This window comes from Diachasma alloeum, unplaced genomic scaffold (genome assembly GCF_001412515.2).
Source record: "Diachasma alloeum isolate Michigan unplaced genomic scaffold, Dall2.0 Dall_scaffold_01062, whole genome shotgun sequence".
NCBI lineage: Eukaryota > Metazoa > Arthropoda > Insecta > Hymenoptera > Braconidae > Diachasma > Diachasma alloeum.
The window spans coordinates 1-58,116 of NW_021681173.1; the positions used below are offsets into that span (position 1 = coordinate 1).

Sequence of the window (58,116 nt, forward strand, 5' to 3'; positions counted from 1 at the left end):
TTATCTCGGAAACTATGGGAGATAGAGCCTTAAAACCAAATTTGGGTCTTCTATAAGCAAGTGGATGGCTCAGAATTGCGTTTTTCCACTTCCTACTTGATGTCTGTTTTCAATTCAAAATCAGAGTTGGAAAATTACAGATTTGGAAATTTACAATATCGTCACTTAAATTGCCTGAGTCGATTCCCTAATTGGCGTGGGAACTGTGAGTTCCGTAATTTTTACTGAGCATTTCTGTCCGTGCACAGAATCAAACCCAAATTCATTGTAAACCCGCGAATGTAACTAACCGAATCGGAACATAAAACTTCCATCCCAACTCTACCCCGTCCTTGCCCGACACATCCTCAAAACATATCTCAAACTCCACGGGATATGCTCTCCAGTGGCCATAATGAACGGTCCTAAATGAGCTTGCTGCACCATGAATAGTTCAACTCAAAATCTCTCCAACATTGTGTATCTCTCTCCGAGGACCCTGTGGGGGGCGCGATAATAGGTATATCGTGTCGACAATTGCACCTCCCACGCAATTCAAACCCCCGTGCAATTAACCCATGGGTAAATATCTTGTCAACTGACGCTGAAAAACAATAAATAGCCCTGGGCTATTTTTCCACTAAAATTGCTAATATTTTTTCCGCATTCAATGCATTTTTATACTTCACGCAAATATTCAAAAAACGGGGGAAAATCACAAACACCGGTGCTGGGGGAGGCGAGGGTGGGGTAAGAGGGGCAAAAACGAGATGACACGTATTTCGTGAATAATAAAAAGGAGAGAATAGACAGGTGTGGAAGCAGGATGCTGCCGTGGGGACATGAATGGGGGGGGGGGTGGAGTTCGGAATATTCACGGTGCTCGCGGGATCGCTTTAATATCGCGTTGAATGCATCTGCTCGGGCCAACGTATAAGTACGAAATTACGTGTGAACACTTGTGCTGTGTGGGGAGCATTAGGAAGATTAAAGTATGATTTATTCAGGGGTCAGGCAAATATTCGACGGGTTTGGCATTTTTTCTTTGCAGTCGTGTCGATGATTTTTGGCATTTGGTGTTTTTTCGAGGAGTTTTCGGTGACTGGAAGAATTGCGGATTTTTTGTCACGCTCATTCGAATTTTTAGGCTCTATGGGAGTTTTTAATTTTAATTCAATTGTTTTTCATTTTATTTTTATGATTTTTCTCTAATTGCACACATTTGATTATAGTTATGCAAAATTTTCAGCTTTACAGATTCAACTTTGTTTGAAGATTAGTTGTTGGCCTAAAAATTGCCAAAACTTTTTTGGGAATTTTGAGGAAAAATAACAGATTTGTTACGGTGTTATCTCGTCTTGATGAAAATATCTCTCAACAGCTCTGGAAGGACCTGAAAAGTCTCCATAATTTCTTTTTACCTTTTCCATAAAAAAGTGAACCTCATGTGCTGAAATTCTCCATGAAATAAAGACGTAGTGAATGCTCATAATATAAAAAAGTGAAAATCTACTTAAAATCTCCTCTGTAATCATCAAATTACGTCAATTGCTCTCCTATTGATCGCCTTGAATGTCGAGAAAATTATCCAAATTATTCAAATAGTTGAAGACAGTTAAATGCCTGAACTTCAGCCCCCCCCCCATCCGAGAAATGGAATGAAAAAAAATTTATCGCACGAGAGAAAATTGCAGGTTGATTTAAACGAAAATTGGAATGTAATTACTTAATTGTGTAAAAAGTGGAAAAGAACAAATGGAGTGGGATAAAGGTGGACTGGAGATAGTGTAGAAATTCTCCCCGGAATTCTCCACATTCTCGTTATTCCACCTCGTTCACGATTTGGCCACTGTCCAGGGTTAATGCGACGGTAACCTGCGTTAGCAGGAAAGATATTCCCATGTGGGTGTAGGAAACGTTGAGTCGGTGGACTCTCCATTCTCAAGCTCCACTCAACCCCTCCGTCGGTATATTCCAACCCTCCACAGTAGATCGTCCAGCTGGGAAAGAAATACGGTAATGGCCGGAGACTGTCGCCCATCCCTCCTTGAATTTCATCGGCGATATATCATTATCTAATATTCAACGGGGAGAATATAATTTTGGTCAATTTTATCATCGTTTAGGATTTATTGAAGTTATTCAATTTTGTCTTTCACAGCCTCAATCATTTCTAAATTGATAGTTTAGAATTTTTCTTTCGTTGCTAGTAGTTTCCTAGAGATCAAGACCAAGTAAATGCCGAAGAGTTGAGACACAATTCCCAGAAGTTGATGATTCCTACGTCAGAAGCTAGTTTTTGCGAAAAATTGGCTAAATTTTGATGATTTCACGGTCGAAATATCTTAAACCTTTCTAAACGGACCGTTTTTAAATGTTCTGCCCTTTCTAATAATCTCCTGGAGACAAAGATCAAGTAAATACCGAAGAGTTGAGACACAATCCCCAGAAGTTGATGATTCCTACGTCAAAAGCTGATTTTTACGAAAATTTCGCTAAAATTTGATGATTTCGCATTCGAAAGATTTCCAACATTACTCAACGGACCGTTTTAAAATTTTTCCTCGTTAGTAATTGCTTCTAAAGACCCACTGGACTAAATAAATGCCAAATAGTTGCTGCTCAATACCTAGAAGTCAATTATTCCAACGTCACAGTCTTGTTTTTCCCAAAATTGGGCTAAAATTTGATGATTTCACGATCGAAATATCTTAAACATTTCTAAACCGACCGTTTAAAAATTTTCTTACTGCTAATAGCTTTCTAGATACCCAAGTAAATGTTGAATAGTTGCTACTCCAAGGCAAAAAGTTGATGATTCCGACGTCAGAAGCTGGTTTTTGCAAAAATTTGGCTTAAAATTGACAATTTAAAATCCAAAAATCGCAAACATTTCTAAACGGACCGGTTAAATTTTTCCTCCGTTGCCAATGGCTTCCCAGAGATCCACTGAACCAAGCAAATTGTCAGGACATGCCTCGCTGGGTCTATCCCAAAAAATAACAATCGCAGACGAAAAAATCCCTGGAATCAACATAATTCAATAATAATTATCGTAATTACCATTGTTGAAATCCGAAATCAACAACCGCGGTTTTGAATATTAATTACTCCGCCAACATCTCCCATTAACGTACCTAAACTTATAAATTCATAATGCAATCTTCAACTTCCCTAATCCCCCACGGCTTAGACTTTTCAACCGAGTGAGTTAAACTCACCCAGTTAAATTCAATGAAAGTCACTTCACCAGTGCGGACTGAATCTCCAGTATTCGTCTACATGAGACATTCATAATGAAACCACTGGATTTATCACAAAGAGGACTAAGTCGCTGATGGCGATGAAAGCGACTGTACAACCGTGTACTAAACCTCCATTCGACGGATGGTTCTTGCGACATCCCACCAAGGGAGAGTGCACTCAGCACGTGAATCCACCCCCAGCGGGAACGAATACACGAGTATCACTTGACCCGATTTTTCACATGCATCCTCTTTATTTTTTAGATTACGAGTATTGCAGTGATAACTCACGATAAATTAAATACGTAATTGATGGAGAAACTGTGTAATTTGTCATTGAGACGAAGTGGGGAAAATAATTCTGCACGGGGAGAAATTCTTTAGAAAAATTTGAGTGTTATTAAGGTAAAATTCCCGGGAATTCCCGTAAAAATTCCGTATGAAAATGGCAGAAATTCACGCGTTACTCAATAAAATTTCTAGGGAATTTTTTCTGGAATTTTTGCCTGGTCATTTCGCGTCTTTTTTCCTATCCTAACACTAGAATTTTCCTGAAAAATTTCTCTCGGTGTGTGAGAATTCAATGAATCAACATTTTTTGAAAATTTTCACGTGAATATTTTTTTCTCAATTTAAGGGGAGACTATTGAGTTTTAAAAGTCGTGGGGTATTGCAGTGAGATTTCTCGTCCATTGAAGATCGATTATATATGTCTAAAAACGAATAATTAGTGCAAAAAAATTAATTGTTTACGCAATAAGAATTACGAATTAGTTTTTTGAAATTCGACTCCTACACAGCGAATTTCGTTTTGTTTAATACAAAAATTTGTGTCATTCATGTAAAATAGGCAGAAAAATTATTCTTAAAATATTAAATATGTATTCTTTTTTGTATATTTATTTTTATTCATTTTATTTATTTTATTCTCGATTCTTTCATAAATATTTTCCGGGCTATTTTACATGAAGGGTGCAATTTTTTATTAAAATAAAAACGAAATTAGTTGTATAGGAGTTGAATTTCAAAAGACTCATTCGCAATTGTTATTGCACATATTTTTCTAAAAAATTTGCAAAAAAAAAAACCACTCTAGCTCAAAAATTGGAGGCTCTGGACCATTTTTTACATCTTAAGCGTTAGCGGGGTAAACGAAAAATAAACAATTAGTTTTTTTACACTAATTATTCGTTTTCAGACATATATAATCGATCTTCAACGTATGAGAAATCTCGCGCGACTAAAACTGAAAAAAAATTCCTCACGACATGAAAACAAAAGAAAAAACAATTAAAATTTTGATTTGTCCGCTTACGAGGGGGAAAAATTAGCAATAAAAATAAATACTATAAAACGACATTTTTTTTGACGAAATAAGAATATTTTAAAAATCCACTTGATTCTTCAATTGAATTCTCCGATTCACCTCAGCCCAAATGATTTTTACTCTGTCATCACCTAATCCGAAATAACCATGATGTTATTCCCTCCGCGACCGAGCGCTGTATGATCTCCCGGCATTCACACCTCCATATACGTCGCATGATATATTGTCTACGTATGAAACTAACTCTCGTCCCCCTGGAAATGACGTTGGACGAACGAAACGAGGGATTACGGATTGAACGAGCACTAAAGCTAACGCGGATTTGCGGTTGAATCATTGGTGTGCGTGTGGGTGAAGCGGTGGAGCAGCAAGCCAACTGAGTGGTTGTCCACCTGCTGAAAGTGAACACTGAACACAAGAGAGCGATAAAGAATTAATTGCCAATTGGAGGGGGCTAAATCTCATCGTAGACGAGAATTTTATCGTCTTGTGGGACATTTCTTCGACGAATTTCTTCTCTCGTGAAATGGCACCGTTAAATCAATGCGATTGTCCAATTATTTCGGGTTAATTTGAAGTGATGAGGTCATGGGACTAATCATTTTTTCATAATTCAGTAGCGAAGCGGTTAACCGGGGCAAGTCGATTTTGACTTTTCGCCAGTTTTTGGTGAATTTCTCGGAATCTAAGGGAGATGGTAAAATTTTTTTCATTACCTTTTTTATAACCCTCAATTGGCTCTACAAAAAAGGTAGTGACCAAAATTTTTCTATCTCTTGTAGATCCCGAGATAGACTTTACTTTATATTCAAGAAATGCGTCATTTGAATTGAATAAACGTTATTTAGAATCATTCAATTATTTACTTCACGTAATTAAAATATTATTATTAAAACAAATTTATGAGACTATGAAATCTCGATAAAAAATTGGAATAAATAGAAAAATTTAAAATAAAGAGTTTGATTTTCATTCAAATGAAAAAATTAAAAAATAAAGCATTTTTTCAAAATTTCAAGTCACACGAGATAAATTGTTGTTTTTAATGTGAAAACATTCAGTTAAAAATGAACTAATTGATCAGATAGTGACAAAACTAATTCTTAATTATTATTACGTAATAATTTGTTGTTTGAATCTAATCAAATGAAAGAAAATGCAATTGCATTTATGAAAAACTGTGTTCTCCCGTTAAATTCAGAGTCAGCGCTATTGAAATAATATATTACCATGATATATTATAATTTCTGAACCGTACGGCAAAACCCGGTGACATAAAAAATGTAGAAAAAATCCCTAATCGCAGATCTATTAATTCAAACTGTCCGCCCTCCCGTTATCGCCGCCGTTGTGTGATTTATCCGAGTTTTTGTGATGAATTTTCTCCTGACCGTGGCCTCCCGATCAGTGTCCCCACATTTTCGACGAGCCACCAGTGGAAACTGACATAATTAGTCAGACAAAATAAGTGATTCTGTCGATTTCTAGTCTAGAGAATTAATTCCGCGGATTCGCGAGGAAATTCGTGTGTAAAATAAAGAAAACGTTTGTAACACCAAAGAGATGAGTAAATAAATAAAATCTATTGAACATTCTGTTAGTTTTTGGCCGATTCTATTGAAAAATTCGGCAGCCCACCTTGTTCTCAAATTTTTCACATTTTTTTCCTTAATTTTTTAAAATAAAAACAAAATTTTAATAATTGAGTAGAAGTTCAATAGAATTTCCTTTCGAATTCGTTGGGTTTTTCTACGAAATCTTTTCACAAGTGCCCTCCATATTTTCAGTGAGTCACCAGTGGAAACTGACATAATTAGTCAGACAAAAGAAGTGATTCTGTCGATTTCTAGTCTAGAGAATTAATTCCGCGGATTCGCTAGGAAATTCGTGTGTAAAATAAAGAAAACGTTTGTAAGACCAAAGAGATGAATAAATAAATAAAATCTATTGAACATTCTGTTAGTTTTTGGCCGATTCCATTCAAAAATTCCGCAGCCCAACTTGTTCTCAAATTTTCCACATTTTTTTCATTAATTTTTTAGAATAAAAAGAAAATCAAAATAGAGTAGAAGTTCAATAGAATTTTCTATCGAATTCGCTAGGTTTTTCTGTGAAATCTGTTCACGCGTGCCCTCGGGGAACTGGCGAATGTGACGAGGCGAATAGGGGCAATTAAACGGTGGTGGACGTTTGTACACAAATTTCTTCTAATTTACGCGATCATGAAATAATAGATGAGTATTCGTCCGCGGAAATGAGATGGATTGGTCCCTGGGGACCCCGGCAATAAGTAGAGTGTGAAATGTCGTTTGAAGAGACAACTCGGGTCGTTTTACGAGTTAACGAGATACCAGGAAGAATCAACGAGCGCTTCTTAAGGAGCTCGGGTTATTTGCACACTTGTAATTTATGCAATTGTCTGTTTTACAGCTGAGTTTAATTGTTCTGTCGAGGAGTTTCATTTGCACGTGAAGAAGAAGAATTTTAGACGGCTTCTTTCACTATTTCATGGTGGTAATGTTTAATTTTGTGGGAGTCGTCGATAATTCAGTAATTTCGTATTGTTTAAAACGAAAGTGTTTGTTTTTGTGGATATATCTGGAATTTTTAGGAACGTCTATTTCTAATTTGCACAAATTCTTCACGCTGACTAGAATTCCCGTAAAATTTAGATTCAATCACTGAAATTCTTTGATTTCAGGATTTTTTCACTCGCTGAATTAAATTGAGAGGTTTAGGAAAAAATCGCAAGAGACATTTTCAAGATGTTGAGGTGATTATTAAAATATTCGTACGCGGAGAAAAATTTTTGGTAGAAGTTATCCTTTTGTTCTATAAAAGTGTATCATGAGTCGTCGTTTCCTCATTTCTATTCTGAAATTTAGTAAAAATTAATTAATTCAAATTAATTAATTTGCGACAAAATCATATTTGACTACAAGAATATTTTAGAGCATGAGACCTTTCTTGAAGCACGTGAGTTGATATGCCTGGGAGTATTAAACAATTGAAGAAAAATTACTTGTCTCAAGGAAATATGTTTCAGACATTAGAAATTTTTTTTCTCAGTGTAGGATAATTTTCATCAAAAATTTCTCTCCGTCTACTCTCCAATCCAATAATTCTACCGCACTGATATTTAAAAAAAAAAGTCCAATGGATTTGAGCGAAAAATCCACCAACAAAATATTCCGCGCAAGTCAAAAATTTAATTTACGACGAGAAACAATTGTAAACCTCGAGCAAGTGTCAGCAATTGTCCGAAAATCGTAGACCTAAGTAATAGTAAAAATCAGACAACACTAACTTGTTGCGTCTCCAGTCAACCTCGATCCGTTTATTCCCACGTGTACTCCGGATTTCCGCGAATTAATTGGCTGCACCTGCAACGAGAAAAAAAGTTATTCGATGTAGGTAGAATTTTATTAAATTTCCGAACATGTTCATCCCGGCAGGGATGATAGAATTTCCGGTGGCCGGACACACGCGTAGAAATCGTACACGAATCCGGAGAAATGACACATTGCAATCGAATAAAACTCTTTATTTGAATTTTTTTTATTCATTTCAACAACATTGATTCATTCAATTATTTATTTGAAGGCATTTATTTATAACATGCCTTTAAATAAATAATTGATAAAAGCCTGAAGACAAGCGATTTTACTAAAACCACTGATTCGAATAAAGTTTATTAAAATTCAGTAGCGAATATCTCGGAATCTAAGGGAGATAGCAAAGGGTTTGTTATAACCTTTTTTGTAGAGCCGATTGAGAGCTACAACAAATGTAATTACGAAAATTGCGCCATCTCCCTTAGATTCGGAAATATTCCTCAAACCGGGAGATGAGTCGACTTAAACCGTTTTACCACTTCGCTACTGAATTTTATTCATTTATATTTATTGTCTCCAGTTCATATTTTTTCTTAAACTACTACTGAGTGCACATTCATTTAATTAAATTTTAAAACCCACATTTTTCAAAATTCTACTCAATTTCCAGTAAAGAATAGTGAGAACAATAAGAATAAATAGGAATGCAGCAATGATATGGAAAAATAAAGATGAATCTTCAGCAAAAAATAAATAATCCTCAATGTTTATCCATTGGAAGAAGAATTTCCAATATACAATGAAGAGTGAATCACCCGATAAAAGTTAACAGCCGAGAAAATAAAAGAATCCGAACGAAAACATTAAAGTTGAGCAATATCACAGTTCGAATTTACCCCGGCACCTCATTCCCATGCTGTTTCCACCGAGGAAACTCGGCCTACGTTATAGGTGGAGAAAAACAAACTTTCAGCCTTCTCTGCTCAAGTATTCATGAATGCTACGACGTATACGTGCAGATTTTCTTGTTTGACGTTAACTAAGGTCACGAGTTGTGCAGCCGGGGGTAAAACTTCTGCGGTACGTGAAGAAAACTACGGGATTTAAATGGAAAGAGGCTGAAAGGTTAGAGGATAAACGTGTGGAGGAATTGTATTTGAGATAAAAACGAATCGTAATTTTTACTTTCTGTTTTCTTTTGAATGCTGTTTTTTTAACGTCTCTCTCTGCTGTTGGGAAAATTTAATACAGTTGGAACGCCTTGGAAAATCGCTTCCATTCGATGTTTCACGGATTTTCGTAATGGGATAAGTCCGAAAGCTCGAGATAATGCGTTGAGAATGGTTATTTTTAATTTGTACTGTTTAAAAAATTCAAAATCAATTGGAAAAATTTGATTACTCAACTAACTGATTAATTGATTAATCAATTGATGAATTTATTTAGCTAATTAATTAAGTAATCTCATTTGAAAACAATAATCAATACGAAAGAATTAATTATCAAATCAATTGACCAATCAATTAATCACTTTCTTAATTCATTTATGTAATGAATTTATTCATTGATTTATTTGTTAATCCCGTTACAACTTGATTCTTCCCCTCATAAAATAAAACTCTAGAGGCTCAGAAAGTCCTTCATAAATTTTCGTTATTCACTTTCACGGAGAACACATCTCCCTAAATTACTGAATACTCAGTGTATAACTATACCATCAAAAACCGTGTATTTTGCTGTGCCCTCCTCCACCCCGTTAACCATGAATGTTAGCTGAAGATGAGAATGCGGTGAGTTGAAACAGTATGGGCGTTAAAGGCGCGCCTGGCGTTAACACGTGTTTTCACACCTTGTCGACGACGAAACAAATAGTTCGGTAAGATGTAGAGAAGCACCTCCCGGACGCTTACGACGGAAGATTAATGGGGTTTGTACGGGCGGAAAATGGCGCGTCACAACCACGGAGAAGCCCGAGGCGAAGATACTGAGAATTGTCCAGAAAATAAAAGGGTTTTTTAAAGGAGAATAATGTGGATATAAAAGCGGTGTAGTTACTGTCGGGTGAGGCTCGTCGGTTGCGGGAGAAATTTCACGCTCTGGGGTTACTCTAATGAGTGAAATAATGATTCATTAATTTCTGGGAAATCTTTGGGTACATTCGAATAATTGTTTATATTTTTATCGCATATTTTCAACCCCTCTATTCAATTTTGTAAAGAGGCGGTGAAATAATTCAAGTCAACGCAGTTGGTAGCAGAGTTTTTCAGGAATACCTTCGAATCTATGGGAGATGGCGAAAATTTTGTATTTACATTTTTTGTAGAGCGAATTGAGACCTACAAAAAAGGTTATATGAAAAATTTTGCTATCTGCCTCAGATTCCCAGATATCCATTGAAAACTGGTCAGTGGTAAAAACTTTTTTCAACGATTGAAAATTGATGTCACCATCACTTTAATTAATGTAACAATCAGAGGAATGTCACGCTAGGTTCTTGCCCCCACGTAAAAATCGAATGATTAATTATATTTTTTCTCGCATTTTCTCAATCCTATTTATTCAATTTTGTAAAGAAGCGGTGAAATGATTCAAGTCAACTTAGTTCTTAGCAGAGTTTTTGAGGAATACCTTCGGATCTATGGGAGATAGCGAAATTTTCGTACTCACCTTTTTTCTAGCTCTCAATTCGCTCTACAAAAAAGGTTATATACAAAATTTTGCTATCTGCCTCAGGTTCCGCGGTATCCATTGAAAATCGGTCAGTGGTACCAATTTTTTTCAACAATTGAAAATTGATGTCACTATCACTTTAATTTATGTAAAAATCACACGTGGAAATGAAAAAAAATTGCAAAATCTCATTCATCCCATATGACACAGGTACAGGCTTATAATCTACCCAGCGCGTTGAGATTCTAAATGACAGCCGGCGAGGGGTTGACGAGGTGGGTGAAAACGCACGAGAAAAAAACTGAGATTTGAAAAACGACAGGCGTTCTCGCTTCGATGACTACCTCCAAGATGAATAATGCATTGTGAATTCGAGGACGATTCCACCAGCGAATTCAGACGGGGGGGGGGGGGGGGGNGACGATTCCACCAGCGAATTCAGACCGGGGGGGGAAGGCGGAGTGGGGAGGGAGGGGGTTTATATCCCTCGTGTGCTAGAACCCCGAAGGTTTTTCCTTACTTTTTATTTTAACCTTTTCTTATTTCCTCCTTTATTTTTTTACTGAAGAGCACAAACGGTTATACGGAATCTTATGGGGTGAGGAATGGAGGTAAGAAATAGGGGAAACTATTTTCTCTTATTTCATTCCAATTTCTCCCGGCCATTCTTTTCCCATCTTTCGTCGGGATTTTCATTCTGCTATATTGTTGCTGTGATTTATTAATTTCAAAAGGCATGAGTGATCGGTTTCGGCTGAAATAAATCCAGTGGAATTGTAGAATTTATTTATTTTGACGCAGGTAAATTAATGAATTAATGGATGAATTTTTGCCGTTTGGTTACGACCCCGGAGAGAGCTTCAAATATATTCAGAATTTAACAATGAGTGCGTTATTTACTGAACAACTATTTGATTAAAAGATTCTGCACATTTACCGCGAGATTGTGATGAATTTTAAATTAAAAAGTTTGCAAATACGTTGCATGAAATTGTTGATCGAGTTTTCGCTGCATAGTAAACATGTCCGAGATAACAATTAGTTGTTCAGAGTTTATTTATTCTGTACATCCAACAGACCGGAGCTGTGTCCCTGGTAATAAAGAATCTACTGGGATACTATTACGAATTTGGGATAATTCGCAAAGTATTTCCGTCAGTATTTCTCGAAATGAGATGAGGGGAAACGTCACAGGAGGGATTGAAGGTTGAAATTGTGATTGGAGTTATTGTAGCCGGGATATCGCGAACTTGAAATTTAAGTAATAAACCCGTGACAATTTAATTCAGTAGCGAAGCGGTAAATCGGGTCAAGTAGATTTTGACGATTGGCCAGTTTTTGGCGAATATCTCGGAATCTAAATATGAGAGGAAAATTTTTGTCAAGACCTTTTTTGTAGAGCCAATTGAGGGCTACAAAAAAGGTTATGAGAAAAATTTTGCCATCTCTCTCAGATTCCGAGATTTTCGTCAAAAACCGAGTTGAATTGAAATTTGCGGTGTAGATATTCATTTCCAAAATTAATATTCAAGTAAAAATTACTGTCGTCAGTTCTTGAAAAATTTCTGTAATTGACAACCCATCAGAATTTATTATTTGAAGAACAAAAGTTTAAGTTCTTCAAATAGTATTTTCATTTGAAGAAAATGTTGGAAGCTGTAAGAAATTTTTATGTTTCAATTAGTTTATTCCGGGATAGCGCGAACGCAGTCCCGACTACCAAAAATTATACGCCCGAGATATCCACATTAGGGATATTCGCAAGGGTCAGCTCGACCGGTGTGCAATGGAAGAGCCTCGCCCTGGAGGAACCGCCTTCATGATCACGGTAGCCTCTGCGCCAGGTAAGTATGCTTTCAGCCCTGCAGCTATCAACCTTCAAACCTCCGGAGAGCTTTTTCTCGTGGAGAAAACATTTCGGGAGGTGCGATCCTGGCGGTTATTTTGGGAATTACGGCCTTGCCGAGAGCGGAATTCGAAGCAAGCCCCAGGGTTGTGTAAGGGGAAAAATGCCCTTGGTTGAGTGCTTGCGTTCAAATTTATCGATTTTAGTGAACTCCAAAGCACGACGTATTGTGAACTATTTTACGAAATTTTAATTATTCGATTTAACGAAAATAAACTATTTTTAGTTTTTTTTTTCATCTGGACGTATTCAAAATTCTTAGAATAATTCATAAAAGTCAATTATATTTTTTAAAAAAGTTGAAAAGTAGATGAAGAAATGAAATCCTAGAAATTAAAAATTTTTTTAGGTTTTTCATTTTTTTAAATAAATTGGACATTTTTTTGTTCATTTATGTTGATAATAAGTGAGATTAGGAAAAATATAAAAAACATTTTCTGTAGCTGAAGAAATTTCCAACAAGAAATGTTTGATGAAATTTTCCGTAAACCACCTCATCATCGAATTTTAATTCAATAATCACCAAGATAATGATTTTATTTAATGAAAATTTTGACGAATAGATTTCCCCATTTTGCAATCTAAAATCGATTCACGTACCTTATCTCCTTGAAGGATGAAAAAAATTACGTGCAACTCGTAAATAAATTCCCCGAGTGTGACTAGTGACAGCGCCAGACTCATTTATTTTTAACACATTCAAATCACACGTGGTATTACTCCGATAAATACAGCCATAAATACTTTACGGCCGGTCATATTTACCGAAAAAATCGATGCGAAATGGAAGCGTCCCCGATTGCATTGTTTGCCGTTTCGCATTTTGGGTGAAATATTTCCACCTGAATTTCAACAATGATTTTCAGGGATTTTCGCATGCCGTGGATATTGCATGATGCATAACAGCCAGGCATTGCCAAAGTGGCGAACGAAATAGATTTGTTAGATAAAATATTATTACTTGGGTTATTACACCCGAGATAGCGCGAATGCAGTCAAACCTTTGAAATTTAGATAATAAAATTCTTGCAAATATTGAACTCTAATCGGGAATGACTAACTACAAATGTAGAAGAGGATTAAAAAAAAATACCAAAATTTGAATTTAGTTGAATTGAAAATTTCTGTTGAAATTTAAATTTCGAAAATTTATATTCAAGTCATGATTAACTGTATAACAATACGTCATACGAATAATTATCATCAATTTGTGAACAATTTCCTTTGAAAATCCACAATTGCGTTTGACACAATTTTTATTTCTTCAAATCAATATTTGATTGAGAAACCTGTCATCTTCGACAATTGATTTTTTTCCTCGAAAGAAATTTCTTTAATTTTTCTTCTTCACACTGAAAAAATATTCCAAACGATTTCAAACTTCGAAGAGTAATAAAATTCTGCAAAAGACTTGATTCCAATATTAACTACAGATGTTGAAAGGATTCCAAATAAAAAAAATGTCTAAAGCTTGAATTTTGTTGAATCTAAAATAACTCTTAAAAACTTTTATTCAAATGGCAATTTTCGAATGGAAATTGACAATTCCCTTTGAAAAGAATTTATTCCTTCAAATAAATGACGTTACTTAAAAAAAACTTTGAAGCTGTAATAAAATTTTATGTTTTAAATGATTTATTCCGGGATAGCGCGAACGCAGTCCCGACTAACAAAAATTATACGCCCGAGATATCCACATTAGGGATATTCGCAAGGGTCAGCTCGACCGGTGTGCAATGGAAGAGCCTCGCCCTGGAGGAACCGCCTTCATGATCACGGTAGCCTCTGCGCCAGGTAAGTATGCTTTTCGCTCGCTCCGGCTCCACTTTATCACCTCCGTTGTAACCCTGGACTTGCGAGAGAAACAACGCCAAGTGGCGACCCGTAGCGTCTACTCCTGGCGCTAAGCTATTCCATGCTCGATGATGGTGATTACTTCCCCGGAACATTCAAGAAATTTCGTGTACCCTACGCACATTTTCCAATACATGACATGAAACTTGACATAAACCCGCAGGAGAATGTATTTTCTCACGTGTTTATGGGAATTGAACTCTTGAAATCCTCTTTTTTTTTATTCTGCTTTCATGAAAAAATTTTAATAAATGATTTGATTTAAAAAAATGTTAGGTGTTTCATAAAAATATGTCTCGACATTTGAAGTAATTTTCAATTTCATTTGCAATCCTCCAAAATTTAATTGAAAAAAATTTTTTGCATACAAACAAATTAGGTTACTTAATGATTTTATATTATAGAATTGTCTCTTCCCATTTCATCAAATTATTTTCCCACAATTTTATTTACAATTGAATCCATTCATTCCAGAATTGTTTCCCCTGCAAAAAAATTAGGTTAAAATGAAAATTTTCGTTAAAAAATTACTTAATTTATGCCTGAATTTCGTAAAAATGTTGAATTTTCAAATTTAATTAAAAAATGCATAATTATCTCAGACAAACGTAACGTCACAGAGAGCCCTGTACTAATCTCAATGAAAAACCCAAGACATTTATGAATAAACTTTAATGACCCCTGATCCTCATGGAACATAACACAAACATAGCGTTAATAGTCGAGAACTCTGACGTGTGAAGTGCCCTCCAGTTACATAATCCACCCCCATAACTACGTAAAATAGTTTGGAGCCCTTGGTGAGTTTCAGAACGATGCTAATTGGACTGCGGATTGGTCTAGCATTTGCCGACTGTTCCTAAGTGCCGTGTCCACGTCATACACCACGCGCGGGCGTGTGCACCACGGGATGTTGCACTTCTGTGTCCTAGGAGGATTATTATTACTCCCCAGTTTGTAAACGTGAACTTATTGTTGAATATTAATGCTCATTTAGGGTGTCATAAATTCAGAATGTTGCAGAATTTATTAATGAATAAAATATTTCAGTTAGACAGCACTGGTAAACATTTTTGAAAATTTTTATCACATGATTCCACTAAAATTTCACCGAATTTCGTCATTGAAAATTCAAAATTTTAGTTCAATTATTACATGAAAATAAATAGATAACAGGAAAATTCGGGTAAATATATTCTTGAATTTTCAATTGATTGGTAAAACCTGAAGTGTCATCATTTATTTTTGCCGTTACCAGTTAAATTTGAACAATAAAAAAAATCTGCTAGTGACTTCATTCACTGATGCAGAAAAAAATTCTGTGCAAAATTGAATGCAAATTATCGTCAACACAATTTTATCGCTAATGCAAAATGCCACCAACAATGTACACTTAATGATGATTAATTATTTTTAGTCTTGTTCAGTGAATGAGAACTTTCAATTTATTTCATTGAAAAAAAAACTTTGAGCCCTCGTACATCCTCAATTTTCAGTTTTCTTAGTATTTAAATCGAAGCGACTGCATAATTCACTCACTCCAGACTAAAACTCAACCGTAAATCACGGAATGAAGTAATATTCAGTAAGCTGTTGCAGTATGCCCGAGCAAAACTTTAATATTTCATAGATTTCAAATCTGACAGGACCTGTAAACCATTTAATTCCACTGCATTCCCAGTCTCCTGTAATATTCAATGCCACTAGCATATGCACCGTTTGTTGATAAAATCTCGGGGTACAATAATAATCTAGCTGTTCTGGTGGAAGTGGGGGGACTATTACCGACACATTGATTAATTTCTCTAGTATCATGGAAAATCCACTGCTGAGAAACTTTGGATTATTAATCTTGCCTTCGTCAGGGCTTGCCAGATGCTTTAAGTGATTTTCCTCGTCATTGGAGGTAAGACAAATTGCACATTAATTTTTAATTAGTGGAATTAAAAATGTGGTCGATCATTTTGGGGTGGGTGAGGTGAATACAGAAGAGGTCTCGATAATGAGTGGGTTTAGGGGGAAATTCTAACATATATATTTTATTGGAAATTTATCCTATTATTTATTTTCCAATGTAAAAATAATTCATTGGATATTGCTTCCTTCAATAAATTGTTTTTGGATTTAAAAAAGGAATTTCATTCGATAGATTTCGAGATTTTTAATTATCGAATTTGTCAATTAAATCTTTTGTTGAAATTTTTTTTCTCAACAACGGCTTCTTGTAAAAAAAATTACAGAAATGAATTAAAGTTTTGAAATTAATTTTTTTTGTTTAAAATAAATTTCTGAATTCAGGGAAATCAATAAATTATTCGTGACACACTCCAGCAATCTTAGAAAATGTTTTGTAACGATTTACGAGAAGCAATTAAATTTCCTCTTTCCAAGCTAAAAAATAATAATAAAATCCTTGCAAATATTCAACTCCGATATTTAAATACAGAGATTGAAAGGATTTCAAGTATAAAAAATTGCTGAAACCTTGATTTTACTCATCATCAACTAATTATATAATATGACATGAGCAGTTGCTTTGAAATTTCACCCATTGGAAATTCCAAATTCCGTCTTGAAAAATTTTTAATTTCTTCAAATAAATATTTATATTTGAAGAAAACTTTAGAAGCTGGAATAGAATTTTATGTTTCAAATGGTTTATTCCGGGATAGCGCGAACGCAGTCCCGACTATCAAAAATTATACGCCCGAGATATCCACATTAGGGATATTCGCAAGGGTCAGCTCGACCGGTGTGCAATGGAAGAGCCTCGCCCTGGAGGAACCGCCTTCATGATCACGGTAGCCTCTGCGCCAGGTAAGTATGCTTTGCTCTCTCCCGAGCTCCGATTTAACAACTTTCCTCGCCTCCGCACACGAGGACGAGAATAGCTACCGTGCGTAGCCTCACGACGAGCCCCGGAACTGCCATTTGAGCGCGACAACACTATCCTCCGTCTCTCTCTCCGCGCTCGCTCTCCGACCATCCACTATATATCCACTATATATACTACACACACATGCGCCAAACGCTCTAGGGACATCGCGGAATTCCATTCCGATGAATGAAAAATTTTACCGCCCAATAACGTCAGAATTTCGAGAAGAGGCAATCGAGAATGTAAAGTAAATGTAAACATTTTTTTTCACGTGCATTCTGCAATGCCTTAATATGAAATTCTATTTGAAGTAGAGTTTTCGGTGTTGGGGAAGTGGAGGCGAAATTGAAGTGCAGATTAAATTTACAAATGCATAAATGGCACTTTTCATTATAGGATGGATCGGGAAGAATTAAAATTATTCAACGCGAATTATCCACTTGCGGTAATTCCGAATGGTTTGGAATTATTACTTTTTGAATGTCTTAGAAATCGGTGGGCTTGGCAAGAAAATTCCAAGCACTTTTATTTATTATAAATTCCCAAACATCTTTTTTGTAAAGTGAAATTTTTGACTAGTTTTAGAAAAACATTTGCATGAAGTTTATTCATTTTATTATTGCTGTCCCAGATCTTGAGGTAGTTAAATTGTAATTGCAATTGGAAATTTCTCTAGCTATGGAGCGAAAAAAATTATAATGATTATTTCCAATTAAAAATTACAATGGGTGAAGTAGACATGAAATAGAAGTCCAGATTATTTAAATTTACAAATGCATAAATGGATTGGCACTTTCCATTATCGGATGCATCGAGAGGAATTAAAATTATTCATCGCGAATTATTCACTTGCGGTAATTCCGAATGTTTTAATTCATTTTTGTTGAATCCCTCAGAGACTAATGAGTTTAGCATAAAATTCCTAAATAAAATTATGATATTTTTTCTAAATAACATTTTGACTTCTCTAAACCGACTAATTATTGATATTCTTCGATAAAATTTTGTCTAATCGATAGTGACACTTCATAATTTTATTATTGCTCCCATAAATATTCATCTAGTAAAATCAATAAAATTTGCAATTGGAAATCGGAAAAAATACTAATGATTATTCCCACTAAAAAAACAATAATGAAAAATTAAAAAAAAATCATTCGAAAAATGACAACGAGTGAAACGGACGTGACATGAGGTTCCAGATTGAATCTCCAACAGATTGAATAAACAGTCAATTCCCATTATCCGAAAAATCACTGAAAACAGAAATAATTCATCGAATTCCGATTCACCCCAGCGAAATTAAACATTATCTGAAATCAATCAAGCGTATTCACCATTTCCATTAATTCCTGATTAAACATCTGCGACTCCATTCCCCCCTGGAAGAGATTTCTCCGTGATATCAATTAAAATCGTAATATTACTCTCATTTTCATTCTCCGAAAGGATAATAATTTCAGGCTACCAACAACATTCAATTCCGATTGATGCGGGGCATGCGCCGGGGGTTGTGGCCAGTCGAGGGAGACCAGTTCTCGCACACTCGATGGTTAGTTGGAGCACGACAGCGCAAGGGGCCACAAGAAACCCCGGAATCGTGATTCAAACGGATTTTCAAATCTCAATCAAAATCAAATCTAAACAAAAATAATAAAAATCCCTCCAATGACCCAATTATTTTTCTCCATTAAATGTACCTAATAAAAAAATTAACTTCCAATTTCCGCAATCAGTTCCGTCACTACATCACTTGAAAAAGAAACCTCAAAAGAAGAAATGAATTTTTAAAAAATTGCATAATTGCAAGAAGGACAATACATTTTTCCTCTGAAATTGTGATTCAATCGATTGAAAATAATTTTGTGTTCACTCTCAATTAATTGACCTTGACCCGGACTGATGTAAAATACGATAAATTTATGATTGACAATTTAAAAAATTGTCAGACAACATAATTGACGATTAGCGACTCCTAAACCCCAAAGTGTCGTTATTAAACGTCCGGTTGATCCCAAGTGACGTGAGATGGGTCCAAGTATTTACCGCCTAATTGAGGTGTGACGTTGTAAGTTGAGTGATAGACTCCGATGAATCGATAAGAGTCAGTCAACCGACCAATTACTCCCCCGACATGAGCAAAAAATATGGGAATGAAAACGTGAGACTAGTCCCCCGGGTGTCTCATTAATTTATCCGCAATAAATAAACCCGAAAAACATTGGATCAGTGAATTACTCGCTCACCGGAGAGACTGAAGACACGAGTAAATATGAATCCGCCGCTCCTGGAGTACTTTGTCGTGGCTGTATTGTGCCTGGTGGATAGGACCGCAGGTGGTAGTTGCAGAGCAGCGAAACTCTGCTGTCAGGGACGTGACTCGGGTTGTGTTATTCAAAAAGCATCGCCCAATGCAATTATCGAGAGCCCGAGGGATAAGCCGTGCTACTGCGATCATGCTTGCCTCAAGCTTAATGACTGCTGTGATGATTTTCGTGATACATGCAGTGGTAAGCTATTTTCCTGGCAATTATGCGGAAAATATCGCGGCAAATGCAGTTTGATATTTTTTTAATTCAAGTAGTAGGTGCATTCCATTTTGGGGTAGGTGGGGTGAATACAGAACAGGTCTTGGTAATGAGTGGTTTTAGGGGGAAAACTTAACATATATATTTCATTGGAAATTTATTCTAGTATAAAAACAATTCTTTGGATATTTCTTCTTTAAATAAATTGTTTTTGGATTCAAAAAAGGGATTTTGTTCGATAGATTTCGAGATTTTTAATTATCAAATTTGTCAATTGAATCTTTTCAGTTAAAATTTTCTTTTTAACGACGGCTTCTTGTAAAAAAATTATAAAAGTGAATTGAAGTTTTGAAATTAATTTTTTTTTGTATAACATCAATTTCAATTTTTGATTCAGGGAAATCAATAAATTATTCGTGAGACACTTTGAAAATCTTCGAAATATGCAATTATTCAATGATTTCGTGAATTAGATTAAAAAATGTTTTGTATCGATTTACTAAATGCAGGCAAAACGGTGCAAGTCAATTTTGACTATTGAACAGTTTTCAATGGATATCTCGGAATCTAAGGGAGACAGCAAAATTTTTATTATAACCTTTTTTGTAGGGCCGATTGAGAGCTACAACAAATGCGGTTACGAAAATTTCACTATCTCCTTTCGATTCGGAAATATTCCTCAAAAACTCAACTGGGAGATAAGTCGAGTTAAACCGTTTTACCACTCCGATACTGATTTGAATTATCACTGTTGCGAATTTGAATCCAATTTGAGATCAAATCGTTCATGGGATCCCACTTTTTTTCATTTTCGGGCTGAAATTTCCGGTACACTTCTTGAAAATTTTTATTACGCTATAGTTTAACTGAAATTTCAAGAAATTTCATCGTTGGAAATAGAAAATGTCATTGGAAAATGAATGGAAATAAATTTTAGGTGAATTATGCCGTGAAAGTTAATAGAAAATTGATGCAAATTTGTTCCGGAATTTTCAATTAATTGAAAATTCGAGGGTGCCGGAGAATTCACGTATTTCTACTGCTAAAAAGTTTGGAATTCCACTGAATTTTCTACTCAAGTTCTGAGGAAAATATCAAGATGAATTCTTCAGATAATTACAAACATAATTTCATTCAACTCATGAACCCCTTTCGCCCTCTCAGTGTCTCAAAATAAATTCTGAAATACATTTTTTCTCAAATTAAACATTAAATATTTCAAGAACCATTGGAGATAATCAAATCGTCTGATTCCAACAAATTTTTAAGTCTCAATTTTTACGTTCAGGATATTCAAGTGTTTTATACACATTTTTTTTCCTGATAAATCTTTTTAAACAGCTGTAGCTGCAAAATAAAACCCTTTAAAAAATGAGAAATGATTTAAAAAATCGGCAATTCTAACACTTTTACATAAGAAATTCCTGAAGAATTGATTTTTCACCGAAACTTTCCATCACAAAAATCATCCTGTGTCATTAAAAAAAATAAACAATAATAGAACAAAAGAATACTGTTCACCAGCGAAAAAATATCCCCATTTTAACCGTTTAAACATTAAAAACCGTCTGACGCAAATAAAAATGAGGGTAGAGGATCTCGGAAAAAATTCCCTGAAACATTGAGCATAAAAATTTGATGAATGTGCGACGAGTGATATGTTGCAGGTAATGATTCTCCGTTTTACGTTCAAAAGCTCACCCAACCCCCGAGATCTCGAAATTTTATTGTTCACCAAGTATTTCCAGCGCGTAATGGAGGGGAGAAAAAATTCTCACGAGAAAATGGAAGAGTCCCTGGGATTTTATTTATGGTGCACTGTGAGAGTGTGCAGAGGGATTTAGCACGCGAGGAAAGGGATAGAGGATTTTTTTATTTTTATTTTTTTTCCCTAGGACTTTGCGGTGTAATGCCAGAGAAATAGAGCACGGAGGAGGCTCAACAGTGTATCCCGGGGACTATCAAAAACGCCGTGCATGGAGAGTAATAAATCATGCAGGGGAGTTAGGGAATAAATGAATATGAGATTATTTATAATAAATTTTATGAACGGTCGATTTCGTGCGTTGAATAAACTTTTTATTCATCAATAAATTGGGATTAATAATCAATTGTGGAAATTGCTAAATTAGTTCGATGATTTTTCTGTTTTCTTGGGAAAATTTTCTATGAAAATCAGAAAATTTTAGAAATCTATTCCAAGTGAATGAAAAAATGAATAAAGAAAGGAATTAGAAACGAAGTTGAAAAAAATTTGAATTGAATTTTCCTGATATAAATTCATTCATTAATCTCTTATACAAATCGGGTTGAGTCGATTTTGACTTTTGATCAATTTTTGATAAATATCTCAGAATCTAAGAGAGTTAGCAAAATTTTTCTCTCAACATTTTTTATAACCCTCAATTGGCTCTACAAAAAAGGTTATGACAAAAATTTTTCTATCTCTTTCAGATTCAGAGATATTCGCAAAAAATTGGCCAACACTCAAAATCGATTTGACCCGGTTTAGCGCTTCGCTACTGAATTGTTAGAAGTATAAAATTTTGGAAACCTATTCCGATTAAATTAAAAAAAAAAGATGAGTAAAATAATTACAATTAATTGAGATAAAAAAGAAAATTCCAATTAAATATCCTTGATATAAATTCACTCGTTAATGTCTTGAGCTGCTTTCGCGGGGAGTGAATAAAAGGGAAAGTATATCTATATTTATATGGTTCAATCTTCACTCGGTGGAGAATCAATTTGAGAAGGGATAGCTGAGGGAAGAGAGAACAGAGGAAAAAAAACCTTCCAGCCCTCCTGACTTGTTCGCGCACTCTCATGTGTGTTTTTTTTCTCATCCTCCTTTTTTCGCCACTATCTTTTTTCCTCGACGAAGGCAATTCCATTTAACGCTGAAGATAGATTGTCTGTTCACCGGCTCCTAATTCTTATTTATAAGGAAATAAAGAAAACAGGGGGTGAAATATTGAATGTAATTTTTCGAGAATATTCACAATATTTGGTCTTCGGGATTGGGGAGTTGGGCTGTGGGATTTTGATGCGATGGGTTTCGGGGATCGGATCTATGAGGATGTTTGCAGAAATGAGGAGAATAGCAAATATTCCGGTGTAGTTTCGTGAAGAGAGGATGAATCGACTCTCAGATTATTTTGAGAATATCTGTGGAGGCGAGGGGTTGAAGGAAAACATCAGAAGATGTTTCTTGGAAGGAACTTTGAGAGCTACAAAAATAAAGATTGTTGATATTCCCCCTCCCCTCCCCCTTATACAGAGAAAATTATCGATGGGACTGATTTTAAATCTATCGAATAAATCTGTAATGTCTCCTATTTACTAAAGATGAAAGAAACGTGAAGTTGTTTTACATCGAAATATTTCGAAACTATCTGACCGCTAATTCTGAATTCTGATTGATCAGTGAGTCACGTGAAGTAGTCGCTGAAAAAAATCCCCGGTATTTTCAAATTCTTCAAATGGCAAAAACTTTTTCTGCGTCATATCTTTCATTTTTTCATGTGTGAAGTTTATCTTTATATCAAAACATATCTAAATTGCCTAATTGTTAATCATGAGAAAAAAACAGTATTTGTAAATTTTTTTAACGCACAAATAATTCTTCACTTCCCAGATTTTTATTTTTTCATATTTATCATACGCAAAAATGACCAATTCTTGCTTCTCAAATTTTCATACATAAACTCTAAACTCTACAAAATTCATGAAAATTCTTCGGTTTCCCAAATAATTCGAGAACATTTTTTGAAGATCTGGAAAACTGAAATTTTCCGAAGAATTCAAGAAATTTTTTCAGTTTTCTAGGAAAACAATTCACAACCCTCCCCTCATTTTTCAACAATTACAGATTTTAATCAAATTATTTTAAAAAGTAAAAAAAAAGAATTAATCGAAGATTAAAAATTATTCATTGATGCTTCACTCTTCATTCTTTCAATTCTCTTCAAGTCATTATCAATATTTATAAAACATGTATGAGTATATGAAGTTTAATGAATTCAATTTTTTCATTTTCACAACGAACAGATAAGCGCGCGCCCAATTTTACTGTTAAACAAATACAATGTTGAAATTTAAATGAAATTAATGTTGACTCGAATGATGAATTATTAAACATTAAATAAACAATTATTAGAATAAGTTGATCATCAAATCATGAAATTGAATTGTCAAAAAAATTATTCTTTACAAACCAGAGTGATGAAAATGTTTTAAATACATGAAGTAACTAATTGATTCCCTCCGAATAAATTATCAACAATTATTGAGAAGATTGCGGGTGAAAATAGCCCCTTTCTCTGTATGCAGTCCCTGGCTTCTCATCACTTTAAAATATCATAAACATTCTCGTCAGCCCCATTTAAATGTTCCATCAAACTCGGCGAAAACTTAAATAGAATCTCAACTCGTCGCGCGTAAAACAGAAGATAAATCAACCGGAAATGAAGGAAATGAGAAGGCACTGTTATGCGCCCCCGAAAATTCGAAAATTGAATTGAGACATTCACTTTACATCTCGGTACACGCCATTGTCTCCGTATATATTCCATCCGTAAGAAAAATAACAAGTTGAAGCGGAGGAAGTGGAGCTCGGTATTCTCTTACGAGAGAACTTCCCCGAAGATGAAACAAACCATTGGCCAACTTTAACAAATGGAATAAGTTTTCATGGTCTGTACATGGACCGGGCACTTTCTTAATGACATCCGGGCGGGAGAGGAAACGATAAAGCGAATTTGTCATCCGCGTTTGCTGGGTGAGATCTCCATTTTTTCAGGCTGAATGTGTGGGGGAAATATTGCGAGACGACAAATGTCAATTCAACTAACAACCAGTACTTTTTTAATTTGATTTTTTTACTCCAAGTTGAAGTTTCAAAAAAATACTATTAGTTGTTGAAATAATTAATATGATTAATCAATAATTTTGTGGAATAGAATTGTCCATTCATCAATAGTTGAATATTAAATTGAAGATTAGAATTCGAATTTAAGATGAACATTTCATAAAATTCAATAACTGTCAGCGAATTTTCATAGATGGAATGCCCTGCTGAAAAATTCCCTCACCAATTGTTGAATATTCAATTGAGAAAACAAAAAGAATGATTGTGAATAGAACAGCACTTCAGTGAATGATTAACTCAACGAGAACATGTCAAACAGCCTTTTCTCTCCCCATTTTTTCAACGATTTCCTCAAAGTTTATTGTTTTCAATTTGTTTAATTTAACCTCGTAGTCTGAATTTAGAAAGACGATTTTATTTAGTTTAATAATTACTATTGGGAATAATTTAATAATTATGTACAGGAGAAATTGATAAATACATCAATTTACAAACTCAATTTGTTTAATTTAACCTCAGAGTCTGAATTTAGAAAGACCATTTCATGTAGTTTAATAATGACTATTGGGAATAATTTAATAATTATGTACATGAGAAATTGATAAATACATCAATTTACATCTCAACATAAGCAATGCAATCTCGCATAATTTTCCCAACGAATTATCGAAACGACGGCAAATGACATTCACTGAAAGATGGAAGTTGGAGTCGAATGCAATTACTCGGTAGTTCGTGGACTGACGTAATCCTCAGCGGGGGTTTGTCAGTTAAACGTTTTCCCAGTGAAATAACTCGAAGGAGGTTTCCAAACGCAAATCCATACCTCGAGACAATTTCTGTCGCATTATCGAGGGGATCTGCACCAACACTGAGACGTGTGCAGACCAGAACGACGGGGCAATTAATTTTTTACAGTGACATTTCTTCCTCTTGTGCAGTTGCAGATTGTGCTGTGAGTGAGTGGGGAGCTTGGTCTCCCTGCGACAATGATTGTGGAGTTGGGATTCAGACAAGAAATAGAGTTATCACGAAGACTGAGCTGAATGGAGGGAAACATTGTCCACAGTTGGAGCAATTGAGAACGTGCAGGGGATTTGTTGGATGTCGTGAGCATCCAGAAGCATCTCACAAAGGTTTGTGAGGATAATTAAGAATAGCCGAGTTCACGGGTAGTCATCGAAATTTAAAAATTAATAAATAATTGGTAATGTGGGACTCATAATTCTCGATTGAGTAAATAACACTAAATTTCTTAGAAAGGATTTTCGATTAAACACATAACCATCGATCTTCCTAACTAAATTATTGATCGAATATTTCAATGCATGATTAATTTTATAATTAAAAATTGTAGAGTAATATAAACCAATTGACTAGTTGAAAATTTAACGGTCATTCTAATTTATCATTAGGGCTATCTCTGCATGGTACGAATGAAATTAATCATAAATTTGGAGAATTATGTTCCTTTCAACGTTTTCTTCGAACTAAACCATAATATTCTCGGGCACAAAATTGATTTCTTGTGAAATTTTCGATACAGAATAATTCGTTACTATTGAAAGAAAATATTTCTCTGGTGGAAAACAGAGCGTTTATAAATTATTTCAGTAGCGAAGTGGTCAAACGGTTTAAGTCGATTTTGGGTATTGGCCAGTTTTCAATGAATATCTCGAAATCTAAGGGAGATAGCAGAATTTTTCTCATGGCCTTTTTAGTAGCACTCAATTCGCTCTACAAAAAAGGTTATTATGAAAATTTCGCTATCTCCCTTAAATTCGGAAATATTTCGTTACTGATTTGTGAAAAAAAAAATTATCTTCAAAAATTGTCATTTTTTTCATTATTCAATTCATTTCCTCAAAAAATTAATTTTTTCCTCTTTAATTAATCTCTTCTTCCACTCCTCACATAATAAGTTAAACTAAAACACCTCATTTCCGTAATTTTTAAATTTCAGAGATAATCCTCCTGGCGCCCCTCCCCGAAACAAACTCCACCAGCGACGAAGTAAATTCAGTACAAAGGTAAATAAGCCACCGCAGTCCCTCAGATCACCAAAACCCTCTCCCAACCCCAATCAATAATCATTGTGCATGCATCGAGAACGCTTTTCCTGCAGAAATAATCATCCAGAATCCGTAATTTCCCGACACACACACAACTCCCGGGGATTCTCAGAGTGGATCTCGGAGACGAAAGCACATAAGATCCTCGTACAACACTGTTGAGAATTTCGTGCCGAGTTTCATTCCAAGTTTCCACCAGTGTCTCATATATTCACCCCCTACATACGGCTACCCACATAAATAAAGTTGTGTGCGTGTGCATGAGAAATTGAGATACCAAGAACGAGAAATATCTGTTCAAAATGAGGCTATTAAAATTCCTGTTTTCACGTAATGTAATCCCATTTAAATATTCATTTTCTATTTTCATAATTCCATTTAAAGAGGATTTAACATTCAACTTAAACACTCATAATTCATTTCCACAATATTCCAGCCATGTTCTTGACTATTTAACACAGTTATCTTGTTGAATTATGAGTAAAAAACAATGGAATATTTTCACTTCATTTTTATTGTAAAAAATTATTTCTGAAATATCATAATTCAAGGATTTTTCATTTTTACTTCCCCCAATTCGTCATTTTAATACTTCAATTTTAACACGGAAAAAAAATACTTGAATTTAGTTTAAAATATACTTGAATCAAGTATATTATATATTCGAATCAAGAATAATATACTTGAATCAAGTATATAATACACTTGATTCCTGTATAAAAAATATTTGATTCAAGTATATTTTATACTCAATTCAACTATATTTTTTTCCGTGAATGAATTCTCTTTATGTTTCAGCAATTGCCAAATATTCACAGTTCTCTGGGCATCGCGCATCTGCACGAGAGAATTCCCCAGCTTGACGCTAGGTAAATCCACTCGTCCATACTCAAGTAAATTCGTAAATTTTCCACAGCAGAATGTGTCACACGAAGGAGATGAGCTGACGAACAGAGTAGCGCGGGCTCGACTCCCAGCGAAGATTGTTATTGTGCTGAGAGGGTGACTCTTGACACAAGCCTTGAGGTCAACGAGTCCCCTTCACTGTGGGCATCTCAAAAAATCTCCCATTCTCTCCTAGTTTCCCTTATCACACCATTGTCATCGCAAACTTTCGTAATCCAGTATCTGTATCATGAGGCTTTATTTATACACGTCCTTCAGAGAGACAATAACTCAGTGGTGATAGCCATCCGAAACTTTTATGATATTCAAGTTTATTTTCCGTGTAATAAAACAAAAAATCCGGCCTTTTCCGTAGGCTTTACGATTTCTGACGCTAATCCCTCGATTTGAATGTAAATATCATGGAAAAATCCAGGCAGTCCCAGGGAAAATGGAAGAATCTAGTTGCCCCAGCGCGAGAATGTGGTTAAGGGGTAACAGAAGGCCACCGTTTCGTTGAAATTTTTAAACAAATTTCCTGCGCAGAATTATTAATATTTTGGCATCCAAGGCACATTGATCTTCATCATCGCCTTTTGGAAATTAATGTGCTTTGATTTGTAAAAATATCGATAACTTTCGGCAGGAAATTTTTTTCAAAAATTTGGAAAATTGGGCATTGTGTTACCCCTTAAGGGGAGACTACTGAGTTCTAAGTCGTGGGATATTGGACTGAGATTTCTCATGCATTGAAGATCGATTATATACATCTAACAACGAATATTTTGTGCAAAAAAATTAATTTTTTATTGTTTGCTTCGCAGATCGTTAAAATATTAAAAATAGTCCAGAGCCTCCAATTTTTGAGCTACAAAGCCTTTTTTCCAACACTTTTGAAAAAGTATTTGCAATAACAATTACCAATTCGTTTTTTGAAATTCGACTCCTAAAATTTTTTATTTTCAAAAAATAACGAAATTTTTTATTTTAAATGAATAACGTTAGTTTAAAAAAATAACTAAATTAGCTGTGTAGGAGTGGAACTTCAAAAAACTAATTCGTAATTGTTATTGAATATATTTTTCCAAAAATTCTGCAAAAAAAAACCTCTAGCTTAAAAATTGGAGGCCCTGGACTATTTTTAACGTTTTAACCATTTGTTGGGTAAACGAACAATAAACAATTAGTTTTTTTGTACTAATTATTCGTTATCAGACATATATAATCCAACTTCAATGTATGGTAAATCTCATTCCAATAGCCCGCGACAATAAAAACTCATAGTAGTCTCCCCTTAAACAAAACTATAAAAAAAATTGTAAGAAAATATCTGAAGTAAATATTCGTGGCTCCTAAAATTGTCCATGCATTTCCTCCGACTCTTCAATCCCTCGATTTAAATATAAAATGATTGAAAAATTCATGAAACCCCAGACAATAGACTGCCCCATAAAAGAATCTAATAACTCCACCCCCGAGGATGTGCCCCAGCCCTCAGCGAGACAATAAACCAACGAACGAATAAAATACATTTCCATACATGTTTCTTCGATTTCCCGTAATACTTTGAGCACTCGAGTGCATCGGATGCGCAATACACCGCCATTTGAAAGAAAAAAAAGTCTCAAGCTCTGCATTTATCCAGAGAATATTGCAATACTGTTGAAAGGTTTCGATCTTCCACACAGGTGTGCAGAGGAGCATAAAACGTAATTGAACAACAAGACAGATAAGGGACGGGGGTGGGAATGGGGCTGAGTTTACTGTCACGCGCAATTATTTAATACACCAGACACGCGAGAGAATGAGCCCTGACACGAGGGCGCGAGCCTCGATAAGCTCGCACGATCGTAAACCTGTCCTTTTTCTTTATCACGTTTGCTATTTCGTGGTAAATGAGAAAATCAATGGCGAGTAATGAGCTGTTTAAAAATCAATGGCCTGAGCGTCACACGATATTCAAATTTTAATGCACACAGAGCAGGGCACTGCACCACGAGCATTACTGAGAAATATTAAAATCCGTTCTGTAGTGGAAAAATTGCTAGGGAAATTACAACTCATAAACTGCGCTGATAATTAAATTTCCACGGAATCGCGGCACCATCTGCTCTTCCCATGTCTGTCTTTATCGACTCTTTGTATGTTTCCAGTTATTTTTGAATGGAGCCTATAATGCTTTTAATGGCTGCGTGCTGCACCCTCGTATATCCTTGGAATAGTGTATTTCAGGGCGAGTGCCGATCCCCGGATGAGAAAAAGTGAAGAATAATTTAACGGAATTTTTTTTGTTTTCCGTAATCTCATTAGAGGGAGGTGGAAAGTGCAGAAATGTGTTCGATTTATCTAGAATTTTTTCGGGTGTTTTTGAGATAATTGAGGAAGAGGTTTAGAGAAATTATTTATTTTCAAATTTTGAAACTCAATTGTGTGAATTTTTTTTAATAAATAAAAGATTTCTTTGGACTTAATGAGAAACCACTGCGGTTTTTATTTTCATTCGCGACAAAACATCCTGAATCATTGATTTTCTCATAAGACACTGCACTGTTAGGAAAAAAATTCTATTTAATTCGATTTAGGGCGGACGAGATAATAAAATTTTGAATTTCTCTGAAAATGCAATGGAATTTCAAATTTTTTTTAGCAGAAAAACGACAAGAATTCCCCAATTCGATTAATTTTCATCATATCATGAATTTTGAATGAAGAAATTCCTTAAAATTCCAATGAATCTGTCTTGTCAAAAATTTTCAAGAACTACACCGGAAATTTCCACCGAAAAAATTTTCAACAGCTCTCGATAATAAATTTTATACAACAAAAATCGTCCCCTGAACATTGAAAAATCCCCTTAAATTGCCCCGACATTCCCACATCTCATAAGAACCTAAAAATTCATTTGAATAGCCCCACAATATCGCGAGACATAATTTCATTACTCAACTCCGGCGATAACTCCACCCCTCCCCTTCCTAACTACACCACCCTTTGAGCCCGCATGTCTGAGTAAAACTTTACGGCCAGTCTCAAAGACTTATCGAGCTTTCCTTATTCCCCTCCATTCGATAATTACAGCACCTACACTAACGATTAATTTTTTTTGCCCCCCCGCGATTTTTTTACTCATTAAGTGTAATGATGGCATTAAGTGATGCTGGGATAAATGAACTTATACCTCACCGCAATTTTCATTAATTACGATTATGATTATGAATTCCACCCTCTTATTTCATATTAAGGTATAGAATTGATGAATGAAATGAAATTTGCATTTTAAGAAGAAATGGCGATGCCGTCTCCTCATTTGCACCTTGTAATTTCCGGTCGTGTGGCCCTCATTTTTAATGGAATTTTTCCCCCGAGTTCGGTAGTGAGTGAGTGCAAAGGGATACGAGAATCACGGCTTTATGCCTTCCTGAATATTGATGGAATGCTCTCGTTATTTTGTTTATTGGCTTTTATTTGATGGGAGTTTTATGATAATGGGTGAAGAACAACGGAATAATGACCACGACTCGTAATTTCCGGTTGAGGAATAGTGTAATGACATTCTGGTATTTCATTAACGTTCATTAAACTTTGGATCTTAATTTTTTTAGTGAGTTCCATACGTAATTATCGCATTGAAAAATTTGAGGCGAGTGAAATCAGAGTGGAAATTTGGCATCGTCTCGAGAATGGATAATTTGAGGATGATAATTCATACTTTGTTGGAAAAAAAAAAATTCGTGGACAGTTGACTAGTGATTTTGAGGGCGACATGAAATTCGATTTGAGGGGAAAAATTCAGGAATTTTTAATTTTAGATAAATATAAAAAATTTACGAACAGTTGACGATTGCGGTAGATTTAGGGGAAAAAATCATGAAATTTCAAATTAAAAATCACATTTACTCTAATTTTCCTGGTATTATTTTGATTTTCAGAGAATAACTGAAGTGAAATTGGCAGTTTCCCTTGATTTTTCCATAAAAATTTGGATTTTTAATCACGAAATGTCCTGAACTTTCAGCCAGGAAATGTCAATAGTATAATAACTCACTTTAATTACATTTTTGGAAATTTCTTTTAACATCCTCTTCTTGAAAATGAATAATAAAAAATTCCTTAACCATCCAGAAGTCTGAAATTCACAGTTTCCACTAATTTCCATCAAATGTCTATAAAATTAATGAAACATGTTATTTTTAATGACGAAATGTTCTGAAATTCAATCAAAATGTCGCAAAAAAATCTTCAAATTCAATTTTTTCAGAGAAAAAAAACTCCCGGCAATTGGCACAGCCCGATATGTCACTGCAATACCATTTTTCCGAGGATAAATTTACTACTATCAACCAAAACACACATCATCCCCCATTGAACCCCTGAACTCGCCAGAAAAAAATAGCTATCTAATGAAAATCTTATCTGACCCATTTATCGTCTGTTCAGGTTCACAAATATGTGCACTGTGCCGAGAAGATAGTGGCAACTGTCACAGTGGTGAGGAGTCTGTGGAGCCCACGGGAGTCGGCAGGTGGAAAATAATGACGTCCACATCGACACGATGTCATGGGAAATGGATCGCAAGTACCAACCTCAGGAGCTACTGCGACACCAGCGGCTGCGAGGATATGTTATCTCTGGTATTCATCTGAAATTAAAATATGCCGAGGGCATCTGGGGATGTTACGAGAAGAGATGAATCCCATTGGACGAGGATGAAAAAAAAATCCAACAAGACGCCTAATAAAATAAATGAATCGATATTTTTTCCGAGGGGTGAAAAAATTTCCGAGGTTGCTGTAAATAATTGGATGGGATGTTGAATGTAGAGTTCGCGTCAGCTCGAAGAAAAATCCCGTGTATTTTTCTTATCATCAGAGATGTAGTGGATATTATAGATCGAATTAATCTCGATAATGTACAGTACTGTAATGGCACGGGGAGAGGGGACATATCAATAAGAAATTTGATTTTACGAGGAAATGTATGTGAATGTAATCGTTAATATCGGATTGATCATTAAATAAATAGAGTAAGTTGAGTAATATGAATGAATTTCCTAATTATTTCCTAAATCATCATTTCCTGAGAATAGTGTGATCCCATTGCACGAGGATAAAAAATCCAGTGTGACGCCTGATGAAATCAATTCAATAAATTAATGAATGAAATAAATTAATCGATATTTTTTCCGAGAGTCGAAAAAATTTCCGAGGTTGCTGTAAATAATTGTATGGGATGTTGATGTGGTGAATATTATAGATTGAATTAATCTCGATAATGTACAGTACTGTAATGGCACGGGGAGAGGGGACATATCAATAAGAAATTTGATTTTACGAGGAAATGTATGTGAATGTAATCGTTAATATCGGATTGATCATTAAATAAATAGAGTAAGTTGAGTAATATGATGAATTATTACTTGCAAAGTCCCACTGTTAAAAAAATTGATATTGTGGGAATGATTTAGGAGAAAAAAAATGGAAAGTTCATGAAATTTCCCCGATTTCTCTGAATTTTTAATCAATTCCCCTAAAATTAACAGTTTCCATTGATTTTCCACGAAATTCGAGTCTTTCAAAAATAAAAAAAGCGCCGAATCACTCTTTTTTTTTCTACCGCCAAAAAGTTCATCAATTATTCATGCCAAAAAATTGTAGAGTCAACTATTATTTCAACCCGTCAATTACAATTACTCTTTTAAAGCCCGTGCCAGGCTCGTTTGAAACTTCAAAATTCACCCCCAAAATTTCATGAATGTTGACAGCTCCCAGAGCGTAGTAGTGAGCCCCCGTACACTGTGACGGTACGTGCATGTATCTCATTGTTTCCCGAGCGAGCTAATGTTGAAATGGACCTAGGGCATTGATGCGCTCGTCCTTTTGTTTTTATCCAAACCGCCGGAAGTGCCAGAGGAATTCTCCACTCGTCCCTCCTGCGGCGATTCACCCAGACAATTCAACAAAGCATTTACCTCATCCTGCAGGATGATTTTTTTTCTCTCTAAACTTTAGCTGTTCTGTCCGTCCACACATGCGGGGTATGACAGACGAAAGTTCACCTCCACTTCATTCATTTTTTAAATGGAAATATGTCGAAAAAGGAAGTTTGGTGAATAACTTTGCCTGGGAAAGCCTTTTTTAACTGCTCTACTTTTTAACATAACATCACGTGAAAGCATACGAGTAACGAATCGCAACGGGTGTCGCCGCAGGACAAAAATTGCTGTGTGCATATACGAATTCTCATTAACGATTATAAAAATAGAGAGAGAGTATATGATTCACGGGGGATTTTTGTGCACGTCTCAATTGTTTAATTCTGAATATCACATGAGAGACGTTATTTTTAGAAAAAAAAAATTTTTGCTATTTTTTTTAGGGGAAATCACGTATGAAAAAATTCAATGGAAAACCTAGCGAATTTGCCAGAAAATTTTATTGGAATTCTATCGGGTTTCTATAGAATTTCTATTGTAATTCTGTCAATAAAATTCTATTTGTTATTTGCGCTCATTCTATTAGATATTCGATAAGAAAAAGTCAATAGATTTCAAATTTCTGTTCGAATTTTTCTCTTGAGATTTTTTCTGTCAGAAATTATTGGGGACAAATTTTACATTTTTTTTCCGCTGAATTTTGTTTTGCTTTGCATTACAGAATTATCTTATCGAATATTCAATAGAATTAGCGCAAAAAACAAATGGGATTTTTCAATAGAATTCCAATAGAAGTTTCTAGCGAATTCGCTAGGTTTTCCATTCAATTTTTTCCTGCATGATGTTTTTAATGTTTTCTCATCCATTTGTGAAAAGAATACATTTCTCCATTATTCCACTCACATTGAAATAATTTTAAAAATCGTAAAGAAATGATAATCGATAGTTAGAGCTCGGAAATACCACAAAAAATGCAAAACTGAAATTTTCACAATTACAGTTTCCTACCACTTGTTGACACGACTGAAATTCCAAAAGATAGACTTATCAACCACCTCAACAACAACCTCTCCCTTCCGGAGTTCGCGGTCACCCGTCATCCCATCCTCGCCCGAAAAACCGCCGCATCCTGGAAGCTCAACTATAAAATCCCAGCGCATTAGAGCCACCAGTATCAGATCGATCGTCTCCAATCTCAAGTGTGCTCCTCTAATTCTCGTCACTCCTCTCCTTTTTTTTTTTTACAAAAACCCATCGAGTCAGTCGTGAAAGGTCCTTTTGATTAACCCCTCGAGCTTTCGTTCGAGCGATCAAGCGGAACGAAAACTGAGCCGAGTGTCAACTGAGAAGGCACTTTCAGCGAAGAGCAAAATGGCAGGAAGTAACCGAGACATCCTTTATCTCTTTGATCGTCCGGCGGAGCCCGTTTTCGTTCCAAAGGGCGACAGTGAAGTAGTTTTCGATATTCCAGCGAATTATTTGGTGAGTTTACCTAAATTATTTTCGTTTGCATGGGAAAACCCAGCGAATTCAATTCTAGACAATTCTATTGAAAACATCCAATTTATACTAAACGATAAATTATGTAGAATATGATTTTATTTACAATACTCAATAAATTATGTAGTAAATAATTAATTCAATAGCAAAGTGTTTCAAGTCGGTTTAAGTCGATTTTGACGACTGACCAGTTTTTAGTGAATATCTCGGAACCTAAGGGACATGGCTAAATTTTTATCAAGACCTTTTTTGTAGCACTCAATTTGCTCTAAAAAAAAGGTTATCACAAAAATTCCATTATCTCCTTTAGATTCGGAGATATTCGTCAAAAACTCAACTAAGAGGTAAGTCGACTTAAACCACTTTACAACTTCGCTACTGAATTATAAATAAGAATAAGAATTTTCTATCGAATTCGCCAGATTTTTCGCAAATGTTTCTCAATGTTCACCAAAAGATGACACTTTAATTGAATTTTCATTCATCCTCAGATCGACAGATATCGGCCGGTAGCTGGTTCCATTTTCAACCGATTTAACGATGCTACCGAGTCGAAAATACCGGTGAAGGAGATAAGCATTCCTGACTTGAGAATACCCCTGCAACTCGGGAGACGCGAGCCATTCTCCTTGTTCATTCCAGCTCATCGTAAGATGGCTGGCCGACTGATTGACATTTTCCTCGGGATGCGAACGTACGAGGACTTTTTATCGGTCAGCCTCTACTGCCGGGATCGGATCAATCCAAATATGTTCATCTACGCTCTGTCCGTTGCCATTCTCCATCGGCCTGATACCAAGAATCTTCCGATTCCATCGCTCCACGAGGTATTCCCGGATAAATACATGGACGGTGGAATTTTCTCCCGAGCCAAGGAGGAGGCTAATGTTGTGCCTGCTGGATCACGTGTGAGTATTGATTGCTAATGACTGCAGTTAATTTGTTCAGGTGACACCTGTTGGCATCAGTAACATCGGATCCATGAAAGTGAATGAAAGAATCAATTGCCAACCAAAATAATTGTAGAAAAGATTGTCGGCCAGTGAGAACAATGAAATGAAATATGTGGAAAAACAAATAAGACATCAATATCTTAATTGGGAACACTAAAAACGACTTGAATACGAACTTTACGACACAAATGTCTCAAAAAAGGCGACAAAAGTATCTTCATTTCAGACAGTAGCTTTCCCATTGTAATTTCACTTCAAAGCAAATCAAAGAATGAGACTTCCCTTCTCAAACATTTGCGAAAAGATCAAACAAAACGTGTTTTCAACCGCTCTCCATTATGAACTCAACGCCATTTCCCCCTCGAAAGATCACAACGGCATTCCACTTAATTACTCCAACCATCAAAGAAGTCCATTTTCAGCATCACGAATTTGTTTTGTAAACGTGTCAAGAGTTAATTAGAAAAGACAAAGGGCTCTCTCACCAATTCTTGTCGCTCTTTTGTACCTGCCACCCCAGAACAATAATTCAACTCTGTGCGACCCCCGCTTCTTTGGACTTGAATTGCCCCTCGGGAGCGCATAAATCCGAATTATTCTTCCATGCTGTCCTGAATCAGATCCCGATCGAGATTCCCCTTGATTACACGGCGTCAGATTTAGACGAGGAACATCGTGTGGCATATTGGCGTGAGGATGTCGGCATCAATCTTCATCATTGGCATTGGCATCTGGTTTATCCCTTCGACGGTGACAGAAGCATTGTGAACAAAGACAGGCGTGGGGAGCTGTTCTACTACATGCACCAGCAGATTATGGCCAGGTATGTCTTTCAAGTTTCTTGCAATTCAATTCTGTCTCACACTCGGCAATCCTTGAAGCCACTGATAGAAAGACACTTCACGCGACTGATAAAAATGCTTACAATTCCCAAAATTGTAAGATAAATCAGTAAAAAGAAGATGACACAGCTTCTTGAAATATCAAATAGATACAACACTGAGCGTCTGTGCAACCATTTGCCACGCGTGAAGAGGCTGAATAATCTTCACGATCCAATTCCGGAGGCTTACTTCCCAAAACTCGACTCGCTAGTTTCCAGCAGGACTTGGCCATCGCGTCCAGCTGGCGCAAAACTCTACGACATAAATCGAACAGTCGACCAAGTGCGATTCGACCTCGAGGGCATGGTGAGATGGAGGGATCGCATTTACGAAGCCATTCACACGGGCTCGTTCATGAATGCCCAGGGCGAGAGGGTGCAACTTACTGAGAAGGGTGGTATTGATGTTCTTGGTAACATGGTTGAGGCCAGCATTCTGACACCCAATGACAATTTATACGGCGATCTCCATAACCTCGGACATGTCGCTATCGCTTACTGCCACGATCCCGATCATCGGTATTTGGTAAGCTTAAAGGACTTAAGGACCGGGGATTGAGCATTTCCATTACAAATTTCAAATGGGTTCAGTCATATTTCCACGACTTGCCACGAAAAAAAAGTAACAATATCACTGAATGCAACCACAACCTTTGCCCTCATGTAGGAATCGTTTGGAGTGATGGGTGACTCGGCAACAGCCATGAGAGATCCTGTATTCTACAGATGGCACGCCTTTATCAATGACATCTTCCTGGAGCACAAGACTACTCTACCTGCATACGAGCGCAATCAGGTAAGCGATCATTCCCGCAATCGATTCCTCAAGAATTATTACAAGCAGAAGAATACGGCTCCACTCAATTAATAGTTGGAGTACCCGGGAATTGAGATCTCAGGACTTCAAGTGGCCACCCCCAACCAGACTCCCAATATCTTAATGACTTTTTGGAATAAGAGTGACATTGATCTCTCCAGAGGTCTCGATTTCACACCTAGGGGGCCAGTACTCGCTAGATTCACTCATCTCAATCACGCAGGCTTCACTTACACGATTAATGTCAATAACCGTGGAAACAATAATCAGATGGGTAAATCATAGTCTTGTGGTTTCTCAGCAATTCCTCAATTTCCTTGTCTAAAATCCGGCTTTCAATTGACCAGGAACCGTCAGAATTTTCGTCGGCCCAAAGAACGACGAACGCAACGTTCCCTTGAACATTCGCGATCAACAGCAACTCATGATTGAACTCGACAAATTCACTGTTACACGTGAGTCATAATGAATCTGTTCATCAGAGTTGAATATCTCGGTTGAATTGTTTTCATTGAAAATGCATTTCCATTGAGCAGTACGTCCCGGCCAGAACACGATAACGAGAAACTCGAAGGACTCAAGCGTGACAATTCCATTCGAGAGAACTTTCCGTAACCTGGACAGCAATAGACCAACTGGTGGTGATAGCCTTGAACAATTCAACCTCTGTGGATGTGGATGGCCACAGCACATGCTTGTACCAAAAGGCAATGTCCAAGGATTCCCCATGTACTTATTCGTCATGGTTTCGGACTTCGCGGGGGATGTGGTGAGTAATTAAGATGTATCACATTATCCGCATCTCAATTGATGACTGTTGCCAATAATTTAGTTCTCCCATGAGATTCGAATCCCATTTCAATTCTTCAATTAAAAACTCATTCTCAACATCCACCCATTACCCTAAAATCTAAAATCTAATCAATCGATAATGCCACTGATGGGATAACGCGTAAAGCTGTTTGAATCCAATTAAGAATCTGATGGAAATCGTTAAATCAGGTTGAACAAGCTCAGCCAGTGGGATGCAGCGATGCTGGAAGTTACTGTGGTATCCGGGACAGAAAATATCCTGATGCTCGTGCTATGGGTTATCCGTTCGATCGCCGACCACGTGCCGGAGTTGAGAGCCTCCAGCAATTTCTAACCCCTAACATGGCTGTGATTGAGATAAGCGTTAGATTCACTGATTCCGTACTGCCACGGACACGATCTGGCAGTGTTGAGAATGCTCTGACTTTTGCCTGAGGGGTGAGAAGGGGGAGGTACATTCAACTTTCGCTTATGATTATCGCTGATTTGTAAAGCTAATTTTTCAAAATTATGAATAAAGGTTTTTTCGAGGCTAACTTTGGACTTGTTCATTTCCCCAACTTTCTTTGAAGATTACAGAGCATCTCAAAATATTCTCGGGCTGTCTGAAAAAATTTAGTTTTTAGTTTGATCTCAACAAGTCCTCACAAAGAAACTATTCTTCATCTCCACTATCATTAAACCCTCTCAGATAAGATTCATCCAACAACCATAACAACTTTCCCTAAATAACAAGGTAATCATGTCTCGCCTCCCGAAACTTTCGCTATACTTCTCATTTCCCCAACGAACTCAACACGTGAGCTTTGGTTCCTCGTTTGTATGGACTGCCAAGTCCTCTATTATCGGTGCAAAGTTGGCCGTATAACCTACGATATTCCGAGCTATAGTCAAGAAAACTTGGAGTACTACGTCGATCGTTCCACCCGTACTTCTCCTCCAACCACTACTTCCAAATGCAAAGCGAAAAGAGAAGAGCGGATCTTAATAAAAGGTATGGAACCAAAGGAAATTGGAATTACATTCGATTTCGATAACCTGAATCCACAATTATCCTGGGGTAATCAAATCGGCTCCTGCCGTGAGAATTTTACTCTCCTTTTTCAACTGCTGAGAAAAGTAAACTCATCACCCGCGAATAATTAATTCTGCCTATCCAGGGCTTATAACTTGCAAATTGGGGTAATTTTTTTCAATTCTATGGAGAGGTGTCTCAATGCAAGAACTTCCACCACTTCATCATTGCTTTTTTTTGTAAAATTACTAATGCAATTTTTATAAAGTCGATCGAATAAATTAGTTCCCATTCAAATCTGCATTAACATATTTTCAATCAGTAGAATTCTGCATTCCACCGAATGAAAACAGCATAATAAGTAAAACCGATTTAGTTTATCATCTTGTCTATCTTTTGGTGGAAAAAAATTGCCAAGTGTTTTGGACATTGGCGAGAAAGGATGGACCCCGAAAGAAATAAACAATGACTTTTATTGCGGCCAAAAAAAACGATCTTTGTTGAAAAGCTCAAAGCATCGCGAATGTATCCGCACATCAAAGCGAATTCATTCATTACCGCGATGTGCTTTTTTCTGATACACGCTTGGTGCAAAAACATCAACCCGATAAGATTTTTCAAATAAAACAAAATCAGCAATCTGTACGGGACAGCATCGCAGTAGCAAGTACTCTGAATTAAAGATGAAAAAATCGAAAGAGGAACAGAATTTGCATCAAACAGAGTGTATTTAGATTCGCTGAGATGACAGTGCATTAACAATCAGTATTTTCCTTTCCGTCTCCTATTTTTTCATTCTTGGAGCAGAGGGAACGGGGGATAATACATGCGGGCTGCATAATAGTCCGATGGAGATGACACGTTCATGGTATTATCGCAGATTCTGTGGGATAACGAAGTGGAAATGTGTGATGCTACGCAGCGGAAGGCTTTTGTATTGTATTCATTACTGTAATGGCAGTAGCAAGACTGATAAAAAAAATTCATGTCTATTTTAGAAAGACATTTCCCTAGTGATTTCTCTTCGCAGATATGATTTCTTTCTGGTTTATCACTTCATTCATTTGTGAGGAGCTTCTTTTTCCTCATTCAGATATTTCGATATAGATCCCCGAGTCGAATAACTGAACCTGACAAGTTTTTCTTACTTATAAAAAATTTAATGAAATAGAAAATGCAATTATTAAATTTATTAAAAAATCTCGAAACCGACACTTCACGAGGGGGTGGAGGAGAGACGCATGGATGCGAGGCTTGAAATTTTTACCCAACAAGGGGAGAAGGTTGCAGAATCTATTCTAGCTACCCTCGTCCCTCGATCCGTTTACATGCGTTGTCTGAATAAAAAATGAAATTGTTAAAAAATCTGACCTTGGTCCAAGTGAAAATGAGAATTTTTTATTTCGACATTTCTGGTGCCTCCAAGGGATTCATTAGGATCAACATTGTCAGTAGATACAGAATCAACCTTCACTTGGCGAAAAAATTCGATTTTGCCGAAAGTCGACTTTCCCTATGAGAAAATCCAAGATCTGACCCTCACCCATCGATGAGAAGTTAAAAGAGCAGAGAAAATGGTAGAGTTGAAAGTTTCGAACATGACGAACATGACTTCCTTCAGCAGCATTTAATTTTTGAAGACAACTTCCGTTAACACGACAAGTTCCCAATGGAAAAATGGATAAGACTAGAAGGAATAATACTCCCTTGTGGTCACAGAGTTGACGATAAATCGAGTTTGGCGACAACTTTGTACCGAAGACAAATAGTTTCGATTCAATTACATCGTAGAATATCCGGAACGGTTGAATCCCAGCCCTTTGGCAATTCTGGTCTCGATTTAGATCTACCATTGGTGGAATGAACACTTGGGTAATTCTCATCCGAGATACAAGCGTTAGTGACCGAATTAGAAAGTTCCTGGGGCTCTAAATAACCTAACGTTGATGGCGACAGCAAAAGGGCCAAATCTTTTCCCAAATTTCAACAATGCAGCTTATTATCTGAATTTTCCCTAGAATTCTGACGAAAAATGCAACAACTCTGACAAAAATTAAAATATTTTTGTGATATTTTTACGAAAATATCCTAAATTTTGCCAGAAGTTCAGGGATAAATTTAAAATCAAGTTAAATGCCTGTCCAATGATTATTGCAGAGATGAGTGCTTCCATCATCGACAAATAATGACGAAATTGAAGCGGGTCCCTCCCACATGCGCTGGGTCGACATTAACAGATCATCTCGCTGTTTCAGAATCCGTTTATACCTCGAAATTGATGACAATACAAAGGCACCAGCTCGTTTGACGACAAATGTGATGAATTACCCGCTAATGAGTTATGGAGACAGACATGACTTCCATTCGAATGTCACAGATCATCCCAAAATCAAAAATGATTTATGTCATTATACAAAAGCATCTCCTTCAATTCAGTAGCGAAGTGGTAAACCGGTTTAAGTCGACTTATCTCCCAATTGAGTTTTTGAGGAATATTTCCGAATCTAAAGGAGATAGTGAAATTTTCATAATCATATTTGGTGTAGCTCTCAATCGGCTCTACAAAAAAGGTTATAACAAAAATTTTGCTATCTCCCTTAGATTCCGAGATATTTATTGAAAACTGATCAATAGTCAAAATTGATTTATGCCGTTTTACTACGTCGCTACTGAATTGTATTCAACTCAATTTTCAAACAGCAAAACTGGATACACTTGACGTACAAAGGACGCTAGACCGGCAAAACAAGACCTCATTCACCCCGGAAATTCAAATAATGAGAACAATTAGTAAGATTGAGCTCTGAAGATGAAGAGAGCGGTAAAGTCTTCTGAGCACACGATGTGGAGCAGAGAAGTACGATAAAAGACAGTTAAAGGTGAGTGGAAAGGGGGCCTGTTCATAGCCGTTAAAGCAAGATTGAAGTTTCTCGTTCAACTTCGAAAAGCGCCTACACCAGCAGCTGCGGAAAACGTGGGGTGGGGTGGTTTGCCAGAGTGAAACAGGATAAAATGTCGATCCTGGGACAAACATAATTAAGAGTAGTTGCTGGTGCACTTTGAGGAGCTTCTCGGACTGCTGCCGGGAGCGGTAGACCGATTAAAACGTACAATTATACTAATTACAGAGGTATGACTCATTTGGTGCCGAGTCGCTGCATCGGATATTCCACGGCAATATTCGCGGGGGTTGCGCTGTTTGATGCTAATTTTGAGGTTTTAGCGGTACTTCCCAAAAACATGGGAAAGCACTTCAAACGCGTCTCTGTAATTTGGTAACGGCCCAGCGCCTGTCGATAATGGATGCCTCATGGAAGTTGAGTAAATCCGGGGAATTTTGATCAAATAATTTACACGGTGAAGCGCTATTTCGAAATTACGTGGGGAAAGGGAGTGTGTTGAAAGAGGTAGTAGAAGTCATGTTTGGAATGTCTAGAATTAATTAATCTTTCAGGAAATTGGTGCACTGAGAAAAATTTCAATGGTAATTTTAACTAGAAGGGAATTGTCAAATAAATTATATTTACAGTAACAATAAACTTTTTGTCAAATAGTGTCGTCAACATTATGATGTAATTTTCACTTTAATGTAATAGTTGAATCTACAATGTTCATTGTTACCGTAACTATTATTTTTTTGACAATTCCCTTGTAGCTGAAATTACCATTGAAATTTCTCTCAGTGTGAATGTTTTCCGTCAGAAATTTATTCTCCTATGTTATGTCACATTTAGATTGAAACAATACTGTATTATACTCTTTTTCTAAAGAATATACTACGAAAAATATGAATAATCATATAATTTAAAAAATTCATAACGTAAAAAAATTAACATATTCTCATAATTATTCAGTGTGAAAATGTTGGAAGACTCGACTAATATCGCACTCATTCCCACAGTTTAAAAAAAAGTCGAATAATTTTATACAGACGTTTCGATAATTCTCCTCAATAAAAATGCGCAAAATAATCGAAATTAAAATTTCAAGTACCTTCGATTTAATTCTGATCCAAATGGAGACAAAAGCATTCACTATATCCGTCCGGATGAAAACTAGCGGGCTTTCGGGTAAAAGCTGGAAGGGCAGGAGGTGAAACGGGAGGGCGCTATGGCACTCTAACGGGATTTTCCGGGCATTTGACTTTCAAATTCACTGGGAGAGGTAACGTCGCACGGTGCAGTTACTCTGTGCTCCTCCACCCAGTGAAGAATACCACAAACGCCTGCCACGTGTGTCGTCATCCCCCGAGGGTTTTTCCAAAAAATTGAAAATTCCTGTCGTACTGCTGAATTAAAAATTCTATCAGCCCCATCTTGTCAATTTTCAATTAATTCCATTTCAATTACGTCCCTCGTATTTTCTACTTTCGTGAATTTTTATACAACTTAAATTATTTAATTGGAAATATAAAAGAGAATAGGATATATAATAGCTAATGAAATATTCGAGAATATAATTTGTATAAATCGAAATAAATTCTCTCGCCGAATTAATCCTTTTTCATCACATGAATTCATAAATCTGATTGAATTCTTTCTCTCGTTACCCAGCAACAATACCTCCAGTATTTACAATGAAATTATCATCGCGACAATCAGTTCCAGGCCGCCTCGTACTCACTACAATACACCAGGCATTGCCAATTAATTACACCTATTGTAATTTCAAACAGAAACCGAATCAAACGAAACTGCAATGCATCCCTGTGATCCCGTCATTAAATTAATTACACCATCACGGCAGAACTGTTGAATTAATTATAAAGAGTAATTGAGTTGCCACATATCTGTTAAAAAATTTCAACATCGATTGCAATTTGAAAATTAAACGCCTCGGGCTATGGGATCAACTGACTTGATTTTTTTTTACGGAGGAGGTGATATGTTTTATGAGATGTTCTTTTACGGGAATCGTAAGTTAATGTTTTAAAATCTTCAATTTCATTCAGAATTTATCATTTTTATTTTATAAATTTAGCAAAAATTTGATTTCTTCAATATTCAATTTTTTTTGTACTTAATTTCCAAATTTCTATTGAAAATATCTGGAAAGCCTTTAGCCAATGTCAACTAAACCTCTAAAAAATAGAATAATTGAATAAATAATTTAGAAATAAATTGAAAAATTCCAAAAGACGAGACACTTCATCCCCAAGAAATTTTGGATTTGATCTCTTCCTCACATTCATCCAGAATGAATAATGCCTCCTCCTATATTTGTTGCGGAGGAGGTGATATGTTTTATGAGATGTTCTTTTAGGGGAATCGTAAGTTAATGTTTTAAAATCTTCAATTTCATTCAGAATTTATCATTTTTATTTTATAAATTTAGCAAAAATTTGATTTCTTCAATATTCAATTTTTTTTGTACTTAATTTCCAAATTTCTATTGAAAATATCTGGAAAGCCTTTAGCCAATGTCAACTAAACCTCTAAAAAATAGAATAATTGAATAAATAATTTAGAAATAAATTGAAAAATTCCAAAAGACGAGACACTTCATCCCCAAGAAATTTTGGATTTGATCTCTTCCTCACATTCATCCAGAATGAATAATGCCTCCTCCTATATTTGTTGCGGAGGAGGTGATATGTTTTATGAGATGTTCTTTTAGGGGAATCGTAAGTTAATGTTTTAAAATCTTCAATTTCATTCAGAATTTATCATTTTTATTTTATAAATTTAGCAAAAATTTGATTTCTTCAATATTCAATTTTTTTTGTACTTAATTTCCAAATTTCTGTTGAAAATATCTAGAAAGCCCTTAGCCAATATCAACTAAACCTCTAAAAAATAGAATAATTGAATAAATAATTTAGAAATAAATTGAAAAATTCCAAAAGACGAGACACTTCATCCCCAAGAAATTTTGGATTTGATCTCTTCCTCACATTCATCCAAAATTAATAATCCCTCCTCCCATATTTCACAAGTACACAGTATTCTACTTTGCTATGAGTAATAGGCGGCGCTAATCCCCCCCCGCGATTAATTAGTGCGGATAACGGCAAACAGTTACTCGGACATCCGGTTGAAGTGCAGGGAGAAATTGTGGTGGATTCTGAATGAGGAGGAGGCAGATGAAGGAGATGAGGATGGCGATATCGGTGGGGGGGCTAAAAGCTCATCACCGGGGATGTCCTTAGACCCGTTTTCAAGATTAAGGTGGTTTGAGAACTGCCGTTGGCGTTTGTAAAACGATGGTTTTGCGAGGTTCAGGGGATAATTGCTCAGTTTCGACTATCCCATGGTCAAAAGGAATTCGAAATGTTGAATTGATGGATTATATGGGGTCAAGAATATTTGATGACTTTAAATCAGTAGCGAAGTGATAAAACGGTTTGAGTCAACTCATCTCTCAGTTGAATTTTTGATGAATATTTCCAAATCTAAGAGAAATAGCGAAATTTTCGTAACTACATTTGTTGTAGCTCTCAATCGGGTCTACAAAAAAGGTTATAACAAAAAATTTTCCATCTCCCTTAGATTCCGATATATTCATCGAAAACGTTTTACTACTTCGCTACACTGAGAGAAAAACAAACACGTTGTCAAACAAGTCTTCTTGGCCCAACAAAATCGTTAGTTGAAAATTGCCAAAAACGAATTTGTTTGGTTTGAATTTGAAGCACATGTTCGAAACATAAAATTCATTTCATCCGACGGCCAATAAAGTATTTGCCGACTCATGTGATTATAATCCTCGCCTGCGGCTCGGACTATAAAGTCACATTCGTCAGGAAATACTTTATTGTCCTAGGTACGAAAACTACTATTTTGATAATTTTCAAAAAATCATTTTCTTGGCACAACTAAGACTTGTTTGAGAACTTTGTCGTTTTTCTCTCAGTGTACTGAAATAATCATCATTAAACGCTCGGGAGAATCGAGAATGTAATTTCTATTTTATTTACTCATTTATCCATTAACTTCAAACGTATTTCGTTGCAAATGAATAAACTGCTATATTTATTTCAATAAAAATCTTCAATTATACGGAATAAACGATTAATTCACTCCAAATAAAGTTCTTTATTTGAAATAAATAGTCAAAAAAATTATTCATCAGATTCTAATAAAAACGTAAATAAAAATGAAGTTGAAGTCGGAATAAAATCCCGCATTCGTCTTAATCTCTCCAAAAGCAAATAGTCCCGCCCAATTGCATTTTTCCCCAGATTTTCCAATCACTCTATGACACCTGGAGCTCACCCATAAATCCCGTCGCAAAAAACACTGTGCACTCCGTCGGATCGACATTTCAGTGCTCCTAGATTGATAGAGGTCCGCGAGAAACTATAGGTGGACACACAGAGCCAGAGTTTATCACTGGATTCTGATGGCAGTGGAAACCAACCTTCACTGATTGTGCTGAGCTTCCCGATTGCTGTTGTTGTCTCCCGGGTCTCCATTAATTCCGGGATTCACAGGAAGTTGTATCGCTGGAGAATCTCCCTTGATAATGAATCTCCGATTAATACACTTGACCCTGGGTACCGGGGGATCGTCAATTATCTGTGTCTGTTGTGATTTGCGAACGATAATTCGTAGATGAATTATCATTATCAATTTACATTTTTAGTAGAAATCTGTGAATCGAATAATTCAACTCGATAACTCAATTCAATAATTCAATTGAAATAATTTAATTTGTACTAATTTAATTTTTGAATTAAATTCCGTAAAAATCGAGGAAAAATTGAAGTCTTTATTTAAAAATTCCTGAAATTGTTGCCGAGGACAGAGATAGGCATAATCATAAATTATGATTATCATTAAGTTCATAAATACTCAATCAAGTAATAGAACTTAATAATTTTCAATTATTAAATTAATCAACAATTAAATATTCAAATTCCGAATTATTTTACCAATCAGTAATCGAATTCGGCAGAATGACGATTATTTGATAATCTCTAATATTTTTTAGGAAATTTCCAATTATTTACCTAATAGTTATTTGAAAAATTTAAATTCTCAATTATTTATTATTTTCCAAGTTCCAATGATAAATGAATGAATTCGGTTATTTTGGGGAAAAAATTCTCTTAATATTTCTGGAATAATGATTGATGCCGATCACTGGCCGAGGAATTCCGATAGAAAATATATCACCACAAAAAATTGTACATAAAGACGAGATTCTACTGTTTTTTTTCTATAAAATAATTTCAACTGAAAATTTTCCAAGCAGTGAAATTTCAACAGAATTTCACCAGAAATTCATTAAAATTTCCTATTGAATTCACTATGTTGTTCCCTGAAATTTTTTCGTGGGTGTTTGAATCATATAATTCAATTAAGGGTTAATTCAACCGTTGGCTGAACCCCAATTGTTTCATTACAAAGGAGATTACAACCAGACAATCCTGATGGATGTGCTACCTCGAGTATTAATGATTTCATTGAGCGCAGTCAAGTGGGCAGCCAACAGCAGTCAGTAGCAGTTAGTCAGTATGTGTCTCACACGCATAGCCATACATATCTCAACCAGACGGCACTGGGTTACATCTACCTCCCCCACGCCATAAGTTCAAACACAGTAGAGTGGACTGACCAATGGTCTAATCTACTCTCTGTCCTCGCACTGTTTCTAATTCGATTAAGTGTCCAAGCACACACGCGCTAACTCGGGTAGAATAAACGCCAGCGGTTCTGACATGTCTCCCGGACGAACAATGAAGAATCATTGGATGCAGAGGCGCGTGATTGGATTATTCATTCGGGGGCATCCACTCACTTCATTATTTATTTATATTTTTTAATTTGATTGATTTTTTCATCAATTTATTCATTTATTAATTTTATTAATTTGATTTGACTTGTTTATTTCTCAATGAGTGATTTCGGGAGGCAATGGCACGAGACTAGTTTTTTAAATCACTAATTAATGGGTTTAGCGTAAATCCACAGAAATGGTTCACAAATTTCGATTGAACCAATTTTATTTGAATGAAGAAAAAACTCATCAACTTGTAATCATCCTTATTTTAAATTAAATAAATGGGTTCATTTGAAAACAATTAATGAATTAATTAATTTCCACCGAGAATATTATTGAAACGAATTAAAAAATTTCAAATGTTTTTACAAGTATTTAATTCACCAAAAAACGTCAGTTCTTTGGTCGTAAATTATAAAAAAGTGAGAACTTGTCTTGTTAAAGACGATTCAGCCCTTGAATTCAGAAAATTAATACTTTGGAAGAAAATTCTGGAGAGAATTGTAAACTAACGAAGTTCCAACCTCTCGATTTATGAAAAAATCATTTGCCATCAAATTTTCAGTGCTTTCACCACCTCGTTCATTACACCATAAATAAAGCCCCTCAGCTGGTCCCGGTGATTCCATGATTTTAGAATGAAGCACTCTGTATTCCTCGGTGGGTGCAACCTTGGTTTTATGCACGTAATTTATGGAAAGCTTGAGTGGTTGGGCTTCACTCCTTGCATTAATGTCATTCCGCCTCTTTATTTTCAATTTCAAAGGGAAAAATTCCAGATAAAAAAATTAAAAGAAAAATCTCCAGTCGAGGAGCGGAAATGGGCATGATGTCTTTTTTATGATGACGAATTTGATTATTTCACCCCCGGAATGAACGAAAAAAATACGATACCCGAATGAAGCTCTCGGCATCGTGGCCACCACAGGGGTTCCCCCAGGCCTCTTCAATTCTTTCATGACCGCAGGTACAGGACAATACAGGCAACGCGAGTAGAGAGAAGAATGGAAAACAAGAGGGGGACGAGAATCCTCACGCTCCATCGCAAATGGGTAAGAAGCTTCACCCAATTCCGTCCCCTTGTCCATTCCACGGAAAATTCCAGTTGTGATAGATCCGAACGACGACGATCCCCTCCAACAACAGGATTCCACAGTGTCCTTCATCCACAGTTTTCTCGATAATTTATTGTGGGATTTCCCTCCAGCTCGTCTCTGCTCTGCGCTTCTAGGTCAGCCGCTATGTTTGAAAATTCTATCAGTTTTTGGCCAATTCTGTTGGAGAATTCAGCAGCTTCACTGCAGTTTTTTTCGTAGAAAGTGTCTAATCCAGTAGCGAAGTGGTAAAACAAGTTTTTGGAGAATATTTCCGAATCTAAGGAAGATAGCTAAATTTTTGTCATAACCTTTTTTCTAGAGCCAATTGAGAGCTGCAAAAAATGTTTAAACAAAAATTTTGCTATCTGGCTTAGATTCCGAGATATTCATCGAAAACTGGGCAACAGTCAAAATTGAGTTGAACCGTTTTACCACTTCGCTACTGAATTGCAATTATTTTATAGAAAAAATTAGTAGAAGTTCATCTTTCTACCCAACTTCTTCAGTTGAGACATTCTCTATGTAAATTCCTAGACTCATGTCTTCTTCTTTGTCATCTACGTTTTTTTTTTTTTTTCAAATTTTCCAAATGTCCTTCATCCAGTTTTCTCGCGCCTCCATAATTTATCGTGGGATTTCCCTCCAGATATTCTCCGCTCTGAGCTTCTAGGTCAGCCAGTATGTTTGCCCTACGTCGAGAGCCAGTGCAAAATTGCAAATGGTTGTTTGTGAAATTTGATACCAGACTCACTGATACAAGTTAAGCCCCCGGATTTTTCCAGTGGTCTTGCCTTATTCTTATTTACGATTTGTGATTCGGGGTGTGAGAGTCATTTATATTTTACGTCACGATTATGGTGATCTTGGGGTCGGGGTTTAGGGACGGTAATGGGTATGAATGGGATCTTTGGGGAGCCCTCACTGTAATTCCATCGGAGGGGCTCTCTTCGGGGGGGAAACTAATTTCCTCTCAATCAATTTTTCGGGATCATCTCATCGGTTTTTTCGGGAATGGAACCTCTTACGGTGCCACGAGAGACGTGAGAGTATTTTTGAGAGACTGATGCATATATTTTCTTCAATTCGCCTCTTATAATTCGCATATTTCTCAACTCAACAAATGAAAATAATTGTTCCTTTGATAATAATTCCGTGATTTAAGATAAAAATTACGTGACAGTTCCGTAAAATATTCCTACAACTACATTTCGCTCCGGAATTACGGTAAAGATACGTAATTTTTATTGAATATTTCTATCCGCACAAGAACTTCACCAGAAATTCAACAAAGTTCTCCATTTTTTTCACATTAAAAAACTCTAAAAGATTGCGAAATGTAACTAGAATGATACCGACTGTCTGTGAATTTTTTTCAATCTCCAAATCACTTCACTTGTTTCAAGGAAAGCTTGAGAGCATTTTTAATGTAAATTTTTCATGCTCAATGGACTGAGATGAAGTTCCAGGAGTAATTGAAAATATTCGATAGGTTTTGCAACTTCGCCGTAACTCAACAGGCAACTATTCCGAACGACCGAACACAAGGACGAATAAGTTTCGGTGGTGGGCGGCCGGAAATGGGGCCGGGGGCGGAGGAGCTACGCCACCCCGGAGGCACTCACGAGCACGCTCCTCTCGCACACCGGTATATTCAACGTAACTGTCGGTTCATACCCTCGTAGACCCTGTTAATTACCGAAAAGTTGGACAAGTTTTCTTAGACAAGCCGTTAATCTTAATTAGGGAACATTGCCAGTGTAAGCGGCGAAACATCTCCATGCTGGATAGTGTAATCCTTTTGACAACAAAAAGGAAATCAGTTGAAGGACAGAATCCTAGTGACAATTCAGAAAATGTGGGAAAAAAAGTCAAGAAGTTTCTCGGCACTGAGAGAAAAATAACAAAGTTCTCAGACAAGTCTCACTTGTGCCAAGAAAATAGTCTTTTGAAAATTATCAAAAAAGGATTTAATAATATTAAATTATTTAATAAAGGAACTAAATGGCATGAAAAAAATTTGAAAAATATCATGAATATTCGGCGTCATTAAAATTGCATTTTACACAAAATTGTGAGTTTTTACACAATCATTATTTATAAATAAATAAAATATCTCACCTAATTTCGCAATAATTTCCCCAGACTTACTCCCAAAAACCAATATAGATTGAAAAAAAATGGAGTAAAAAAATAGAGTAACCCCTCACTCTTATTTACGTCGACGATAAATCGACCCGGCTAAATGGCTACTTCGGCCAGATAAATAAAACTCGGTGGTGTGCAAAAGAATGAAAATAAAAAAACACGACTGGTAAAAAATCGGGGTTCAGTATAGAACGTTGCACAAGTGTTGTACCCACGCACTTGGCGATTTGCAGGAGCGTATGAGCGTAGCAGAATGAAAAATCGACCGAGTCGCTGTACTCGAGATACAATGTTGTGGCGTGCTATCCAACCCTTTTTCCCCCGTCTTTCAGGTGGATACATTTTTTGCACCGCTGTCAGCTTTCCAAACACCCTGCGTGTTTGGGGAGTGGATTGTGCCGCTGCATATTAAAATGTTGGATGTAATTAACTTTAATATGAATTAATTTATTATAGACAATATTTTTTTCCATTCGAAAACAATTTCAATAATTCAGTAGCGAAATGATAAAACCGCACAAGTCAATTTTGACTGTTGACCAGTTTTCAATGAATATCTCAGAATCTAAGGGAGATAGCAAAATATTTTTCAGAACCTTTTTCGTAGAGCCGATTGAGAGCTACAACAAATGTAATTATAAAAATTTCGCTATTTCCCGTAGATTTCGAAATATTCCTCAAAAACTCAACTGGGAGATGAGTCGACTTAAACCGTTTGACCACTTCGCTACTGAATTATTTTCTGTAGTAATTTTCTGTCACATTTTGCGATGATTTAAATGCAATTACAAGAATGATCTGTTTCTCCGGATTACTAATTCATCATTGAGTGATAACCTTTGCCTTTACACGAATTAGTTATGATTCAATTTGAATTCGATCGTATAAATGCATTTTCCCCTGATTTCGTCTTTTCCAGTCTAGACGGGAAGTTGATCATTACTGAATGGGGGAAGCGCCTTTGGGCTCTATCTGTTTTAACGTGCAATCCACTCCGACAGTTGACAGAAACGAAATCCGCCCCAAACTCGCAACTGAAATAAACCAACAGAAAAAAATTCTCTATTCGAAATAAAAATCTTTCCCAAACGACAAATTTATTTTCCACTGAACAAATTCAATACTGTCGTGAAGAAATCCACGGAAATTCTTCATGCATTTAAATATATACTAAATCCATGGACATATCCATCGAAAACCCCTGAAAGACTAGGGAATAAAGTTGCACCGACTCTCAACCAAGAAAAATAAACTCCACCGAATTTTTTTTCAACAACTTCATCCCCATTGGGATTCTCCAGGGATTCAAAAATTTATGTTGACATGAACAAGGACTCTAAAAATAGTGCAAGTAAACAAGCAAACAGGAAGTGAATTCTCCAGTGCCCCCTCCCCCCGCAGAAACTTTCTTAACCTTATTTTTAGTTTTCATGCAGGTGACAGTCTGGGTTCGATGAATGTGGGAGGGAGCCTGTCACTCGTTTCACCGAGTTTTCCCCCGCAGGACTGCCAGCGGTATAGATATTAAGCTAAGGAAAGTTCCTCTTTATGCCCTTCATCCTCCAACTTGTCCCTTGCATTCTTCCCTCTCGCGCTTTTTATTTCGTTTCGATTTTGCTCTTGTTGCTGCATTGTCGAGACAATGCACATCAATTTTGGATGAATTTTTCTGGACATTTCTTGGAAATTTTCAACATATTATAGTTTCATTGGAACTCCATAAAGAATTTCGTCATTTAAAATTTCAAATTTTGTGGAATTTTATTCCATGGAATTTTTTTTCTGGAATTTTATTCCATGGAATTTTATTTTCTGGAATTTTATCCGATAAGACTGGTAGCAGTATAGATATTATGCAAAGAAAAGTTGATTTTCATTCCCTTTACCCTCCAACTTGTCTCTGGCATTCTTCCCTCTAGCGTTTTTTATTTCGTTTCGATTTTTCTCTTGTTGCTGCATTGTCGAGACAATGCACATAAATTTTGGATGAATTTTCCTGGATATTTCTTGGAAATTTTCAACACATTATAGTTCCACTGGAACTCCAACGAATTTCGTAATTTAAAATTTCAAATTTTGTGGAATTTTATTCCACGGAATTTTTTTTCTGGAATTTTATTCCATGGATTTTTTTTCTGGAATTCTATTCCATGGAATTTTTTTTCTGGAATTTTATTCCATGGATTTTTTTTTCTGGAATTCTATTCTATAGATTTTTTATTCTGGAATTTTATTCCATGGATTTTTTTTTCTGGAATTCTATTCCATGGAATTTTATTTTCTGAAATTTTACTCCACAAGACTGGTAGCAGTATAGATATTATGCAAAGGAAAGTTGGTTTTCATTTCCTTTACCCTCCAACTTGTCCCTGGCATTCTTCCCTCTCGCGCTTTTTATTCCGTTTCGATTTTGCTCTTGTTGCTGCGTTGTCCAGACATATTCGATATATTTCCAGGGTTTCTTCACTAATCCTCCAGCGGAAATGCAGATTTCAGAATGTGTGGAATATCCCGATGGGATTTACTCTCCCGCGGGTTTTTATAGAATTTTATTAAAGTTTGCTTCGAAATAAACTCAACAATGTTGAAAACTTTCGAATGAATTTTCCGGTGCACATGGTTCCCCTGGAATTCTCAACAACTTCATCATTGAATATTCCAAATTTTCTGTCATTTTATTCCATAAAAAATACTAGAAATCAGGAAAATTCAGGTGATTAAATTTTTTCATTCTCAATTAATGAATTGAACGTCATTTGGTGCTGCATATTTATTTTTTATTGAGAATTCGAGCAAGTTGGGGCATTTTTATATTTCTGAGTGAGTTTTCCCCGCAGGACTGCCCCCGACTCCTGGCATTCGCCCCTCTCTCATTTTTTATTTCGTCGAGGTTTTACTTTTGTTGTTGCATTGCCGAGACATACCCGATAGATTTCCAGGGCTTCTTTACCTCTACTAATCCTCCAGCTAAAATGCAGATTTCAGGGTGTGCGAAGGGAATATCCCGATGGGATTTACTCTCCCGTGGGTTTTCATAGAATTTGGTCAAAGTTTGCTTCAGGATAAACTCACTGACGTAATTTGTGCTCTACCTGGTAACCCAAGCTGATTGAGATCGTATTATGTAATGGTAAATCCACCATGTACATTTTATGTAATTCTGTTGATTAATAATCAACGAGTTAGAGTTGTTTGATGTGGTTGCAATATGTTCTTTGAATATAACCCGAGAAACCTATCATCTGCCTTCAAAAACAACAATCCCATGCAAATAAGCTAATTCAACAGTTCAGGGCAAATACTGTCGCGGAAATATGGTTTTTCCCCACCGATTGTTGATTCAAATAAAATAAACTTTGTTCGAGCGAAATAAATGTTTTTTTTCCAATAACTCGTAATGAAGCTTTTATCAATTTTATGCGATTGAAACGTGTTCATCGAAATAAACATTCAGTTTATTGACGTAAAATATCGTTGAAATTAATTGAAAATTTTCAAATGAAGTTTGATTTCATCCAAGCGTTGCAGACTCGTGAATATAAATAATTAAATGGGGGAAATTAAGATAATTACAATTACGTAGTAATAATGCGATAAAACTTTTCTCTCTTTGTTACCAATTTCTGTCATTTATTCTATTCATTATGGGTATTCTTCCATTATACGAAGAAATATATGAATTTTAAAATTTCCGGAGACATTGAAAAATTAATCCTTTTAGTTTATTCCCGCCTACGTTTTTTGCATTTTTTTCATTTCTTCTCGGTAAAATTAGATAATAAAATTCCAAAATATTCACGTCCCGCCCATATTTGAAGATAAATCGGTGATTTCAAGGTTCCACCGACAGAAATGAAGAAAAACAAATTATCTTCATTTTCTAGCCGGGCATCCCTTTTTGAAAATTTTCTTTTAAAATTTTTTGAAAAATTCTCTTCAATTCGTGATTTTTGCAATTCACTGCCATTTACGTTATTCTACTTATTCTATCAAAAAACAAGGATAGAAATCGAAATTATGAGTATTCCTTCATTATTCGAAAAAAATTTCGAAGGACTTTTGTTTTGTGTTTCTTTTGATGACAAAAAACACTTTTTACTGATCTTTAACATAATTCCTCTTCATTCAATGTTGTGACTTGTGAATTAAGGAAAAAATATATGTATATATTAAGAATACGAATGGATAAAATTAAATGAATTCAATTGTAAAGACGAAAATGAAGAACAATAGAATAAAATAAAATCGCAGAATTCATCGCGAAGCGCCCGTTCGCAGAAATTGACTAAAAACAGAATAATTAAATTATATCTTCTCTTCATGCTGTCGCATTGGCACCCAAACTAAACTGTCATTTTAATCCTCAGGTTGCGGGCGCACTGAATGAGCCCTCGCATCCCCTTACATATCGTGCAAGTAACGTTTTCCACTGCATGCAGCGCGACACCTTTTTTTTCAACTCTCCCTCGCGCCTTTCATTTCCTCCGCGGTGGAAAACTTTGCATAATATCAGTGACGCCGTACGGGGTTTAGGGATCGTTATAACTAGCGGGGAAAAACGCCGGTTGACATCTTAACGAGACAGAAGCGTCAGAGTGGAGATGAAGTCGCGAAAACGAAATTAGTTTTCATCCAGTGATGGTCGTGATTCCCTGACGTGTTATCGTCGGAAAATGCCCGGTTGCATCCGCCTGCTGGGTTATGCGGTGTACACTCATTCATAATCGTGTTATGAAGAATTTTTTTTTTCATTTTATCTTTCGCCAATTCCCACAAAAATTCGAGAATCGCAAATTTATTCAAAATTTATTTCATTTTATTTACTTTATATTCTTTTATTGTCTTGCAACTAAAAATTCTGAGTTTTACTTTGATGAACAAGAAAATTAAAAATTGCGAATTTGTTGACTTTCATTTAAAAAAACAAGGAATTCATAAATTCGGATTTTTTTCTCCCCGAAAAAGCGAAATTTTTTTTTCTAATTTTTGAATTTTTCCATCAATGTAAACCGAGCATATTCTTTATCACCGAGTGCCACTTTCATTCAGAGTTCCATTTCACGTTTTCCCCGTAAAAAAATCGATTCGATATTTGTTATTCAAAAATATCCGCTGAAAAGAGTGACGTTGGGTTCCAATGACGAAGCTACCCTAAAAAAGAACCCAAAAAAATCTAAAAAACTAAAAGCCCCGCTCTGAATCCGATCCGCGAGTAAAAAATCCCTGGAAATAAAGTTGAACGGCGAACCTAAACCCGTTACCATCAAAAAGCTTCCATTAAAAGAATCGTTGGACGAGTAGTAAAATGTTGAAAATAAATGGCAAAGTTTTTTCCCCGAATTGGTATAAACCCGAAAATCGCTACCAGATACATCAAACATTTATTCTCTCTGAGAATAAATTTCCAGCGCGATTATCCACTCGTGAAAATGGTCTGAGCGTTGGAAACGACCTACCGTAAAAATTGCACTCACTCAATATATCGAAATAGTGTCGTATGAATATTTCATATTCACATTCTGGATGTTTTATATTCCGCGGGGATAAGGCACTAGTTCCACGCTCTCTCTCCGGTATTGTTGGGGGCGGCAGGGGGATGAGAAAATGCTCGTTTTCATTCCGCACTCGTAGAAATACCGGGGAAAAATACCGGAGAAGGAAACCGACAAACTTCTGCCCAAGTTTGTTCAACAATATTGTTCTCGATATTGTTCTGCTGCGTCGAGAAAAAAAATGAATTTATCTGCAGACCTACGGAATCCATAATAATGCACTTGGGAGAGGGGACTCTGGTTTTATTGACCAACTTCGGCACTTAATTTCTTTTCCCTGGATGAATTGCCTCTATTCGAAGGGGAGTATCTAGCCCAGAAAATTCTGTTATCCACAAAGTTTTGTGTTGGGACGAATTAAAACTTTAATTCAAATGAATCTTTATTGAATTTAATTAATTGATTTTTAGTATTTAACTGGCGTTTTTAGGAATAATTCTCTCTTCTGTGGATTTTTTTCTGATTTTTTTTAGGCCGTGACTATTCGCACCATTACGTGAATCACTCCCGTACACTCCATACACTCCACGCATGCGTGAAGTTTGTGTGTTTCACGCAGCCGCATTTTTATACGCCTGTGTTTCACGCAGTTGTATTTTTATACACCTGAATTTAGTCTTTCAGACAATCATGAAAATTATAAAGTTTCCAAAAGTTCTAATTTTTTTGGAACAGCTTAGACAGTGTGTTTTCAGAATTTTTTGTAAAAAGTCTATCATTTAAAAAAAAACTAGAAATTCTCTAAATTGTTGAATAATAAAAAATGTAAAATCTCCAGTAAAATGTTCAGTTAAAATAACGGAACTCACAATTTGCTCACCGATAACGGAATCGACTCGGAAAATTCAAGTGAGGGTAATTTTTCACAGGAGAATGAGATAAAAATTACGGAACGCCCTGGAAAAATTCCGTGACAGTTCCGTAAAATTTCCTACAACCGCATTTCGCTCCGGAGTTACGGAAAAGATCCATCATTTTTACTGAATATTTCTCTCTGTGCAGTCATCCCGGAGTAATGAAGCAATCATCCCAAGACAACCCAAAACAACTCATCGATCTCATATCCCCAAACCCCGTCATGAACCAAAAAATCCGTCAAACCTGAAATTCAAACCAATAACTCAGTCCCCCACACC

At 36.0% G+C, this 58,116-nt stretch overlaps 2 protein-coding genes and 3 non-coding genes across 5 annotated transcripts; 2 read left to right on the forward strand and 3 right to left on the reverse strand.

Moving 5' to 3' along the window:
* Positions 1-12,246: 12,246 nt before the first annotated feature.
* Positions 12,247-12,408, reverse strand: LOC114841604. The gene has a single exon (XR_003783173.1). It is a non-coding gene; the product is annotated as a U1 spliceosomal RNA (small nuclear RNA).
* Positions 12,409-14,102: 1,694 nt separating this feature from the next.
* On the reverse strand, positions 14,103-14,264 carry LOC114841606. Its single transcript, XR_003783175.1, has one exon. It is a non-coding gene; the product is annotated as a U1 spliceosomal RNA (small nuclear RNA).
* Positions 14,265-16,979: 2,715 nt separating this feature from the next.
* On the reverse strand, positions 16,980-17,141 carry LOC114841605. The gene has a single exon (XR_003783174.1). It is a non-coding gene; the product is annotated as a U1 spliceosomal RNA (small nuclear RNA).
* A 1,624-nt stretch (positions 17,142-18,765) lies between these two features.
* On the forward strand, positions 18,766-32,587 carry LOC107045733 (somatomedin-B and thrombospondin type-1 domain-containing protein). The gene is made up of 5 exons (XM_015268076.1): positions 18,766-19,704; positions 25,534-25,728; positions 26,556-26,622; positions 27,463-27,533; positions 31,987-32,587. The coding sequence occupies exons 1-5, from the start codon at positions 19,467-19,469 to the stop codon at positions 32,190-32,192; spliced, it is 777 nt and encodes a 258-aa protein (XP_015123562.1). The 5' UTR covers positions 18,766-19,466; the 3' UTR covers positions 32,193-32,587.
* Positions 32,588-34,777: 2,190 nt separating this feature from the next.
* Positions 34,778-38,968, forward strand: LOC107045730 (phenoloxidase 1). Its single transcript, XM_015268073.1, has 9 exons — positions 34,778-34,963; positions 35,473-35,889; positions 36,555-36,757; positions 36,926-37,343; positions 37,485-37,613; positions 37,689-37,908; positions 37,982-38,089; positions 38,171-38,403; positions 38,637-38,968. The coding sequence occupies exons 1-9, from the start codon at positions 34,853-34,855 to the stop codon at positions 38,880-38,882; spliced, it is 2,085 nt and encodes a 694-aa protein (XP_015123559.1). The 5' UTR covers positions 34,778-34,852; the 3' UTR covers positions 38,883-38,968.
* Positions 38,969-58,116: the final 19,148 nt, after the last annotated feature.

Coding starts and splice junctions, on each gene's coding strand:
- LOC107045730 (XM_015268073.1), top strand. CDS start 34,853: ATGGCAGGAAGTAACCGAGACATCCTTTATCTCTTTGATCGTCCGGCG. Junction 37,614..37,688: donor CTGCATACGAGCGCAATCAG/GTAAGCGATCAT, acceptor CTCAATTAATAG/TTGGAGTACCCGGGAATTGA. Junction 37,909..37,981: donor TGGAAACAATAATCAGATGG/GTAAATCATAGT, acceptor TCAATTGACCAG/GAACCGTCAGAATTTTCGTC.
- LOC107045733 (XM_015268076.1), top strand. CDS start 19,467: ATGAATCCGCCGCTCCTGGAGTACTTTGTCGTGGCTGTATTGTGCCTG. Junction 25,729..26,555: donor TCCAGAAGCATCTCACAAAG/GTTTGTGAGGAT, acceptor TTTAAATTTCAG/AGATAATCCTCCTGGCGCCC. Junction 26,623..27,462: donor GAAGTAAATTCAGTACAAAG/GTAAATAAGCCA, acceptor TTTATGTTTCAG/CAATTGCCAAATATTCACAG.